Below are 72,089 nucleotides of genomic sequence, written 5' to 3'. Positions count from 1 at the left end.
TTTTACTCTGGTCTTTTTTTACATGCTCAGAATTTTATTTTTTATTTTATTTTTAAAATTTTTAAATTACATGAAATATTTATTGTTTGATATTCATGCCTTCTTTAGTAATTACTAAACATTATACATGGGATTTTATTTATTTTATTTTATTATAAAATATTTTGACATGTTGAGAGTCTAATAACAGTAAGTATTATCCTTAGTTAGGACATAATATTTATGTACTCTTGATTTGAACTTTATGTGCATAATTGATTAGTAATTAAAAATAGTTTTAAATTAAGTTTGAGACCTAAGTTTAAATGCAATATACATTATTTATATGACCTAATGAGATACATCTAGATTTAGTATCTCAGCTGGAATGGTCCATTGCATACATTAAGATTGAGTATGCAAATTGAGAATTTTGAGCAATTAAATGAAATTTCCTAGTTTGTAAAAAAAATCCATTACTTGATATAAGTGTGGTTGCCAAAGTGGCTCACTTACTGAAGTTAATTGAATATTTTATCATTCTAAAGTTATGGAATGGTTATTAAATTATCTTATGCATTTACCTACCTAAAGGGGGATTAATGTATAAGGTAATTTATTTTTTAACATAAAGCATCATGGTTGAAGGTGTACCAATCTAAAAAATCTTCTTGCTTAAAGGGAATAGGTTTTTCAAAAACTAAAACATTCTCATATTAGTTTTATGAGATAATTTTGTAATTACATATTACATTCTCTACCTAAAAAATAGTTTGTCATGATGCACTTGGACCATTTACTAATTGCTAGTATATCATGGATCTTTACTATACAATTTATGATATTGCCCATTGATTGATGTTGTATTTTGTCTTGAACAATGACTTTTGTTGTCAATAACAATCAAGCCATTATTGAAATACTTCATGGATCTAACTATAAGAGATGAAATGAAGATTTGAAATTTGCTTTGGTTATAAGGGAGATAGACATAGCCTTACATTTTCTAAAGCCTATTGATCTTACTAAGGAAAGTACTGCTGAACAAAAATTTTTTTTAGCAAATGGGAAAAGACATATCATATGCATCTATATACCATTAAAAGGTTTGTTCTTGAACATTTTTTGAGTAGGTTGGATATCGTAGAAATGGCTAGGGATCTCTACAATGCTATAGGCAATAAATACAAAAAATTCAGTAAGTCTGAGGTTGGAAACCTTATAAGTGAGCTTACGAGTATGAGGGATAATAGTGCAGGTGGTGTTAAAGATTTCATTATGAGAATGGTCCACATTCAAGCCAAATTGACTTCCCACGAAATTATCTTCCTTGACAAATTCATTATTCACCATGCCCTTAATTCCTTACCTATTGAGTTCACCAAAATCAAAACTACCTTATTGCTATGAATGAGGTTTGGAGTGTTAATAATCTTATCTCAAAATGTGTTTATGAGGAAGAAAACTCAAGAAAGAAAAGAGTGAAAGTGCTAATCTTATTACCTATTCCAAACCCAATTATTAAAAAAATTATAGAAAATTTGAAAGATCTATTCTTAATGCTTGTAAGAAAAGCTTAGGATAATAAAGGACATGGTAGTGGTCAAACTAAAGGGCTAAAAGGTCTTAAAGTTGTCATTAAGAAAGATATCAGGTGTTTTTTCCTATAAGAAGAAAGGTCATATGAAACATAAGTGCCTCAAATATAAGGCTTGGTTAGAAAAAAAGAATAAATAAGAAGGTAATTCATTAACTTTTATCTGTTTTGAATCCTTTTTTGTTCATGCCTCACCAAATTAGTGGTAGCTTTATAGTGGTATAACTATTAATGTTACTATTACCTTGCATGGGTTTAAAAAGAAATAAAAGTCAAGTGAGAAAAAGGTTAAACTTAAAGTTGGAAACAATGCTAAAGTATATGTTAGTTTTGTAGAAATAATAGGTTTAAATTTGAATTCTGATTTTGAACTTGTTTTGAAAAATGTTTTTTATGTACCTTTATTAGGAGAAATTTGATTTCAGTTTTTATTTTGGACAAATATGCTTACTACTTTGGCATTGGAAAAGGAAAAGTTTACTTGTTTTTAAATTCAAATGTTGTTGGTGAATTTAAACTTGTTGACAATTTATATAAACTGTGTTTGGCACTCAATAATGAATATAGTTACAATAATGTTGAAATGATAATGTCTAAAGGATCTTTGAATAAATAAAACTCTTCCCTATTGTGGCAAAAAAGGTTAGGTCACATTTCTAATGAAAGATTTTAAAGATTGATAAAAAATGGTATCTTTACCTGCTTAGTGAAAAATCAGATGCTTTTGATAAATTCAAATTTTTTTAAACTGAAATAGAAAAATAATTAGAAAAAGTCGTCAAAGTTGTTAGGTCTAATTGTGGTGATGAGTATTATGATAAATATGGTGAAATTGGATAGCACATAGGATCATTTGCCAAAAACTTACAAAAATGCATAATTGTTGCCCAATATACTATGCCTAGTAGTCTTGAACAAAATGGTGTAGCCTAAAAGAGAAATCACACCCTTAAAGATATGATGAGGAGCATGATGAGTATGACTAATCTCTCTGAATCTCTTTAGGGTAAAGCTATTAAAACTGTCTTATATATACTTAATAGGTTGCCTAGTAAATCTATTCTTCAAACACCTTTTGAATTATGGACTAGTAGGAAACTCAACTTAAATCACTTTCAAGTTCGAGGATATTTGGCAAAAGTTAGAATCTATAATCTTTCTGAAAAAAAGACTGAACCAAGGAGTACTCGTTGCTTTTTCATAGGGTATCCAAACCATTCTAAAGGATATATGTTTTATTATCTTCAATGTGGAACTAAGATTGTAGAGTCATAAGTGATAAAGTTTCTTAAGGTGGTTGTTGCTGATAAAGGTATGACAGAAGTTGTGAATAATAATGAATCTGTTAGACATATCTTCATTTATTTACCTACAACATAATGCCATATTGTGCTAGTGGCCATAAAGAGAAGAGATAAAAAACAACTGGATAAAAGTCATTTTCTTATTGATTTCTCTCATATTGATGTACTTCAAGTTCAAGAAAATAAAATTGAAATACCTCTAAAGAGATTTACTAGACAAAAAAGATCCATCATCTCCAATGATTATGTAATTTATCTTGAAGAAAGTGATTCTGATATTATCATATTATTGATCCTATAATTTTTTGTAAAGCTATTAGCAGTCCACAGTCTGATGTGTGGATAAATGCAATGAATGATGACATGTAATAAAGGATAAGATGAATTTTATGGCTCATAATGGTGTCTGAGAGCTTGTTGAACTATCAAAAGGGTGTAAACCTATTGGTTGTAAATGGGTGTATAAAACCAAGAAAGATTTTAAAGGAAAAATTGAAAGGTTCAAAGCTAGACTGGTAACAAAAGGATTTACTCAGAAAAAATTAGTGAATTATAATGAGACATTTTCACCAGTGTTTTTTAAAGATTTTTTTAAGATCATTATGGCCTTGGTAACACATTTTGACTTGAAATTTCATTAGATGGATGTGACGATAACTTTTTTCAATGGTTATCTAAGAAAAGAGGTTTATATGATACAGCTTGAAGGATTTCAGGAATCTAAAAAAGAGCATTTGGTATGTCAACTTAAGAAGTCAATCTATGGCCTTAAGTCAATTTCTAAACAATCGTATCTGAAATTTGATGAGATAATTACTTCTTTGGATTTTAAGAAAATAAAATTGATCAATGCATATACCTTAAAATCAGTAGAAGTAAGTATATCTTTCTTGTTTTGTATATGAATGATATCTTGTTAGCTTGTAATGATGTCAGTTTATTGTATGAAACTAAGTAGTTGTTGTCTAAGCCTTTTGACATGAAAAATCCTAGAGATACCTCTTTTGTTCTTGGGATTGAAATTCATAGAGATAAGTTTCAAAATCTATTGGTACTATCGTAAATGTCTTACATTGATAATGTGTTTAGTAGATTTAATATGCAAAACTATATAGTTGGGGATACACCCATTATGAAAGGTGATACACTTAATTTTAGTCAGTGCCCAAAAAATAATTTGTATAAAGAATCTATGGAAAATATATTCTATTCTAGTGCAGTCAGGAGTCTTATGTAGAAAGTGATGAGGTATTTGCAAAAAATCAAAAACCATATGTTGTTTTATAGAAAGGTGGATAATCTTTAAGATAGTTAAATATACAGATTCTGACTTTGTTAGTTGTTAGAATGACATGAAGTTCACTTCAAGATATATTTTTATGTTGGCTTGAGGAGTTGTGTCTTGAAAAAGTGTGAAGCAAACACTTTTAGCTTCTTCTACCATATAGGTTAAGTTTGTAACATGCTATGAAACTGTTACACAGGTAATTTGACTTAAGAATTTTATTTTAGGTCTTCTTATTTTTTATTCTATATATAGACTATTGAAGATTTATTGTGACGAAAAGTTTGTTGTGTTATTTTTTGAGAATAACAAGAGTACTAGTATATCTAAACATTTGGAGATAAAATATCTTAAAGTCAAGGACTTTGTGAAAAATGGTAAAATTATTGTCAAACACATTAAGATTGATAACATGATTGTTGATTCTTTGGCTAAGGGGTTAAGACCTAAACATGTTGAGAGGATGGGTGATCTAAGGTCTTTTGATGTAATTTATTAATGGGAGTATATCGTTATGTTTCATACTCATTCATCATGATTTATCTTTATGTTGAACCTTTTCTTTATGTTTGAAATATCTATGTGATATTTGATTCCATGCTTGAATGATTATTATCGTTGGTTAATATTTTATGTTGTTATTCATTATGTTAGTGCATGTACACTTAAAAAATTAAAGTTTGCTATATGCATTGTAAAGTCTTAAGACTTGGTATCGTCTTAAAATACGATTTTAATGTCTTTTACGTATGTCTCATAAATGATACTAGCAAGTGATTTTGAAGATATTAAAGAAACATACAAGCATATCTAGATACCATGGAGATTTCTTAGCAAGTTTAAAGAAATTAACAAAAGGACTAACAATGAAAATGACACATAAAAATCACGTTTAGGTGTTATTTTCTTGCCATACAGCCACATTGAGATTCATTGTCGATTAGGTCTCTAGTATTTATAACTAAGATCGATCTTATGCTAATAAAAGGCATAAAGGCTATCATGATTAGATATTAGATGATTTTATTATATAGAATCATTAAGATATTATCTCAATGACTAAATTATTTTTTAAAATTGTGGCCATATCAAAGTAAAGTAAATCGGCCTGGAGTTTTATTTTTAAGTCAAGTTTTCTTAAAATCAAATACCCCAATTAAATTACCAAAGTGGGAGAATGTTAAAATTTTCTATAAATGGGCTACTATTAGTTGGCAATTTTAATTTAATAAAACTAGCTAATGGATTTAGTCCTAATACAAGATAAGCATAAGAGCTTAATTAAGTTAATGTGATCACCTAAGTATAGGTTTTGCACATCTTACTAAATAAGTGTGGTATTACTATTGTGTAAGCCACATCTTACTGAATAAGTGTGGTATTACTATTGTGTAAGCCTTTAGCTTGGTAAGCCATTAATGGAAAGGTTTTTAGGGTTATTTAATTGATAAGGCTACGGTCCTCTTTTCATTTTTCATATACGGTAACTACCCATTTAAGAAACTATTGACAAAAGAAAAGATTGAAAAAAAAGGCCATAGCCATTTCAGGGATTATTTTGCTTCCACGAATTCACGATGATTACCTAAACAGGTATGCCTAATCTTTTTTATTAATGTATAATGTTCTAATTTTCACATAATGATCTTAGGTTACTACTTATATCACGAGTTGAGACTCAACCTTCAGGCCCATGCGACTTTAAGACCCGGGCATACCTTCATTCGATATCTCAGATTAACCTACCTGTCATAGTTCACATATTTTCCTCCTTGTGAGGTATCTTTTATAGGATTAAACTATGAGGTTAGAGTGGCCAGAGCGAACAATACCTTATAAGAGTGTGAGCTGTGGTGGTTAGGCTGATTTGAGATGTTAGATGAGTGGATGTCCAGGTTTTGAAGCTGCACAGACATGAAAGTTGAGTCTCAACCCATGACAAGTGATATCGGAGTCAATTTTGGGGGTACTAACGATGTATCATCGAGGATGGTGGGTCCTCGTTGAAGTGGGGAAAGATATCACAGACCTAAAGAGGAGTCTTGAATCTCACATCGATTATGTACTAGAGTTACCCATAGAATATAAGGGTTCACACTGCCTCCTTCTTATGAAGCATCTTTTATGAGATAAAATCATGAGGTCTGAAGGGCTAGAGCACATCTGGGAAGGTTCAAGAGAGAAAGTGCGCAACCAGATCTTCTAGAAGTGCACAAGATCAACAGGAGCCTTCGACAAGATCTGGTTGACCCTAAAAATCAAGAAGCAGAATCATGTATTAATGTAATCTGTGTAATCTTTGATTGAATAGGAGATATTGTAATCTTATGATTCTAGGGTTTTGCCATAAGTTAGCTGGAGGCCTCAATTATAAATAGAAAATCACTCTACCCTTCTTTATACATCATCTTATACTTTTGCTTCAGTAAAATACAGAGCATATTCCAGCAATTCTCTTATTCTCTTATTTTCTCAAACTTGCGTATTCTGTCCTTCCATTTGTTCTAGTGCTTACACGCTTGTGTTTTAGGCTGACTTAGGCTAGAAAGATGTGATTCCAAGCCTAAAACCGTATAGATTCTGAGTCTTAGGTCGGAGCTCATGACACTTATAGATCATGCCAATGAAAGGGGGTTTTCCACTTTTCACTAATGGAAATATGTTAACGTTATCTTATTGGTCAAGAGCTTAAGAAAAGGTTGGCGACATTGTATGTAATTTATTCCATTTTCCATTTCATAATGGTTCGTCTCAATCATAGTTGAGTTTGAAAATTTTTCTAGTCAAGTGATATGATATTTATGTCATTCTCTTTTGTAACAAGATTTCAACTTAAAAATCCTTTTTGCATATCATTCATATCGTCAGGAGATGTCGAATGCCCAATTCCAATCCAGCTACAAGTTTTTTTTTTATTCATAATCAACTTTTAAAACATTGAAACAAGCATTGATCATCAATAAGTCAAAATACCACCCATTGTTCTCTTTCGCTACATAAGAGACAAAAGTACATATGTTCATACATAGCTAGTATATGTTGAGTCATAACACATATTGCATCCACGTACTTTGTTTTTGCCAATAATTATGTACTTAAAACTTTGAAAGGAGTTGTCTTCCATAAAGATGTCAAGGGGTAAGGTATGAGATGGATAGAGCATTTATTATCCCTATCCCTTGATTTTTATATTATATCCATCCTTATATCCATACCTAATAGGTATTTCAAATCTATCTTAATCTCCATCTGCGTGGGTATTTAATGAGTACGGGTAATCTTCATACCTGTAGTTTAAAAAAAAAAAAAATTTATTTTTTTAGCTTTTTTTATTTTTATCTTGTATATGTAGGTAATTTTTTATAAATATATATATTTTTTCAATAAAAATATATTAACTCTAATTAAACAAAAATAATAATTTATATTATTTAATAAAAAATCTATTTACTAAATATATAAAAAAATATATGTAAAGTATGAGTATAAGACATGTGCTATATTACTTATCCCCATCTTCGTACTTAATAAAAATTTAAAATGATACCTATCTCTATCTCTATACCCAAAATATAATACACATCTCTATCCATATTTGAATAAAAAAATCAGATTTCCTATTGAATATGAGTAAGATTAACATCCCTAGTCTTCTATAGGTAAGCATAAAAAATGTAGCTACTTTTAATTAAAATTAGACATGGAAATTGGAAACTATATTGCTCATTGGAATACATTGGCGATGAAAATGACAAGTACATATGTGTGTGTATGTGTATATAAGTGTAAACTCTAAAATTGTTAATAGTAATCGACCTAAATATCTTTATAAATTTTTAAATTAACAAATTCATCCTTAAATATAAAACTTTTATTCATTTATTTAAATTTAATTTAAATCAACTAGAATTAAAAATAAATTTTACAAGAAATTAAACTATTTAAAATGTTAAAACTTTAATTTTAAGTGTTAATAGTGATTAACTTAAATATTTTTATAATTATTTTTTATAAATTTTAATTTAAATGAAATTTTTATTATTAGACTTTTTTATAATTATATTTAAAAAATATTGTGATTGAGTAAACCCTTGATAAAATTTTAATTTCAAAAATATTAAAAATGATTGATTAAGATACTATTAGTAATTTTTTATAAATTTTAATTTAAATGATTTTATTTTTATTATTACACTCTTTTTCATAAGTAAAATGATTTTTCATATAAAATGAAAATACAAATAAAATGATATAAAATCTTAATATGTATAGGAATAAAACAATTATATAAAGTTTGTTTTTTTAGTTATTGTAAAAATAATTGTATATGCAGTTTACATTGATAAATAAATTCATTAAAAATAATTATAATTAAATCATTTAAGCAGATTTATTTTTTTATTTTTAGCCTTTCAATTTTTTACTTTAATTAATCAACTATGTATCTATGATAATGATTTTATTATTTATATATTTTATAAGTTGATCATTTGATCATTAATAACATTATTAAATCTTTTTAGTTCTTGAATTAATTTTTTAATGTATCATTCTTATAATTTAGTATGACCTTTATAATTAATTTTTTTGGTACTTTTTTCTTTAAAATTTTCTAATTGTTATTCTCATGAATAAAAACTAATATTAAATCAAATGCAAATCAATTGCATCCCTTTCACCGACAATTAGCACTATGTGATTTATTGAACATTTTAATTAGACTTTACACTTATAAAATTAGATAATTCAAGAGATGATAAAGCTACAAGTAACTCAAGATTAGGTCCCGTTAAATTATTATAAAAATTATTCATCTTGATTGAAACAATAATTGATTTAATTGTTTCTAAACTTTTATCATAATGTGCTTATATATAATTAATTTATATCTCAAGATTATTAAATCTTTATAAATTATATTAAATTGCTCGATTTTTTTTATCATCCAAGTAATTAAACGACCTAACGTAAATTATTTTAAATAAAAAATTATCAAGTGAAATAAAATTAATTATTTTTGGTGAATTCTTTTGAAATATAACAAAATTCATTGGAATTACTTTTTGAATGTTTTTACACCAAAGTTACATTCGTTCATGAAAATTTATATGTTAATGTTGAAAATGAAACCATTATAAATTGTATAAGGGTTATATAACAAATTTATTATTCTTAGAATTGAAATTTTCTTAATAAAGCATGACAAGTACCAAGATTAAGAATTTATTTTATTTTATTTTTTAAAATTATGTATTTTAATGTTTTTATATATAATAAAAATTTATTTATAATAAAAAATTTTAAATAAAAGAAAAATTAAGCTTTCAATTTATAAAACGTATAATTACGTTTAATTGAAGGAAGCATCAATGGAAGATTATCTTAAGAAGAAAAATGAGATAAAAGATTGATTGGTTATGCATCATTCCATCTTTTCCATATGATAAAGAAGGTTAATGTTGTATGATGTTTGATGACAAATATACAAATATATTGGTTTTAAATTTCTTTAGGATTAATATGAAACTTTTTTATTTGAAAAAAAAAAAAAAAAAACATTGTATACTCCTTCATTTTCTCCGTTATGTCAATTGAAAAATATTCATTGTTGTATCAAAATTTTTAAAATTATCATATTAGGTAATATTTGTTCAAAAAAATGAAATTCATCGAATTAATTATCATTGTTATATTTAATATAAAAATATTATTATAAATTATAATTTAACTAAACTTAAAAGTGATTTAAAGGCATTCATCAACAAAATTCATTTGATAAATCTTTATCTAATTATGCATTTAGTATTTCAATTATTTTAAATTTTGATTTTTCATAATTTTGAGTTAGATTTTAGACCTAAGATCAACGGGCAATTAGGTTGAATCAAGTTTTAACATTTACTTTTATTCATAGTGCATTTAATTATTTATTTATACAACTGAATAAATTTAACTCAATAATTAGTACATATTTCTCTTTATTTAAAAAGCAAAATTCAAATCATCCTAAACCAAATAAAAAACAGTATACTCAATTATTTATAATTACAATTTCATTTTAGAAATACTTTTAAAATTAATTAACTAATTTAACCACACAAAAAAATAAAAATAAGACATTGAAGATTAAAGGAAAATAATTAAATAAAAAAATTTTAAATTGTTATGGAAGATGAATAAGAAATATTATATTTTGATTAGGTTACTATTTCAATTTAGATTTTAGTTATGCTCAATTATTTTGGATTTTAAATAGCTATTAAGTTATTGACTTTTAAAATCAATTGAAATCAAGTTAAGTTAATTCATTTTTATAATTATGTATATTATATTATTTTTTATTAAATTAAAATTTAAAATGGGTAAAATTTTTATTTATACTCAATTTAAGTTTTGAATTGTTTCAAGTTTAAATTGATTAATCCATATTATTTTAGCTATACTTTTATGACATTAATATAAAATTTCAAAATAAAATGAGAACACAACACAATGAAAATTTAAGTGCAAAATATAGAGATACTAATAATAATTACAGAAGAAAATCTTTATGTCCAAGTCTTGTAGAGATTAAAGAATAAATTTTCTTTTGAAGATTTTGAAATTCGTATTGCAAAAATATTAATCTAAATTAACGAGTTTATAATAATTCATGTATTGATCAAGTTGCTGTTATATAAATTGAAGGGAACAATTCAAATATTTCATTTGAAAAAGATATTATAGTTCACACTCATTCAAAAAAACAACATAAAGTTAAACACTATTTGAATTGTTATTGATCCCTTAGAATATTTTTTTTTTTTCAAACGAAAAAGTTAATTGGTATTAAAATATCAAAAAAGTCATTTTGAATAATAGTAATAACAATAAAGTAATAATTAAAAATATACTATCTTTTTGTTTAGTAGAAGAAAATTTTTATATAGAATGCATAAATATTGTGAATTTAATATTTTTTAAAACTATGGTTTGTTCAATTTTTCTAAACTTTATTTAGTAAATTTGTTTTCATTATTTTTATCACATATATAACAAAATTTTTACCCAAATTATATACTTAAATATAGAAATATAAAGCAAAATTTATTACTTTTATTGATGACAAAATATTTCAAAATTTTTAATTTTGTATACCCAAATGTACTTTGCCAATAATTATGAAAATATATACACTATTAATTCACTCAAAACATTACTAAAGGTTATCTTAATATTTATTATTTTATCATGAACTAAAAAATTTGAAGAACATCTTAAAAATGTTGATTTAATGTATATCGTGTATATTATTATGTATTAAAGTGATAATAAATTAAAAGTATTTACTCATATTTTTTAAATTATTTACACTTAGAACTTTTTCTTTTTTCTTTCTTTACCTTAAAAAATGCATCATCGAGTATATATTGTAATTATTTTCTTTTGGGATGTATAAAAATTAGTGACAATAATAGTGGACAATTAATACCTTAGTAATTAATCATTGAAAATTTAAATATAATCAGTATAATTTAGTAATAATCATTGACAACTTAGTAGTAAATTAATAATAATTTAATAATAAATGAATAATAATTTAGTAGTTAATAATTGATAACTTTTTAGTGAATTAGTAATAATATAATAATAAATATATAATACTTTAATGGTAAATCAATTATAATATAATTATAAATGTATAACAGTATAGTACGAAATTAAGAATAACTTAACAAAAAATAAATGACAACTTAATAATTAATTATTAAAAACTTAGTAATAAATGAATAATAACCTAATAATAAATTAGTGATAATTTAATAATAAATTAGTTTCAGTTTAATAGTAATTAATTGATAGTAATTATTCATTGAAAACTAAAAAAGTAAATCAGTATAACTTAGTGGTAAATCATCGATAGTATAATAGTTAATTAGTGATAATTTAATAGTAAATAATGCATAATTTAATATAAAATAGTAATAACTTAGTAGTAAATCATAGATAATTTAGTAATAAATCAGTGATAATTTTATGATAAATAATTAAAAATTAAATATAAATTAATGATAATATAATAAATATATATAATAATATAATAGTAAATTATTGATAATTTAGTAATAAATTAATAACTTAGTAGTAAATTACTAATAACATAATAGCAAATTACTAATAACTTAGTTATAAATTAGTGATAAATTTAGTAATAAATTAGTTAATTACTAATAACTTTTTAGTAAATCATTAAAATATTAGTAATAAATCAGTTATAACTTTATAATAAATCATCAATAATTAGGATTGGCAGCTCAACTCAAAACCGAAGGGTTTCGACCCGACCCAATAGAATTGGTTTTTTTTTTTTAAAATCGGATTTTATGTTGGATCGGGTATTATTAAGAAAAAACAACGTCGGATCGGGTTCGAGTTTTAGGCAAACTCGATCCGATCAAACCCGATATTATATAAAAAATTATTTTTTAATTATTTATTTATATATATTTATATATTTATATTTTAAAAAATAATATTTTATTAATTTCGGGTCGAGTCGAGTACAATTTATACAATGTCGGGTTCAGGTATAAAAAAATAAAAAAAATTTTGGGTCCGGTTCAGGTTTTATGGCTATAAAATTAAGTTGGGTTAGGGCAAGTAAAAACCCACCCTAACCTGACCCGTTGTCAACTCTATCAATAACTTAAATGGTAAATCACCAACAATTATTCATAAATCATTCGTAACTTAATGATAAATCTTTCATAAATTAATAGTAACTTAATGACAACTTGATAATAATTAATTATTAAAAACTTAGTAATAAATGAATAATAACTTAACAAAAAATAAATGACAACTTCATAAATTACTAGTAAATCATTTATAAATTAGTAATAAATTATTAATAGTTTAATAGTAAACAACCGCTAACTTAATTATCAACTATTAATAATTTTATTATACTTAAAGTTGTCAGAGATTGAACCTTAAGTACCATTAAAAATGAAATCAAAACGTGCATTTTAGGGATTAGGATAAATCTATCATGAACATTTTCAATAAAAAATTTACGAAAAAATTATAAAATTTGAATAAAACAATAATGTTATTATATAAAAAAAATTATCTTGTATATTATTAATGGATTTTTAAATTTCATATTTCATAATTGTAAATACATAACAACATAATAGTAAATTAATGATAGGTTAATAAAAATAAGTGACAACTTATTAGTTAATAATTGATAACTTAATAAGAAATCAATGATAATTTAATAGTAAATTAGTGATAACTTAATAGTAAATCAATTTCAATTTAATAGTAATTAATTGATAAATAAGTAGTGAATCATAAAAAACTTAATAATAAATTAATGATAATTTAGTAGTTAATCATTGAAAACTAAAAAATAAATCAACATAATTTAATAGTAGTTAATCATCAATAACTTAATAATTAATCAATAATAACTTGATAGTAAATTATGAACAATTTAATATAAACCAATAATAACTTGATAATAAATTATAATTACTTTTGTAATAAATCTGTGATGATTTTGTAATAAATAATCAAAAATTGAATAATAAATTAATGATAATATAGTAGTAAATGCATAATAACATAATAGTAAATCATTGATAATTTAGATGTAAATTATTAATAACTTAATAGTAAATCATTAATAGTTTAGTTATAAATAAGTGATAATTATAAGCAAATTAGTTAATTATTATAACTTTATAGTAAATTATCGATCAATTAATAGTAAATAAATTATAATTTTGTAACAAATAATCAATTAATAATAAATCATTAACAATTTAATAGTAAATTGATCATAACTTGATAGTAAATAAATGTTAATTTAATAGTAAATTATTAATAATTTAGTAATAGTTCATTGATGATTTAATAATAAATCACTGATAACATAATAATAAATTAATGATAACTTAATTGTCAATCATTGATAAAAAATTTTTATATTTAAAGTTATTAGGAATTGAATCTTGATTACTAACAAAAATGAAGCTAAAAATTTTATTTTGGAAGATTAGAATAAACTTATCATAAGCCTATTCAAGAAAAAAAAATTTAGGAAAAAAAATTATAAATTTGAATAAAACAATAATGTTATTGTATAAAAAAAATTATCTTATACGATAACTGAACTTAGAATCCATTTTTTAATATATAATAACTCAAATTTTATCAATAATTAAAAAAAATATATCATAAGTTATTAAAAGATTACCAAAATTACATCAAAAAATTACTAAAATTTTACAAAAAATTAACAAAATTTTATCAATGGTTATCAAAATTATATCATAAATTACCGAAATTATATCAAAAGTTATTGAAATTTTATCAAAAGTTATTAAAATCAAAATTATATTAAAAGTTATCAAATTTTACTTATATTATATCAAAATTAAAATCAAATTATTAGTTTTTATCATTATTATCATAGCATAAAAAATTATTTATTAAAATAAATTTTTATAAATAAAAATTACATGTATATTAAGCACGTGGCAAAAACTAATATATATCAAAATTACATGTGATAAAAAAATTTTGAGTCATGTCAATGCAAAATTTGTATATCAAAATTGTGCAGATATATAACATAGAAGAGGCAGCAAAAAGTTCCGAGTGGACTTTGATGCCATCTCTCTGAGACAGCATCATGATCTGCATAAATTCTGGGCATAAAAACCAGAAGTTAGAATTGATCACTTCAATAACAAAGACCTAAACCAGCCTGAAGTTGCAAGACCTCTAGAAAACTGAAACAAGGCAGTGCTGATGATATATCAAATATTAGATATACAAAGTTTTTACTTATTATATGATGGGGAAAATGATTAATTAAAAAAGAAAAGAAAAGAATGTAATGCTGAAGGCAGGCAGCATTAGAAGAAGACGAGGATCCATAATGTCCTCCATAAAAGTGAAAACTGCCTTCATCTAGCAGACTTATAGTAGCAGAAAGTCACATATTGTATGCTTCACAGTCACTTCAGGGCTTTGGTTCTGATGCCCTTGAGACCTGACACAGCCTTTATCAGACCAAATATCAAGTTGGATACTATACCTTCTTTCATTACTTTCATCGCTTGTCTTTACTAGCAGGTGAGTTAGAGTCTGGATCAGAGGCAACAGGATTTGTGTTCCTAAGTGGCATCTCATGGTTATGTTTACCTTCATACGTTGTAATGAAAGCTGTAGGATCATCTGATGCCCTTTCTACATGCTTGCGCACATTGCATTTTAGACTAGTGCATCTGTAGTAACTTCTGCGAGGCAGATTATCACGAGCAGTAAGAAAACAACCGTAAAAAATACATAATTAGCAATCAATGCTTATATATAGTACACATTTAAAGTATTATAGATGTTGCATCTATTATGTTAGCTGCAGATGATTGTAGCAGGCTCCACTTTTAACGGAGGTCAGTCCATCTTCAAAATTGAAAGATCAATAATGGTTTTCAGATATACACAGGTTCTTTTCATTATGGGCTATGAGGAGGTTGCGAATGCATTGTTCACATAAACAACCAACTGCATGCAAAAGTGATTACACTATACCAATGATAACATAATTCAAGCATCAATCAGAGTAAAAGAAGATCACTCAAAGTAGGAAGGACTAAAATTTTCAACAGAGGAATTTGAGACTGCCACATTAAGCCTAAAAGGAAGTACTATATATCAGCTCGATGTGCATTTTAAACAAGTTGAATTTCAACCTGGGATATGGATTTCCCTTCACCACCTTCCGCCCATATTTTCTCCATCGAAAGCCGTCTCCCATAATCTCAGAATCAGTAGAACTTTGCACTACAACACGAGGTTCTTGGATGCCTTCCCTTGAGGTGCCCACTTCACTGAATTGATTCTCACTTTTCCTAAAGGAAACAGATCACAAATTTAAAAAAAAAAAAGTTATTTCTTTGATATGCAATAATGTTTTCATTTCACTAGCACGGTGAAACCAATCTCTTCAAACAGTTTTGCTTGCCAAATCCCAATTTCTTACCTTCTTTTACTTCTAGGTTCATCATCTTCTCCCTCCTTGCTTCCTTCCTCACATTCCCCACTAAGACCAATGGAATTTTCAGTAGTTCCACCAGCATTAATAGCTCCAGCAGTAACGTGTTCATAAGGTAGCAGAGCTTTGCCTTGATACGATGGGGGAGCAGACAACCCGGCTTCATTCTGATTTTCAACTCTACCTTCAGAAAGTTCATTCCTTTCATTAGGATTATTACTCCACAATGAGATGTTGGTATCTTGACCAGTCGCATCAGAAGTAAATCCTAACCCTTGGGTCCCTAATGAATTTCGTTTGAGAGGCTGAGGCTTCGAATGGTTGTGTTCACCCTTGTAGACAATTTCAGCTATTTGACCATCAAATGATCTTTCAACTTTCTTTTTTACAGGACAATTCGGGTGCGTACACTTATAGTAGCTTCGTGGATACTCACTTCCTTTCACCTGCTTTTGTCCATATTTCCTCCAATTATAGCCATCAAAAGAAGGTCGATCACTATTTGCTATGGCAGGTACAATTTTTGGGTCCTCCTCCATGTTCTGAGATCCCACCTTTGAGGGTTCACTTGTCTGATCTGTTTCTGCATGTGATGAAGTATTCTGGTGAAGATTTGGAGTAACTTGGGTTCTGAAATTCTTTTTCTCTTGTTTTGTATATCGAGCTGGTATCTCTGTTGATTGCAGTGTTGGTTGATTGCTAGCACTGAAGTTTCCCTGCAAAAATTGCAACTCTAATATCAGCAGAAGGACGTTGGTAATGCAAATTTAACTCGTGTCATCCCCACGAGTATGGAATAAAAAACGAGCATCTGAGGGGACAAAACTGCGGAAAACAAATATATATATATATATATATATATATATATATATATATAGTATTGTTAAGACTTTGACTAGAAGTAGCAGTTTCTCTAGCGGATAAACTAACGCATAGAATTCTGCTACTGACCATGTTTGCCAATAGAGAAACAGTTGTCTTTGATACAAGCTTTGCCTGTGGTTTGTATACTACAGTAGGTTTGACATCTGATTTTAAAACCTTATCAGAGGAATTAGAAACACCTATTCCAGAGAGCTCTGCCTGAAATTGTCAGATGACAAAAATATGAGAGGCAGAAAGATCTTGAAATGAGAAAAGGTATTCAGATGAACTAAGAGAAAACCTGGGAAGAAATCATAGCAGATGGAGCACGATTCACCACTGGCTTGAACCTCACTGTCTTCGGTCTAATTGCAGGAACTGCATTTTCAGAACTGGCATTAGGGGGTGAGGCATTAATAGCTCCTGCAAGGAGCTCCGAGAAAGACTTAAAACTCGAACAAGTAGGCCTTGAAGCTACTGGCTTAGCTATGACTATCCTCTCTGCTTCTTTAACCTCCATTTCAATAAATATATGAAAGGCCAATTATATTTTACTGGAGCATAATGTGCCGGAAGGAAGACGTGTAAACCCAATTATACCACCTCCTTGATACTCAATTAAGCTAGATAGCAGTAGAAAATACTACTGTTCTTGAGAGGGAAAACTTGCTGAAGGAGGAATTGCAGAAGACGTTTTAGAAGTCATTCTCTGTCAGTGTCAGCTTCAGTTATGCACAGCTCAAAATCAACCTATTCAGACCTGCATGCACCAGGATTATATAAGTAACATGTCTAAACAGAAGATTAAATTGACAAGAGTTACATGCATAGGAGGAGAGATAAGCAGTAAGCAGTCCTGAAAATGTTCCCTGTAATAAAAGATGTTGAGCTCTTACAACTTCAGATGCAACAGAATTGTTATCTCAAAGTCTCAACAACATACCAAACTACACAGCACAACCATGAATCATTTGCTGGATCCACTTTTCATGTACAAATGCAGCTGTTTTCAATACCTCAGATGAGCTTAATTTAGAATGCCATTAACCTTTAACTTGTCCAAAGCCACTGTTGCAGAACACCTCAGCCGTAAAACTATGACACTGGCAAAAGTTCATACCACACTGGTAACATGAATTTTCATTTTAAAGGCATGCCAAATGAATAAATTGGATAAAACAGAACGTATCTTGCTTTCTGGAAAGTCTCTAAAGCTCCACTCATACTTGAATGTAGTTGAATAATTGAACCAACTTTTGCTGACAGAAAACACTTTTCCTGTTCAACCTTCAAAGTAGCTACAAGCCAACAGCATTTTGAAGCCATATTTTCACTAAGAAAGTAAAATTGTGAGATGAAATATACTGTAACTTCCCAATTTTGTTCATTTTATAAAACAATTACTAGTTGTTTCCCAGATTTCCTCTCCTGCAGCATGTACAATGAAGCTCAAACATTTTCTGTGCTGCTGGAAAATAACAATAACACAATCACAATCGCTTCACCCTTACCTTAGTACTATTCAGAAGATGACTCTTTTGCTATTTAATAGTGTCTTCCTCAGTGGTCATGGACAGCCTAGATTTCAGGATTCCCGAATAAAATGCAGGCCAGAACCCAGAAAATTACTGACCCTAAATCAAGATAAAGCTTTTCTTTATTTTCATCATTACCAAAGATCAAGATAAAGCTTCCTTCCAACCTACAGTAACTACGATAAAACACCTCAATCTTTATATCCAAGAGACTCCGGTCTTCAATTCATCAAATAAACAAACTTGTGAACTCATATGTTTTTCTAGAAAAACCAAACTATCCCATATAGCACCATGAAGAAGAAGAAAGAAAAGAAAAAAAAAAAAGCTAGTTTTAACAGCATTTGAGAATTATACTTTGTCACAGTAATCAGAAAAAAAAAAAGTCCACCTTTACGAAGAACACCTAAACCCCAAAATAAATTTTTTTACAAAAAAATGAAGAAATCTAAGTTCCAACTGATAACATGAAAGTAAAAGGTAGATAAACACAAATAATAATAATAATAAAAAAAAAATAGAGCTTAAGGAAATGAGAACTGACCAGAATGGCAGATAAGTAACAAAGTGACAACTTGTTTTTGCATCCATGAAATCTCATTGTGTTCTGTCTTTTTAGCTCAGTCTGGATGACAGACCAAGGAAATTTAAAGAGAAAAACAAAACAACATAATTTGCTTTTGTGAATTATGACCTCGGAAACTTCTAGCAGAAACAAAAAATGTCAGTATACATAAAAGGAAACGTGACTGAAATCCTGAAACACAAAGAACTTGGCCTCGAATAAGGAGAAACCTTCACCAGTTAACAGAGGAAATACCAGGCTTATGTTCACTGGATACATATTTCCATTCATGAAACGATAGTTTTTGTCTGTTCTTTGAACTTATTAAAACAAAAACAGCTTCAGAAACCAAAACAAAAGGGTTTAAGCTGAACTGGTTTTCTTTGAGTAACACATTTATTTTACGGCAAGGCAAAAAGATTAGATTTTCAACGTCTGCTCAGTGTCTGAAACTAGAAAAATGAGGAAGTTCACAATTTTTTGATAAGTTAAAAAATTGAAAAAAAAGAGCAAAAAGAAAGAAAAAGAAAAGGTTGCTGAGGTTAAAAGGAGAAAAAAAGGCTTGAAATGAAATCCCACTAAAGTGTTTTTTATTTTTGTTTTATTAAGTTTATTTTAATATTAATTTTTTTTAAATTTGGTATATGTATTGTATTTGAATCAGAAACTGTGATTGGTGGATTACAGCGGGAGAGAGAGAGAGTGATGCTGCAGCCAACTAACTGTCTCTCTCCATGCCTCTGTTGACTCTCTGTTGCCAGTCCCTTTCCTTGCTTCCTGCATCAAAATGGAAACTCTGATCCCACCGTCCCCATCACCGCGCGTTGAATACAACGACTCTACCGCCTCTTTCTGTCTTTCTTCTAAAAGACTCTTTTACTCATGGTTTTATTATGAGACGAAAGAGTTTACAAGGGCAAAAGAGTCTTTCCATATGACTATTTTTTAAGAGGAAAGGCCTGCATATAATTTAAACCGTTGGGGAGGATAGAAAACTGGTTCCAAATTCCAATGTGTCTGGTTGAGGAATCAAATGATTCAAATATGTTGAGTTATTGATTTCAAGCACAAAATTTTTTCAAAACTCCGATTGGCAACATTAGTCAAGGAAGTTGGCCAAAAAAAATCCATTAAAGGAAAGGAAAAGATATATTAATAATTGTAACATTGTTGATATATCAAAAGAAAATCCTATGGTCTCCTTCGATGATACCTATTACTACAATTAAAAGGGTTAATATCATTTTAATATCAAATAACCATCAAAACAGGTTAGCAAATCAATTTGTCATTCTTGTTATGGTTAAAAACAAAAGACATACACATTTTCATTTACTCATGAATTTTGGTGTTCAACATAATCCATAATATGACAATACTCATATAGAAGGTTTTTCCATGGTGAGCATTTAGACAACAAATTCCCACTAAATTATTAAACAATTAAAAGGGGATGTCTAAATCAAGATTTGGTCAAGCAAAAAAAAAAAAAAAAAGAAGAAAATGCAAGAGTTAATGGAACCTGATTTCAAGAGTTTGATTCAATAAAGACTTTCGAGATTCTACATTGTTGTTTTAAAGGCGGCATTCGAATTTTAATACAAATATATATAATATAAAGGTTTTGCCTTGATCGAAGGGCTCGATATTAAATATTAATTAGGGTTACCTAACAACTTGTCATTATTGTATTATTTTCTAACTCAAAGATTAAAAATAGGTTACATACAAAGAATGAAAAAATATGAATAAGAGTAAGCTGTCAAGAACAAAGGCAAACATCATATATATATATATAAATATATATATATAATATTATATTTGAAATGGTTAGATATTAAATTTTACGTAAACAAAAAATAAATGATTGATTTGAGAATATATATATATTTTTTACAAACTCAAAATTTGATTCAATTAATTTATAAAATCACATATAATTTAATTAGTTTTTTAATTCTTGATTACGATCACTTTCATATAAAAAATATTTTTATCTATCTATGCTTAGAAATGGATGGAAATTTGGTCCCAACTTCAAATCATGAAAACCAATCAATGAAAGGACTAAGAATCCAAACATGGATTTTTTCTTAAAAAATGTAACTTAATTTTTAATAAAAAAATTAAAAATATTATGGGTTGAGTTCATCTTATCACACTGATAAGAGTTAAGATGTTTTTGAATATAATAATTAAAATTTACTTAATTACTAAAACTATATATATGGAAATACTCCGTTGATTAATGAAAATCAAAGTTGGAAATTAATTAAATTTGAGAATTAGTTGTGGTTTTGGTTTGGAATGTTAGTTGGGAGGAACATGACAAGAGACGTGTGGAAGTCCAACTTTCAAACTGAAATTCTAGGTCGTGACTGGTAGTTGTGTTCTGTTATGTGTCACGTGCCAAAAATTATCTCTACCCTTTATTTTACCAATTTTTTCCATTAATTTGGTTCTTTCATTTGCTAATTTCAAAAACTTCTTTGTGACTCTCTTTATCTCATTTTCTTTATCCATCTTTTTTTTTTAATATTCTAAAATTATGTCTTATTTTTTAAAACATCTAAAACTCTTTTTTTATATATATTTTAAAATTATTCTTATGAACATTAAAAATCACGAAATTTTAATTTTATAAAAAAAATTTTAAATTTTAAAATGCTTAACTTTTAATTATAATGAATAGAAATTAATTATTTAACAATTTTACTATAAAAAAATAATTTATTGTGATGGATTGCTCAAGTCAAGTTTTAACATTTGACATTTTACTCATATCAAGATAAAATTTTTTGTTTGTTTGATCTAAATCAAAACCAAAAATATTTAACGAAAACCAATTATAATCAATTCTTTGTCATTGTTTTCTATAACTCTAACCTTGTTTATGAATGTGGCGATTTATAAATTCATAAATCCATTTGAGCACAATTACTCATAATATAAAAGAAGATAACAAAATATAGAAAAACGAAAACAACAAGAACTTTTTGTGCTTTGTATAATACTAGTTGTTAATGAAAAGTCAAATTGTTTGGGTTAAAGTAAATTCTTCCATACTTCCTTAGATTCAAATATTAAAAAAAAAAAAAAATCAAAACCGGACAATATTCAATGCAGAGTCAAGTGCTTTTTTTTTTTTTTATAAGTGAATTAATTCCCTCTTGGTGTGATTAGGGTTTTGGTTCTGGTCGAGAGCTGTAAAGAGGTAGGGGGGTAGTTCGTGCTACGGCGATGGGCCACTGAAAGGTGAATCGATGGCGACCAAGACCACAGTCACAAGTTAAGAATAATCTTGTTCCTTTGAGGAAAGAGATAACAACAACAAAACAACCTTTGTTTAAATGCAACCACCAACACTGAAAAAGGTGTTTCTATCAATAAAACCCTCTAGCTCCCCTTTCCTTTTCTTCCTTGAATAATCAAGTTCCAACCTCAGAAATTTACTTGTTTTTCTACCTCCATTCCAACCCCCAACAACGCAAGAATATGAAATTTACTACTACATTGAATTGTCTTCTGCTGGGTACTGCTCATTGCTGAGTAACTAAGATTGACGTACCTTAATAGTAACATTACTAGAAAGAGTGATTGCTTTTGGAATATTATAAACTAATCATTCATGAATTCAAATGAAAAAAGAAAAAGAAAAGGCAATACAGTATTAAATTTTCATAATTCCATCAAGGGTCAAAACAATTTCAAACAATTAATTAATAGTATTAAAATTTTAATTTAGTGCAGTTTGTCAGAATATATAAAAGTTTCAAAATATATTAATTCTTAAAATATATCCCTTTTGTTGGGACAATTGTGAATTTGACACTGGAATTCAAGTTGGCTGCCCCACTGTTTGGATTCAAAGAAGGAAAATTAACCGATCCTTTTCTTTCTGCATTTATTGATGCTTCATTTGAATTGTTTTTCTCGTTTTATAATAATTCATACGACATTTGTTTTATTGTGAGAATCCATTTTCACCGGTAATCCAAGATGAGGCACGAGCATTTACTTTTCGTCCCTAATGTTTAGAGCTTACGTGTACAATATCCATAAATATGAGATTAGGTGTACGCTGAGCAAATTAATTTGTTTGGTGGAATTCATGTTTACTGTACTCAACTGCACCTACCCATCTTTATATTTAGCTTTCTATTTAGTATTTCTTTTTTTTTTCTTTCTAAAATGTGCCTTGGTTTAACTTATTTGTTTTTTTGAGAATTTGTTTAACTATTTCTTGGTAAATGACTTGTAAAATTAATGTTATTTGAATATCCTAAAAACAGTTGTTAGGTTGATTTTTTTGGAGAAAGAAAATGCTAATGAGTGATCAAGAGTCAAGTAAGATAAAAAAAAAAAGCTTATTTGAACCTAGTTTTGTGTATATGAAACAAACCTTTTGAAAGTAAAACATAAGATCAGCTTTATCATTTCCTGCTATCCATTAGCTTTACTTAATAAGACAGTAGTATATTTGTTTTTCTTATTCCTTTGTTCCTGACCTCATCCAACTTGTAAAGATTTTTTAGGAAGTTACAATTTAGGAATAGAAAAAAAATTTAAAGTATTGAAATTTAAATTTTAAATTTATTAAATATCATCTTTTAAAAATTATTATATGAATATAAAACTTTGAAAAGTAAAATAATCATAAATAAATTTTCTTTAATCAGCATTCAAGAGTCAAGACCTAGTCATGCTCCCTTCAAATCTAAGTAAATAATAACTCAATGAATGTCATAAATGTTTTCTTTTGTTGAAAGATAAATTTAAAGGGCATTTAAACTTGCAGGTGATTTCAATTTCAGTAGGTAATGCTCATCCTGACCTTCAAAGGAAGCAACTGAGAATAAGAAAGTTGATATTGCAAAAATACACTGGGCTCAATTTCTTTTGGGCTTATCCAATGTTCACTTCTCTATCCAAAATCTTCATGCAGATTGCTAGGTCAATGTCTTCAAATACCAATTAAACCATAGCCAAGTAATTCAATTCCAACGATACTTTTCATAATCAAATCTCAGTTAAGAAACTTCAGAAACTAACCAATAAAACATTATCAAATGTTCGCAAAGCACACTCTATTGTTCAATGATGTTCATGAATCCAGCACAAAAAACCGAAAGGGTCTTATTTTAGAAGTCTTCCATCTTCTCGAGTTCCCCTAATGCACAAGTTAAATCCACAACATTCAAATTAAAAAGAAAGGTCTACAGCAATAAAATACTGTTCAAGTCAACATTCTAAAATAATCCACACGAAGGTCTTCTCATTATGAGTGTAACCAAATCTTGTTGCAGTATCAGCAAGAGGATTTAATTTGATATCTCTTCTTCTGTTTATGTTCTTGTTCATTTGTCGCATGAATTGCCTTCAGATGCTGGGTCGTTGTTGTTCACTGTTTGTCGCACGAATTGACCTCTTATGCGAGGACGTTGCTCTGCTAGTTGTTTCCTGCTTTGGTACCGAACCTGGAAAAAGCCGAAATATTAAGAAAAAGTTTCAGTCTCTGACATAATGAGCTCCAAGTGTTTAAAAAAGTTAAAATGTAGCATTCTACTATTGGTATTCCAAAAACTAATGAGCGTATGTTTTCTCAATACAAGGGAAGTAACCAGTTCATGTATTGGTAGGAAGATATCTGAGTGAGATAGAAGCAAAAATAGTTTGTCCTAGTCAAAATGGAAACAAAATCTTCCGTGTGTACAAAATTCTTATGCATGTAATATACGCATGTCTGAAATAAATGGCATAGCTTGAAGATTTTGACTATCTCGCATATTATTAAACAGCTCAATGTTTGTTACCTTTTTCCGGAAGCATCTTTCCTTCCTCTTCTGACGAAATTTGGTCAATGCGGCTTCCCTATGAGCAAACTTGCTCTGGTCTGCCTTGCTTCCACTTCCACTCGCACTCCCACTTGCATCACCACTTCCACTTTTCCCAGCTATTCCATTGTCACTCTCTATGTTTTTCCCTACAGTATTGACTCCAGTGCTACTTCCATTAGGTCCATTTGGTCCATTGCTTCCATGGTTACTACCTGAGGCACTTCCATTGAGACTGTAGTTGCCAGCATTTCCTTCAAGAGGCCCACCCAACACATTGGACGACCCACAACGAGGAGCATCTGCAGCCGTATTTTTCAAAGATAAATCATCATGTTCAGGTGGCTGCTGCTGCTGCTGTTGCATACCCTTAGCAAGATGGTAATGTTGATCATAACGGTGTGGAGGCTGTAGCATTTGGAGTTCTTGGTGAGTACCTCTAGGTTGAGCCAGTCCTGCTGTAGTAATTACATCATCAGACTTGTCTAATACAACTTTCTGAGTAGCACTTAAAAGATCATTTTTCATAGGCCGGAAAGTAGAGGGTGGGTGTGAAGATCTGACAGTGGATGATGCAGCTGACTTATTCTTCAAAACTGATGCCTTGGCAAAAGCATTATTAGTTGTGGAGCCCATATCAATGTTATTGCTGCCAACATTTAAGCATTGATTGGGAAGGTCATTAACCAAATGAGATTGAGTATCACATAATGATCCTTTTCTTGTCAGTTCTAAATTATTATCAAGTGCAGACGAGCTTCCAATGTTGACAGTGGGAACCTTATTTGCAGTTGACGCGGTATTATACCTGCAGGCAATACACATCATGGTCAAAACTAATCAGAATTCAACAAATCTTTAAAGAATACTTTTCAATGATTAAATAGTTGATGTTCCTATGCATTAATCCCTCCTTTATACCTTGAGAAGGCTGAAGAGTCTGAACGTCTCAAAACATTCCGCTCATCCCTAACTACAGTCCCATCATCTTTAACTCCTCGAAATCTCTTCAACCCAAGTTGAGTAGATGGTAGTTCTTTAGGATCGTTGATGGTTTTATCATTATTGCTATCTGATATCTTGGAAAGCCTGTTTGAAGCCTCATACTCTGCAGTTTCCTTGTTAAGATCAGTAGTCTTAAAGGTGATGCTCATTTGCTTAGCAGCTACAGACTTTAGTTTGCTGGATTGGCCTTCACTATTGAGGTCCAGCTGCGTTTTATCAATCAGTGCATTTAATTTACCGGAGCTCATCTCAAGCAGGTTAGTTTGTTTCGTTCCAACTGTTTTGATTGGGACCTCAACCCAGCGCTCTAGTTGTAAATCTACATTTCTAGGCATTCCTATATCCAGGTCTTTACCCATTGCAACATTGTCTGCAATAGAAAGGATAAAAAAAATTAAGAGAAAAAAAAGAGAGACTGCAGTTTACCATTGAAGGAAAGAAAAGTAAAAAGGAACTAAAAGATGAAAGATGTTGACCAGCATGATATACATCAAGCTATAAATTTAAAAATTCACGTTTACCAAGCTGTTCATCTCCTTCTTGGCACCCCCTTGCTGCAGTAACTGGCACCCATTTGTTCCCAGATACTTCTGCATTTGAATGAATAACTTGGGCACACGTACTATCAGGGCACTCAACAAATTGATCCCAGGGTGAGACTGGACAGGGGCTGTCAACTTCAACTGCTTGTTTTGTCCAAGAACTCTACAAAAAGAGAATGCAATGATAGTTTTCCTATACATATATGAACAGGTTTCTAACAACTTCTGTAAACTTTTGATCCAAGGTTTGAGAGCAATTCAATTCAGCCATTAAGTATGAGGTCATTAGAGGTAAAATCCCAAATACCACAAGGTTTGACGTGATCAGGAAGGATGGTGCATCAGTAGGGAATATAGCCCTAAATTTGGCATGCATAAAATAGATTCACGCAGACTACCATAATATTTTTGGACTAAGGCTCAGTTGAAATTGAGAAAAATAATGAAGATATGCAAGTTTTAAATGGATTTCAAGGTTGCATTTTGTCACTAAATCTTGATTAGTGGAACGACCCATATAACAATTCTGTTATGCATGGGTCAGCTTAAGTTGTTACCAAACAATCAATAATGCTGTTGGAGATCAGAACCTACTTGTCTTCTCTTCATATGAACAACCCTTTTAAGCACTGGTAAGAGCTACTCAAATATTTTGATCACACACTAAACAGTTCTCTTTTCTTGAGAATATCTTTAAATATTATAAATTAATGCATACAGAGGAAAAAAAAAAAACTAACCTCACTGCACTATGGTCTATGACATGAATCAATGCAAGAGTAGTAGCTCAAACGGAATCCTTCTGCACTTTAAGGCCTAAACTTCACTACTAGAGATCAACCTTAAATAAAAGGACAAATTTATAATACCTGAGTGCCACTCCCATCATCACTACCATCCCCAACATTTAGACCGATGCTCCCATTATTGTCCTCATCATTGCTGCCAGTGTTGTTGTCAGACTTCTCAACACTTTTTGATTTCACAGATTTTTGAGTTTGTGTTCCGCTCTCACTTCCACTACCACTAGACTGAGAAAGCAGAAAACTAATCATTTGGCAAAAAAAACTATGAAAACATAAAATGTAATCCAATTCTCTCTCTCTCTCTCTTTGCTTTTGTTTTTCCTTTGGATATGTATGGATGAAGTAAAATGCCACGATAACAAAGTTGTATAAGTAGAAGTTCTCCTAATCAATACCAGTCCTATAACATTACCTTCCCCATACAATTGGAAAATAAACTAGAGTATGCTTTTAGTTTCAAATATTTTTTCTATTTTCTTGAAAATGAAGCAGGAATCTAATTATGAAGTAGGAAGTTAACAACTCACACTATGGCATCTCCTCCAAACATGCTGCCAAAGGTTTTTAAGCTCATTCTTTCGAATAGGTTTCACTAAAAAGTCAACCGCACCTTTTGACAAACACTTAAAGACTAGACCCATTGAATCCTGAGATGACATCACTGCATGCAGATCTCATAAAAAAATATTAGTTAAAAGTATCTTTTTGAAAGCTCAAAGTGAACGCAAGAATAAAAATGGCTTGAACAATAAACAAAAAAGCAGAAGAGACTGGAGAACTTACTGATCACAGGAATGTTTTTACGTGATTTGTGGCTCATAATCTTGTTCAAAAGAACCATGCCAGATAAGGACGGCATACCCACCTCAGCCAATACAAGATCAATATGAATGGTCAAATCTTCTAGCATCTTCCATGCTTGCAAATTATTTGCAGCTTCAATAACTAGGAATATGAGTGAGTGTTTCAGTTAACATAGGCTACATAAGCCCCTATATTTCACCAAGTAATTGATAAGTTGAGCATTCTAGATGGAAGAGCATGTCCCAAACAGGAGTAAATATATCTCTTATAAAAAGAAAAGAAGAGGAGAAGAATCAAACATGAAATAACTGATAAGAGTAAATAGGTATCATAAAATTTCATCATTAAAACCTCACCAAATATCAAGTATATTGATGCTATGAAAAGACAAGATGCAAAATACAATAAGACAATTTCTGGCTGGAAGAACTACTGCAAGCTGGACTAGGCTTAACTTAATTTGGCTCTCAACAGGCAAAAAATAGCAAATATTTTCAGTTCTTGTAATTGGAGAGGCTAATTATCAAATCGATCTAGTTGAGAAATCAGCTCCCCTTCTGTGTGGCATGAAATTTTTTAAGGTTGTAGGTATGAGAAATTTAATAATTATAGAATCATCTAGAATAACCTCCAAACCTTGATAATTCCAAGATAATAAATTCTGAGGCACAAATCTACAATTTTGCATCCCTTCAGCCAAAAAAGAGGAGAGCAAAATTGTTGTCTTGAAATCTTAGAAAGACTTGAGTCACTAACCTTCATAACAGCAATTGCGCAGAAGTGCAGTGACAACATGACGAGTAGAATCATCATTTTCTACAAGCAGAACCTTAACTGTTCTTACATGTAGAAACCTCTCCCAACAACACATTGCATTTTGAGGTTGTTGCTGTGAGATTTGCAGCACAGCAGGGGCCTGAACAGCCCCAACATGATCATCTTTTACATTTTGTGCAATCTTGTTAACTTTGCTAACTTTCAGATCATCCCCTTCCAGCATCACATGTTCCTCAGCCACAAGTCCATTTGTCATTCTCTTGTTACCATCATATAGCCGATGATTTAGTTCTTCTAACCCTCTGTCACTATCGCTATCAACTCTCATGTAGACACTTCCCTGTAAATCAGATTAGAAAAGACTGATAAGAATAAGAATGGTCCAACATTAGAACAGTGAAAATCCTTCCTCAATTCACAAAATAAATAGTATACATAGCTTCGTATTCTAGAAGCAAAACCTTTGCTAATAGAGATAGATCAGCCTAAAACACAAGCAAATCATTAACGAGATCCATAACTAAAAGTTAAACAAATCACCATGACAAATATATATCTCACTTTGAATCTTCGGTAACCAACTCCATACTCCCTAAGCAGCTTTCACCATGTAAAAAAACAGAGCATCGTATCAAAATAATCCACCAAAATCTAACCATTAACTTCAATCAACTAAGTATTGCTCCCGGATATTTCCCTCATTTTAGGGAACAAATTCACGTGCTAGAAACAAGATTAATTTTATACATAAACATTTAACCGCAAGTTAATTTCAAATTAGAAAAATTAAATAAAATTTAAAGACTTGGCCAAAACCCTAATATCAAGCACCTAAAAATCTGCTCCTAAAGTTAAAGCAAAGCTTTTCTACAACTAACCAAAACCTAATCAAAAGATCTATAAGTAAACTACCAAATAGAAAATTTTGAATATTCTACAGCATCATTTCTTAGCTCTTAAAAAATGAAATCTACGGCGAAAAAGTAACGGAGTTCAATAAAAGAAAATTATTCCATTCTCATATAAAACTAAAGAACTTACAGGTGCTAGAAATGCAGATAATCCTCGCCAAAGCTTCAACTAGCCACCTTTATTGAGCTCCATCGAAAACCTATTTGAATTTAAAAATAACATTGTGCAAAAATTAAGGAAAAAATTTAATATCAAAGCGTAATTTTACATTAAAATGAGAAATTTCAGTTATTACCAAAGAAATTTTCCTCAATTAATTGCAGATTAAATATTTACTTTTAATTACCAAAAAATATTAATTACTTAAAATAAATTAACTGCATGAGAAAAACAGTGACTCGGAAGGGACCGAAATCGCCGACCTTTTCTTTAGGAGTCGGGAGAGGGGAGAAGATATTGAGAGGAGTCCAAGATGCTGACGTGGAAAAAATGGAGGTGTGGAACGTTCCAGGAATTCCACGTAGAATGGGGAATATTTCCACATGGCTAAATATTTGGGGGCCTATGGGATTGCTGAGCTGGACAAAATCAAAAGCCGGGAGTTCGAGTGTCTCTATAGCATCTCTAAAGATCTTGGTCATATCGTGGCGACACGTGGCATGTCAAGAGCTGGGGAATACTGAGATTGGGCGTTACGTCGTTTTCACTGGCGTCAAAGTAGGCTTTGCTCATATCAAATTTCAAACGATCCCGTTGGTTTATAGTTTAAGGCGGTCGTGACTGCGTTAAGTTGTTGGCCGAAATTACTAGAATAGCCTTGATAGTACAAAATGACAACATTACCGCAACTTGGCTTGGATTAAAATATGGGAAAATATCTAGGTGAGTGTTTGATACGGTGCTAGTTGTTAGGTCAAATTATGATAGTACTTTATGTATTTTAATAAAATTTAAGATTTATTTTTTTTATTATAATTTATAGAAATATAATTTTTATAATATTTTAATTTACTAATTTTAATTTAATCATTAATTTTGTCATATTTTTATGTTTAAAGTACTATTTTGATTATTTACTTAATACCATAAATATTGACTTTATTAACATATTATGGAATTCTAACATAGTAACATTGATGAATGAAATTAATAGTCAAATTATACAAATTATCTTTATACTCACACACAATTTAAATTTCAATCCCTTCAATATAATTTATAAAAAACGCATCCTTGTAAAAGTTGAATTTTAATAATATTAGTCTAACTACTAACACAATCAATTATTTTTTGTTGACTATACTAATACGATTGTTTTCTTTTTAGAAATTCATCTAAAAATTAAAAAATATCTTAACTTTTTAAATTCAAAAAATAAAAAATCCCAAAAAACATAAAATTTTGATTTTTAGTCTTTTTTTGAATTTTTAAAAATATTAAATTAAAATTTGTTCAAATATTTTAATTTAAAAAAAATCATATTTAGAATTTTTCTAATTTTAAAAATGTTAATTTTATTTTTTAAATATCTTATTTTTTAAAAAATAAAAATGTTTGACTTTTTGTAAGAAAATTGATTAAATTTTTAAAAAATAATTTTCAATTTTTAAAATTTTTTAATTTTTTACCAATATTTTATTTAAAAATATATTATTTTTTAATAAAATTAGAATTTTATAAAATTAAATATTTGTAATTCTTTTGGAAATTTTTATTTTCCTAATATTAAATTTAATATTTTAAAATTAAAGTATTAGAAAAAAAAATTAAATGTAATCTTTTAAAAACTATTTTTAAAAAAATTAAAATTTTATTTTTAAATAATAAAATAAATATTATTTTTTAAAAAATTAAAATATTGGGAAATATTAAATTTAATGTTTTTTATAAATGAAGAAAAATTCTAAATAATTCATAAATTTGAATGTTTTAATTAAATCCTTATTTTTCAAAAATAATTATGAAATATTATTTTTTAAAAAATTAAAATACTGAAAAAAATTAACTTAATGTTTTTAAAAAAATAAAAAAAACTAAAATCGGTTTTTTTTTTTTTTACTTTTGTCTTTTTCAATTTTTCAAACAATTTTCTTTTCAATTTTTTTAGATGGTTTAATTTTCAAATATTTTTTTTAAAAAAATAATTGTTCCGTAAGCAAAGTTAACGAGGTGTAATTGATCGTATTAATAATTAGATTAACATTATTAAATTGAACTTGTACAAGAATGTAATTTTTATAAATTATATTAAAAAAGTAAAATTTTAAATTTTTTATAAGTATGAAGATTATTTACATAATTTAACAATTAATTTTATTTAGTCATATTGTCATGTTAGCAAAGTTAATACCACATTAATATAGTTAATGTGTGTCGCCAAAGTAAATATACATCATCAAATCAACGGTTACGTCAATATTTTTAACAATAAAAATTAGATAGGCTTAATGATTAAACTAAAATTGTTAAACCAAAATAATATTATGATTACATTTTTATAAATTATAATAGAGAAACTAAATCTCAAATTTAATTAAAGTATATGAACCATTGTCATAATTTAACTTAGTTGTTACACGAAATTAAAAATCTCTTGGATTTCGAAAATGACAATAAACTTGTTTTTGTTAAAATGACAAGATTACCTTTTTTTTTTTCTTTTCAAGAAATAAAAAAAATACGGTTACATGAAGCGAACAAGCAAATCAATTATTTTCTTTTTTCTTCTAGTCTTACACAATAAATCTCGACCTTTTTAATTCTAACTAGTATTTATCCTTGCACAATGTTATAAGATAACTGTTTTTATTTTTTTAAAATACATTGTTTGGTGTTTTTTTTTTAAATTGTTGAATTCAGATATAAGTTTTTCGTCTACAAAAAAATATAGATGTGATTTTTATAATTTTATAATTATTTTTATTTTAAGTTATTTTATTTTCATTAAAAGTTAAAATAGTCATTGTATAATATTGGACAAATGTCAAAATATAACCTCTTGGGAAATTTTTTAATATATGTTTTAATTTCTTTATTATTTACATTTTAAAATATTTTATTTTGATTAAAGGATAAAATAATCATTTTATAATGTTAAAATAGATAAAATGATTATTTTACAATGCTGTGTCGCAATATAATACTTTTAGGTATTATTGTTTTCGTATTTTTTTAATTTTTTAATTTCTATTTTAAGTTATTTTATTTTAATTAAAGAGAACATTGAAAATTTTATAATGTTAAAAAAAATCAAATGATCATTTTATAATATCAAATAGGTGTCAAAATGTCACACCTTTGAAAATTCTTTTAGCATATTTTAAATTTTTTATTATTAACATTTTAAGTTATTTTATCTGTACAATATAATAAAACTATCCTTCAACGGATAGTTTTTACACTTGTCCAAATATTTAATTATCATTTTATCCTTCTAATATTATAACATTACTATTTTACCCTTTAGTTAAAATAATAAATTAAAATATCTATAACTCGATATTAAAAGAATCTCCAAAGGATTAGAGAGTAACACTTGTTAAGCATCGTAAAATGATTATTTTACCCTTTTTAATGTTATAAACAGACTATTTTATCCTTTAATCAATAATATAATTAAAATATTAAAAATGAAAAATTAAAAATATATTAAAAGAATTTCCAACATAATTATATTTTGAACAAAAGTAAACATAATTAAAATTAATATATATTTATATATATTTATATATATATATATATATAAACAACTCAAATACAACAAACAGAAAGACAGGTTCCTGTTCCTTTAAATTGTAGTCACATCCATAAATATAAAGGATTAAAAACTTCTTCCTTGGTTCCAAATCTCATAGTGATTGATAACAAATAAAGATTTGAAGTTAAATTTCGACTAATAATTAAAGGTCATTGAGGAAAAAAAGGGGACCCATAACATGTTGTTAGAACATGGAGCATGAGGCCTTTACGAAGTGTATGGCGCACGCCATGTGATGCTGATGCCACAACATGTGCATGCCTAAATTTAATCAAATGATCACACATGTGAAAGGTCATATTAAGCAAAAGAATAAAATAAAGACAAATTTAATAAAAAAATTTCTCACATTTTTAACACCCATCCAAATGCCTTATCAATTTCTGGGTCATCTTTTATTCTTAAAAAAAATTCATCTATATAGATGAAATTTCCTCTAGCATTCAAACAAATGTTTACTAAGCAAAACTGATAATCCAGAAATCAATAAGAACGCTCAAACCAGAGCCAAAATATGAGCAGATACATTTGATGCAAATTATTTTATCACACACCAACTTTAGCCTACTACATTTAGTTTATACGAAAGCTATCATACCTGGAATGTTGGAGCTAAACTGAGGCTTAATTTGAAACTAATTGAACCCCTTCAATCTGTTTCAATTCTTTGGTAAGTGATTCCACATCAGGCATAAAGAGGATTTGAACACGAGCTGTAGCAAACAAATTGTTATTTGCAGCACAATACAGACAAACACCCAAATAAAATGATTACAAATTGTTCTTCATAAATTTCTGTGATTGGTTTCTTTGCAAAATTTATCAAAGCCGTTAATCATCACGTAAATGTATAAATTAATGTAACTATATTTCAAAAAACAAAAAATCTTGATATATCATTCTTTTGCTGTCTTTTCCTAAGCCCATTTTTCAACCAGTTCTAGTGCATCATAGGACTTCGCATGAAGAGGAACTGCACACAAAATGATTACTATTGTCATCATTTCATGAAATAACAAACTTTAAATTATAATTATAGTTGATTTAAGTTCGAATTCTAAATTACATACCTTAAACAATTTTCCTGTTTTCTCGAATTCCAACATGCTAAGAGTGACTTCACAACTCTGTGAAACAATAGGCTCAGGATCTCTAGCAACTTCCTCAAGCAGTGCTACACTTTGATCATCTATAGCATGGGCATAATGAGGAATTCAATTACACTAACCTAAGAGGTCAAAACAATAAAGAGGCAACATTCATAAGTAGTCATCCAAAAACTGTGTGAGAGAAAGTGATTAGATCTCGTCGCTCAGCATCACTTATTGCCCACACCTATATGAGAACAATAAAAAAAATGGCTTAAGAAAGCCTCATTAGCAACGCTTATATAAAAGGAATTTTATGTAGGATTATTAGCATCACATAGTCTTACCTGTAATCGAACCGAAAGCTCCAGAAGCTTCATGCCTTTGGATGCTAACTCACAGTCTTGAGTATATTGCTAAGTGCAACTTAAGCAGCTTTATTCTGCAATTGACCCAAAGCATAAGCAACCTGTATTATAGCAAGGTAACAAACATAAAAATCCATCTAGTTGTAAAAGAAACACATCAAGATTGCATAAGGGATAAGACAATTATTTAAAGAAACATCATTAAACCTCATGTTTCAACAAAGCACTTTAGCCCCCAAAGATTCAATAATGGCAGAAACAGCTTCCTCTCTACCATGGTTTCGGAAAACAAAAAAAGCTGAATACCTCTTGTACATGCCTCTTTCCTCATCCAACAGCACCTCCCTTAATATTAAACAACACCAGTAAATAGCAAAAAAAAAATAAACATAGTAAATAAAAGTTGCATCCATTAACATACTTAACTTTATCAACAGATGAATGTGCAACAGGGTTAACTGACAAAAAAAGTGACTTTTCTTTCAAGGATGATTTATCATCATTACCACGAGACTAACTCCTCAATTCACTAGAGAGCTAGTTCACATGTTTCCCGAACTTCCTGGGTAGGATCTAGAACCAAATTATTCTTCAAAAGAAAGATGTTACTTTCTAAACCAATTGCACCAAGAGCTTTGGCCGCCTATGGAACAATAACAAACTATTTTCTATTGCAGGTTATATATCAAGTTTGTGAGTATTGCTTGAAACGCATAAAGAGCATTTGAACACAAGTTAAGCTCACACTAACGCTCCCATAATCTTCGCTTTTCGCTCCGTCGCTTTGCTTTTCTTTCTGTCCAATCATAGTATGGTTCAGCTTCACCATCATCATCATCATATAAGCCATCGGTTTTTACTCATTACATATCCTCCGTCGGATCCTCCCCTCTCCAACTCTATCCATTCAATGATACATAAAAAAGATATGTGATATATCCGTCATCACTTACTATCAATAGGGGTGGGGGGAGGGGAACTAAATAAACATACCATAATTTTAAACAAAAGTTAGCCAAATGAAATCTCTAGCATGAGGACTCTATCGGGCAATATCATTGGCTAATCAAAATTATAGTTTTCTCAATGTAAATTCGGAGTGCATATTAACATATAAAAGTTAGAGCCCAATATTTAGATAACTGAAACCTAGGGAACAATGAAATGAAGCAGTAAATCAATCCTAAGGAATATGCATAAATGATACAATACCATTATAATTAACAACCTACAACAGAAATTATTAAAAACTCAAATTACAAATATAAAGAAAATATATTTTTTTAAAGAGAGTTAATCAAATAGCTCACTTGAATTATAATCGATGTTGTAGTATTTAGATTAACGGTCAAAATACAAATGCCCTGCAGAGTTCTCTTCAATATCATCTGAAATTCCTTTTCCAATTTTCCTAAACACCAATGGTGATATTTGGAAATTTTCCAACGTACTAAACATCAAATGCAAGCACCCAAACTTTCAAAGCTTTATTCAAAAGAACAAAACAAAAAAGACCTCACCTTTACACTGTATGTTCTTATCAACATGTAAAAGTAGATCAAGGAACAAACTTTAATTTAGAGGTCAAGAGCTGAAAAACTAAACTGGATCTTAAACAAAAAAGAATAGAAAATGAAGTTTTTTTATGTCTTTTTTTTTTTTTGACTTCATTAGCTTAAAATACAAATGACCAAAGCCCCATTTTTAAAACTGCAAAAGCTTTGAAAAACTCAGATGATAATGATTTAAAAAAAAAAAAAAAAAACCAGTATTTCTCTTTCCTTTGTTTCCCTCTCTATATTCCTCCACGTAACTCACGGAAATAAAAAATCTCAAAATAAAGAAAATATAGAATAATATGAAAAATCATACCCATGAAACTATAGAAGATAGGAACTAGAATGGGAAATAAACTCTGTTCTTCTTTTTCCCTAATCTCCTATTCTGTCACTTTTCTTGTCTTTCAATTTCACAAAAGTCTAGATCCTTACTGAACTTTCATTATTGTTGACGCTCAAATTGTTTTTTTAATGACATTTATTACGTGATCAGTAAATTAAAGTTGAAAACTCTTTTTACATATATTTATAGATATAAATAGTTTTATTAATAGTTGATTTGAATGGTAAAAAATTTAATATTTTTTAAATAAAATTTTAAATTTAAATTTAAATTTTATGAATGAAAAAATAAATGTTAATAAAATTTATTTTTTTTATAAAATTTAATCCGATTTGATTTTGAAGTAATCAAAATTTATAAACACAGAAAATCCAAGACAAAAAAAATAGATATAAATTTTTAACTTAACCTTTTTAATTTAATGCTCTTTTATTATTATTGAAATATTTTTGAGTTTGATGAGATTGAGATCTGATAAAAGTTGAACTTCTAAATTTATCGGATTTATTAAAAAGAATAAAAAGATCATGAGAATGGAAATTAAAATTTTCAAACGCGTTTCAAACACTCTAAGTTGATAGAGTATTTTAGAAGAGAAAAGAAAGCATGTTAATAATGAAGAAGGGAAGAAAGCAGTAGAACAAAAGTAGTATGCATGCTTAATGATATTATTACTTATATTTTATGGGTGGTGATGTGATTGTTTGTACAAGTGATATATCTACTTTAAAACTATATGTTGATGACGTAGCAATTAAAGTATAGTAATTGTTATAAAAAATTAATTTGATATCATAATATGTAAGTTGAATTTGTTCATGAATTATAAAATATCCAAATTTTAATTTTGTTATTATGATTCTTCTTATGCAGTTAGTACAATTTTAGACTGCAAAATGTATTGAAGGTAATTTTTTTTTTATTTTCTTAAACTCCTCATTAGTATAAATATATAAGATGTCTGAATTATAAGCTATGCTAATAACCTTAAAAGACTAAATTTATTATCCTTTTTCTTCTTTTTTCGACAATTACTATTACCATATTTTTCAACCAATTTCATTGGTTTCCTTTCAAAAGTTCTTTCTTTTTCCTAAATAAATAATTCCACTAAATTTATTTGATTTTTTTACTATCAATTGTTTATTTTACAAGATATAAATAATAAATTTATGAAAGGATGAAAGAGAATTATTCTTTTTTTTTTTTTTTGTTCTTCAATAACAGTCCGACAAACAACTATATTTGACAACACAATAAAAATTAGAGTGACATCATCTAGTTTATTTTAATGGCAGCTTGGATAGCGGTGTCTTTGTTCCTCCGATCTAATTTTTAACAATTTGTCAGAGGCTTCGATGAAGTTGCAACTTCCCTGGCAACCTCTTTGAAAGAAGAAATTTTGCACTTGTCAGCTGTTCTCTGGCCCATCATCCAAAAGAGGAAAAAAAAGGATTAAAGTTAAACGATATGATCGTGTAAGAAACATGGGAGGCTATCCGCCTGGCATCGAGCTTGGGCTTCGATGAGGAAGTGATAGTTCGATCTTGTTCCCTTTCTTGTGTAAAACCTTATGCTGCATAAGGACCCACCCAGAGAAGAGAACTACCCAGAAAGTATCGGTTGGCAAATTATTGGAGCTGCCGTTGGTGCATCCCGAAACAGTACCATTTTTTTCCCTTTTTCCCTTGCAGCAGATTGGATAGCTTATATCCCATCCCATCAAAAGTTCAAACACTCGCCGTCACCAGGGCTCGTGTCGATTTTGAGAGCGTATTCAGTGGCAGTGGCTTTTACCAGAAGTACATAATTTAGGCCTTTTTACATTGGGTGGTTTACTCCTATTCCGTACCACAAAGAAAAGGAAACAAGAAATATGAGGCCATATTTCATCAAGCCACAGCGACCCTGCTTGGGTTAAAAACTTTTAAATGTCCAGTTTCAGTTATGCAGCTATGTTAACTTACTGCCTGGCTACGCTAGAGCCAACCAGCTCGGCCAGCTGCAAGGATGTCAAATTGGCAATCAGAGGTTAAATTATCATGCAAATACAGCAAAGCAATAAATTAAATAACCACAGATCTGCAAAGGCACATGTTTAGTGACTATTGAACAGTCTTGCCAGATTTCAGCTGACTAATCATAAGATATCATGCGGTAAATATTAATCAATTTAAGTTACATTTTGATCACAACTATAACTTCTAGCAAGAAAATACTAACCCAAAGAATTTGCCAATATTGAAGTATTATTTCTCAAAGCTGTTCTTGGATATATAATCCGTCACAAAACCCTTCCTTTGTATCTATCTCAAATTAAGATACAGCAGAATCTCCTTGTAAACAAAAATACAGTAGCCCAACTAGGCAAAAGTTTATGTAAACAACAATTTATTCGCAAACAGAGACGAGTTCTTTTCTCTTGTCAATGCAAAATTGATAAGCACGCTACTCCAGCACGCAAAGAATACAAGAGTCACCTATAAAACTTCAGTAGTCTGTAATACTTTATGCTGCAACAGACTGCCTTTCATCGAAATCATCAAGGTTAAGAGCCTCCAGCAACTTTGGCCACGATTCAGGGATACCTCCTGGCAAATCAAATTCCATCAACTTTCCTTGATTGCGGTAGTAGTCCTCCAAAGGCTGACTCTGTGAGAACAATTGAATACCAAAAGCATGATTACTAATGAAAGAAGAAAGAAAATTAGCAGTCAAGAGAATCTAAAATTGCAGATTTGCATTATATATGCACACCATTCGAGCATGCAGATTCCCACCATATCCCCAAAACAAAGGTTAATTTCAACTCCTTAACAAAGTAAACAAAGAGCTGATGATGATTTACCAGACAAAATTTGCAACTCTGCTGCTGTGAAGGCATACACAAAGAAAGCAAATTTCCAGGATTATAGGAGAACAAGTATCTAATTCTAAGTTCTAACTATACTATTTTGCAAGTACATTTCAAGAAATTTCTTTCATATTCGATTAACATTGACATGAAACAAGAGTAAGGAAGGAACCGATACCTTTTCATTATAAATACGGAGTCTCTCTTTCACCACTTCTTCTGTATCATCTGATCTAGTTCCAAGCTTTGACATACAACTTGGGGGAGGAAGAAGAGGAGCCATACTGATTCCAGGGCTCCCGTTCTGGCCCTTGACATTAATCGAAGCCACATTGAAATTTTTCCCACACTGACTGCAAATTCTTCTACCAAGACATTTCTCAATCAAGACACTTTCCGGAAGCCTCAGATTCACCACCAAATCGATGTCCGTTACTCCTTCCAATATTTCCTAAAGAACAAAAATTAAATCCAGCTAAGATTTGAGGTCACAAATTGAAATTGGGAAAAATAGTAGAATTTAAATTCTCACCGCTTGATTTATAGTTCGAGGAAAACCATCAAGAATAAATCCTGATTCACCTTTAGTTTCCCCAGCTTCAAGTCTTTTTGATAATAAACTTATTATAATTTCATCAGAGACCAATTTTCCTTGATTTACAATTTCCGTTAGCTGTAGCCAAACAATAAATTAAACCACTTCATATCAGAAAACACATATAACTAGTAATTAATTTTATTAATTGGCAATCGCATTAACATATAACTGAATAACGGATTTTAAACAGATCTAAAATTAATGAGGGGAAGAGATACGAACTTGTTTGGACAGAGTTCCAGAGGAAGCGAGTTCTTCACGAACGAGATCGCCGGTGGCGATGTGAGGGACGCCGAGGAGATTCGAGAGGCGGCTGGCATAGGTTCCTTTACCGACGCCTGGAGATCCGAGAAACACCCATTGCACGTTCCTCTCACTCGGATCTCGGCGCGTAATCTTGTAGTTTCCGAAGGGAGAGGTATCGTGTTGATTTGATACAGCGGCGGCAGCTGAAGAAGAATAAAAGCATCTCCTAATGTGAGGGATAGCGAAGGGTTTCGAGAAGCGAGTGATGGCAGCCATGGAAGGGACTAGAGAGAGTTGACTGAGCTTGTGAGCTGGTTTTAGTGTACTCTTTTTCGGCCTCGAAACCCTAATTTTCCATTTTCTAGTACGCTTCTTCCTTTTTGAATGTTGAGCGAATAAAATTTCTATCTTTAATAAACTGATTGCACTTTTGCTGATGTGTCATAGTGGTCGGTAATCATCTTTCATTATAAGGAAAAAATTTATAAATTTATAGAAAACTTTTTTGGATAAAATTTATGAAAATTTAAAAAATAATTTAATAAAAATTTTAAATTTATAAATTAATTAAAATTTACGTAAAAAGTAATAATATGTAAAAAAAATTATTCAAAAAAATTATTTATAATTTAAATTTATTTATTTTTATTTAATGATAAAAATTTTATTAATATTTTTATTAAAAATATTTATTTAAAAATATATTTTATTTTTTAAAATTGTATACATTGAATTTATATAATAAAATATTTTAATTTATTAATTATTATTTTAATTTATTAATTATTATTTAATGTTTTTTATAAAAAAACTTCACGAATTTTATCCTTAAAAAATTTATTTAAGTTTTTCCCTCGTTATAATGACTTATCTCTTGCCACGTGTTAATACGGCAATCATAAAACAACAAATGGTTACAATTCAATTGACAACTTTTCTTTGTCTCCCACTAATCAATGTTCGCAGTTCACAGTCATGATGATTTCTTTCTCGACAAGACTTTTGCTTAACACTTTCCAATCCAACAGTAAACAAAATCACCGTTTGACACATGTATTTCTTAACGAACAATCAAATTTCAGTCTCAAAACAACGGAATCCCCTTGTGGCCTCAGCTATCTCTTGCTTTACTGGAAAGTATTGATTTTTGTTTTAAAGTTGGAGATGTTGCTGTGTTTTTATAATTCTTCCTTTTTTTGTTGCATATTTGTGTTTCAATTTGAAGCTGATCAAATGGTTGAACTTGAAATTAGTTGGTTCTATTAATAGGATGTTTTGAAATGAGTGAATATACTACAGATTTAATGGATACAGTCAAAATGTTTGATTTGAATGGAAATGGAATTCTAATTTCTGATTTATGAAAAGATCGAAAAGCCATTGTAGCATTTGCTTGCCATTTTGGGTGATCATTTGTGTAGGAATTTGAAACTTGAATTAAGATTAATCCTTATGTTTCTCGTCTTTCATTGTTTTTAGATGTGCCCTTCACTGGAAACGAGCTTATTATCTTGTCCCCAAGAAGGTAAAATATTGCTTGTTTCTATATGAATATGAGAGTGATATTTTCATTTGCATACTATTATTAAAGCCGACAAAACTGACTCGAACTTGAAAACCCATCCGGTATTGACTGATAGTATGCAATAAGAAGGGACTCAACCCAACCCTACCCTGATGGTGCGGTATCTGTATTAATATATCTCTGATGATGGCAGGACATAATGAATAAATCAAGTGTAGCACTTGGTTTAATTGGATTGGGAAACATTGAACAGACAAGTGCACAAATAGCATATGGATTGGTTAATGCATGAAAGCACTTATATTTGTAGCTTTTTCTAATATGGTGGCTTTGTGCATTCATTTCCCACCTTGGTGGGAGTTATCTTTAGCGCATTGCGTTACTTAATTCTAATTTGTGTTCTGGTTTTGCTACCGTGGCCGCAGATGCGACTGGTAATGAAATTGTTGAACAATCATTTACGAATTTACTAGTTGATGAGCTGATTTTACAAGTTGTGAGGGGATAGACTATATGCGGTGTTCAAAGTTTATACAATGATATATATGTTCTATTAACCTGCATTGATAATTGTGTTTTTGCTGCTCAAGTTTATGTTATTTGCAAAGATTTACGAAAATTAAAATTACAAGAGCTTTTATGAAATCACTTCATGGAGCGCTTAGTTCACCTAGTCTGGTTTCAGCAAGTATATAACATTAAAGGCTGATGCTATGAATGATGAAATATACAAGTTCATTGCTGAAACTGGTGGTATTGATGCACCTCTGAAGAGTGTTGATGTTAGTCATAGTGAACAAGACAGCAAAATTGAAACTAGGCTCTATTGTTCATTGTTATCCACGTTGGCAGGGAGTGACTCAAATAAAAGTGCTCTAGTTGAAAAGTGAGAAGAGGTTAAGATGAAGAAGTTCGCTTGCTTTAAGGATATGAGTGTCTATGATCAGTCCGTTGCCACTAAGTTAGGAATTCATTTTTTCCGGTGGGGTGGTACGGTCCCGATTCTTGGTACAAGATACCATCATAACAAGTGGTTGAGGGACACTAAAAATTATTTGATCAAGTGCTGCTTTGTAATGACAGAGTTGGGACACGGAAGTAATATTCCTTATGAATCAGCTCAGCAATGTTGGATTGATGCGATTGAAGAATTTCAAAATTATATAGTGGTCATGGGTATCTTTCTAGTAATGGGCTCCTTGAGTTATTTGCAGTTAATGCCTCTACCTATAGTTATGAAGAAGACAATGTTGTGTTGCTTTTACAGGTTGCAAGGCTTCTAATGAAGATCGTTTTTCAGCTAGGGTCTAGAAAGAAGCCTATCAGGACAATAGTTTACACGCAGTTCGCAGAACACCTCAAGCAGTTCAATCGTGGGATAAAAAGGCATAGGATTGGCTAAAGCCTAGTGTAATATTGGAGGCAATTGAAGTAAGAGCTGCTAGGATGTCTGTTACGAAAAACCTTAACAAATTTTCAAAACTAGAAAAGGGTGATGCTGAGCACTCATTTGATTTGATTGAGGGAGCAGTTGCTTATTGTCAGTTAGTCATTATTTCCAAGTTCATTGAAAAACTGCAACAAGACATACCAGGAAAAGCAGAGAAAAAACAATTAGAGACCTTTTACAATGTACATGATTTTTATCTTTCACACAAACATTTCGTGATTTCGCTGTTACTAACTGTATTAACGCCAAGCAAGGTGCACTAATAAATGAATAGTTGGCTAACATATTGCAAGTGTCATCATTAGTGAGAAGTCATGAATTTTACATTAATTGTGTATTAGAGTTAATCTTGGGATATAAGTATTTACACTACCTTCAACTTTTAAGGTGTCTTTTATGAAACAAAACCGTGATATCTAATAAATCAAAACGAACAATACTTCATAAGTTGATGTGACCATGATATTTAAGCTTATTTGAGATGCGAAAGAGTCCATCCCCGTGTCTTAAAGCCATGCGAGCTTAGAACTTGAATCTTGACTTATGACAAATGATATCAGAATCAGAACCAACTCTAAATGTATTAGTAATGTGCCACCGAGGATAGTGAGTCTTTGTTGGAGTGAGGAAGGATGTTACAGTTCTAGTAAAAAGTCATGAAGTAGGAGAAGATATCACAGTCCTAGTGAAGAGCCATGAATCCCACATCAGTTGTGTATTAGAATTGGTCTTGAGATTTAAGTCTTCATACCACTTTCATCTTGTGAGGTGTTTTCTATAAGATAAAACCGTGAGCTCTAATGAGTTGAAGAGAACAATATCTCATAAGTTGATATGGACTATAACATTTAGGCTTATTTGATATGCAGAAGAGTTAATCCCTGTATCTTGGAGCCACAAGAGCCTGAAACTTAGTCTCGAACCGTGTCAGCTATAAAGCTTAGCTAAGATGAAGTTAGTTATTAACAGCTCTTGTTTAATGGTTTTGAACCTTGCTTTCAAGGCTTATTTCAAGAAAGACAGAGATGGTAATTGGAAATGGGTTGCTGGCAACCTAGCATCAGGAGTTACAGCTGTTACTTCCTCCTTTCTCTTTGTCTACTCTTTGGATTATGTTCAAAACCATCTTGCCAATGATACAACGGTTGCAAAGAAAGGAGGAGAAAGGCAATTAAACGATCTTGTTGATGCTGGCAGGAAGACCTTAAAATCTGATGGTAGTGCTGGGCTTTATTGTTGTTTCAATATTTCACGTGTTGGAATCATAGTTTACCATTGTCTATACTTTGGAATGTATGATTTTCTGAAATCAGTGGTTTTGATCGGGAAGTTGCAGAATAGATTTTTTTACTAGCTCTGCCCTTGGGTGGCTCACTAATGGTGCTGGTCTGACATCCTACCAAATTGACACTGTTCAAAGAAGAATGATGATGACATCTGGTGAAGCAGTCAAATACAAGAGCTCACTTAATGCATTATGCTTGAAATGGGTTGCCCACGCCTTTAGGATCAACTACAGGGGTATGCATGAAAATACTCAAAGCTAAAAGCGAATGTGGTGCTCCAACTTCAATGCAATCATTGACTCAACCATGAACAAGGAAGTTCATGTGATCTCCATTGATAAAGCTCAAGACCGCATGAAAAACTTCTATTTTTATTCCATGAGTCGGTCAAAAATGGCGATGGAATTCCTTCTACAATTGAGAGTGGTGTCATTAAGCTAGGTTATTAGCAAGCTGACAGAAGGTGTGCTCTTGTAGACGATGAAATAGATGTGCCCTATGGCAAGATGAGAATTGCTTTTCAGAAGACTCGATTTGGGAGTGCTTAGCTGAACTAGAAAGAAATTCCAAGCTTTCATATTGGCTGAAATGGAATGGACCGTAGGGACCATCCTAACCACTGAAACCAATTTTAGTAGTCATAAAGTAGTCAACATTCTTGCCAAGAGTCAACCAAAGTTTGTTATTTTGTAGCGAGTAAACAGATGGGAAATTGCAGTTGTAATGGTATAAAATGATGAAAATGATAGAGATGCGACAAAAATGAATTTTACAACAAAATTCCTAAATTCTAGACTCTCTTCTTTCTTTGCTCTCTCTATTTCCACTATCTTCTCTCTTCTTCTTTGTTCTTCTTTTTTCTTGCAGAAACTTCATTACTATATTTTTTATTCTTGTTGGTTAACCCAGTAGAACTTGATTACATTTGATAAGATCTGTATCATAAACCAAACCGACGCCATTTTAGATGACGTTTCTTGTATTCTCGGCTGCACTCGGTCATGTCTCAACGTAATCGCCGCGAAAAAAGGAGTCGTCGTTGGAAGACTTATATTTAGTGACAATGGAGATATGATTGATTGTACTAAAATGGGTATGGCCATCGATCGAGTTGGAGATATGCAAAGCGATGCATTGTTTATTTTGTTGGTAGAAAAAGATGCAGCTTATATTAGATTAGCTGCAGACAGGTTTTATAATCGATTTCCTTGCATAATTGCCAAAAGGCAGCCGGATGTGGCAACGAGGTTGTTTTAGAGGAAAATGAAGACGAAGTTGAAGCTTCCGGTGTTGGCATTGGTGGATAGTAATTCGTATGAGTTAAAGATTTTGTCTGTTTATGGCTGTGGATCCAAGAACATGTCGTATGACAGCGCAAATTTGACTACCCTAGATATCAACTGGTTGGGGATCAGGCCTAGTAATTTGGAAAAATAAAAGATACCTGAGCAATGTAGGTTGCCGATGTCAGAACAGGATATTAAGAGTGGGAAGAATTTGCTAGAGGAGGATTTTGTGAAGAAGAACCTTGGGTGGGTTGAGGAGTTGAATTTGATCGTGAAGACTAAGCAGAAGGCTGAGATTCAGGCATTGAGTTTGTTCGGGTTTCAATATTTGTCTGAGGTTTATTTGCCATTGAAGTTGCAGCAGCAAGACTGGCTGTGAGCAAGCGTGGTAAGAATGTGGAGTTTGTTGTTTAATTTTTGTGTATGAGAACTGGGAAATTATTATTTGTTTACTTCCTCAATGATAGCAATCTTTGCAATTGCATGTGTTGATATTTTACTTTCAATTATTAGTTACTGGTGTGATTTAGCAGCGTTCACAATCTCTATGATGCAGAAATTTTGAAAAGATTAAAATTTGGGAGAAATCATATGAATTTGAAAGCCTTAATCACTCTGCTTTATAGGTTTAGGATTTTAGGCCTTGCAACTGCAGCAAGAATCACAGCCTGTTTAGTACAACTTACTTTGTTTCTCTGTTATGAATCTCAAGAACACTAGAAAATGCTGAGTAGGAACCTCTATTGGTTGTAACAGTTGAAGAGGAACAAAACATAAAACTAAACCGGTACATGAGAAGTAGAGTAGTCTGTAGCTTGGAACAAATGAAATAACCTGTTTTATTTCATCACACAGTGAAATATGGTCTTACAACTTCTATATCTATTTATACTCACTTATTCTCTTTTATATCTATTTAAAAATTATTATATAAAAAATAATGCACAAAATTGAGGTTGGAACATAAACGTCTTACCTTCTAATAGCATCTGTCCTTCTCCAGAGCCAATGATTCGATGATTTCCTTGTAACTTTCAACATTTTCCTAATCACTGGTCTCCTGGTAGAAGATAAGGGCTTTGAGGATAAACTGTTCTTTCCAACTGTTTCTAACAAAACTGGATCTGCATCAATAGGAGTTTTCAAATCTACCCTTCTATCTTTTTTAACTTCAGGTGAACCAATAGTACCTCAAACCCCAATTCATCCTGCAGAAGTTTCATTACTGCATCTTTCACCTCAGAGTTTACCTTGGCTGCATCATCATGCCTTCACTGACTCCTAAGATTATCAACATATCTTCTTTTATGGAATGCCCTGGAACAGAATTAAGTGAAAACATCAAAATATGACTTCCAAACACCATATGGAATTGTGGATTTAGCTTGATGTGAATCAACTTATATACCAATTGATCACGAGTTTAGATGTCAGATGAATGCATATCCGTAGTGTTATCCTGCCCGATAGAAATGTTATGTAAAATATTTGAACTCTTGGTTTAAGCAAGTTGGTGAAGATTTGTGTACCTTGGATATAGTTTCTCTTTGATCATTTGTAAAACAGCAAAGACAACTATTCGAGCTTCAACCTATCAATAGGCATTATACACACTCTTATGACAGATAAGGTCCCAGGAAAGCACTAAGATGATACGTTCTTCCAAAAGCAATCAGATAAAATAACAAGAGATAAATTAGCCGATGTGCTAATAACTCATGAAAAAAGTCATCTTCAAGATTCAAGATTCAAGCTTCCAGGCCTCTATATTGTATAAGACAACTATAGTTTCAATTAAGCAAGCAATTTATTTATATTGAAACCATCCACGTCAATGACGCTTCAATTGGCATCAGAAGTGATCAATCATACCATTGTAAGCGCGCAGGGGTGGGCAGAAATTGGCAACTTTTTTTTATCTTTAATTTTTTTTAATTATCTTTAAATGAAACTATTTAATTGTCCTTTTTCATTCTAATTTTAAAAGTTTTCGAATATAAATGTTTAGTGAATTTTATAACGGATTATATCCGATAAATTATAAAACTTACCAAATATGAAGTTAAAAAAAGTTATATTTTGGGTTTAAGATTAACAAAGTCCATTTGATCAATATCATTCCTATCTAATAAAAAAATATTTATTTAATTTTATGAGATTCTAACAAAACCTAAAAATGCATTTGATGGAAAAAAATGTGATATCTTGAAAATTTTTCACAACATTATAAAAAAGTATGATTTGTTTCAAATATTATAAACTCATTTACAGATTGATAAACAAAAAGTATAGCTTTAATAAAAAGAGCACCCAATTAAACCATGTGGATCTTTCAATTTCTTTTTAATTTTAACAATATGATATGAAAACTTTTAAAAATTTTTGGATATACGAATTCAAAGATTTTTAAAAGCCTTCAAATTTACAAATCTAAAAATTTTTAAAAATTTTTAAATTTACAAATTTTAATGCTTAAAAATAGAAAGGGCTAGTTTGAGATAAAAGATAATTAAGTCACTTAATTTAGAAATAATTTTGATAAAAAGAAAAGATGTGAAGAGTAAAAATGGGATGCTAATAGAAGATTTCATTCATAGCAATCTTTTTAATTTTTGAAAACTTTAATTTACTCTTAAACTTTTTTATTTTTTTATTATTTAGTTAAAGAGAATAGTATGCACATAAATTCATTTTAACTCGTAATTTTAAGTCTCAACTCCAATATCACATTAATTGATCTAAAGGTCCGTCAATATTTTCAAGAAATAAACTATGAGGTTTTTTTAATTAGAGGAAACTTCAATAAGATTGTGAGTTCTCTCCCATTCTTTTAGGACCCTTTCCTATTTTATAAGCCAACTGTTCTGTTTTTCCTTGAATAAATTTCGTAAAATGAAAATAACAACAACACTAAAACAAAAGTAAAACTTTGGGTTTGGGATTTCCATTCTCCTTAATAAATACCAAATAATTGATGATAGGTTTTTACAAGGTAAGTTGGGGAAAAGAAGATGGGCTTGTTGAAGCCCAATGGTGCAGTTTATATAAGCTAATGGATATCATCTCCTATGGGCTGTGGCAATCGGCATAACTTTAAGGTTAGCCCAGCTCAAATTTCCTATAAAGTCGAAAGGTTTGTCTCATTCTAATTACCAAATATGACTTTGGTTTTTGGGGATGACTTGGATTTTGGGAGATGATTGCAATTTACAAACACTATATGTTGACAATGATGATCATAATATATGTGATCCGGTGGTTTTGAATTCCCATAGTAGGAATTATTACTTTATCATGGATTGTAAATTTGCATTGTATTTTTTTTTTGTTGGCCAATCAATTTGCATTGTGTTAGCATCATTTTATGGCAATAATATTTATTTCCTGAACAAATAGATAAGTAATTCCCATGCATGACTACAGTTAACTTCTTTCTTATAATTAAAAATTTATTATTTATCCAAAGGGGCCGTAATACTGCTACATCATAACTTTTATACTCGATTTAGCCGATACATAAAAAATATCATACATCAAACGTAGAGTTGTCTAATAACGCACAATCACCATTATTCACAGTTAGACTTTACAATTTTGGATATAATTTTTTTCATTTTAAAAAATAGGAATACGCTAAAAAAAATAGAATAAAAAAATATTTCCATTTCATTAAGAAAAAAGTAAAGCTGATGCCCATTTTTAATTTCTATTCTAAAGCAAATACTATAGGATTTATCAAAAAAAAAAAATCATACCTAAAAATTCAAATCTATCCAAAAAAAAAAAAAGTACTATTGTAAAATAATGCTTATCATACACGTCAGAGATGAGATGGCACAAACTTATATAGAAACAGGAGAAAGCAGGTGAGTAACAACACCAAACCAATAGCACCCCAGAAATCGGCCACGTCAACAAGCATCAGGGCTACAATCGACAATTCAACAACTCAGCCGCAGCTTCTCGATCCATCCGTGTAAAGAAATCCAAACCACCATCGCCGGCCCACACTCTCCACCCTAAATCCACCCTTCAATTCAATTCCGAAACATTAAAAACCAAAAATCAACTACGAACTAAAAAACGGATCGATCAGATTTTTTTTATATAAATTGGATTCGATTGATTGAGAGGAAAAAGAAAAGGAGAGGTTTTGAGTTTTTTGATGGTGATAAGAGATGCCGCCCAAGCAAGCCTCAAAGGCAGAGTTAGCGAAGAAGCAGAAGATCGTAGAGGACAAGACCTTCGGTCTCAAAAACAAGAATAAGAGCAAAAATGTTCAAAAATACGTCCAAAATCTTAAGCAATCCGTACAACCCAAACCCGACGCGAGTAGAATCGCTCAAAAGGTTCATCCCCCGATTACTCCTTTTATTTATGACTCTTAATTCATAGATGTGAAAGATTAAAACTCGTTTTTATATTTTTTTCTCTTTTTTTATTGTGTTGTTTGGGAAAAAGAAAAGAAATTAGAATCTGAATTTCTGGAGAAAAAACCTTGTATTAATTAGTTTACTTTGTATGAATAGTTAATAAATTTTTATTGTTAATTAAAATGGTTTACTCTCTTGATTGGAAATTTTGGTTCTTTAGGAAGTGAGAAATTCAATGAAGATAAAATCAAATTGCAAAAATATAGTATCTTTTTTTTTTCTCTAGTAATTGAACCTAAACATTGAAATATTATTTTTTAACCAATTCTTTTAACTCAGAAAAAGAAAGAGGAAGATAAGGCCAAAGAGAAGGAGCTCAATGACTTATTCAAGATTGCTGTTACTCAGCCGAAAGTGCCTGTTGGTGATTGTCCCATCTTTTCCACTTTGGATTCCTCATGATTATCGCTGACTTAAGTTTTTGGATGATGGTTTTTTTTAATTTGTGTTTTTATGGGTTGTTTTAGTAGGAATTCAAAGTTTAGAACTAGTATATTATTGGTTCTTGAGCAGGTGTTGATCCCAAGTCAATAGTATGTGAATTCTATAAAGTGGGACAGTGCACTAAAGGTTTTAAATGCAAGTTCTCACATGACATGAATGTTCAGAGGAAAGGCGAGAAGATTGACATTTACAGTGATAAGCGCGACGAAGGTTAACCCCCATATGAAATTTTATGTTGTTTGATTGTTATCTGCTTAATTATGCAGTAGTATTGAAGGTTGGTCTGATTTTTATATGTTTGGTGGTTTCTTTCTTTAAGAAACAATGGAGGACTGGGATCAAGAAACTTTGGAGAAGGTCGTGGAGTCAAAGACGAAGGAGTATCAGCAGAATAAGCCTACTGATATTGTAAGCTTTTGCTGTTGGTCCTGTGTGTGTTTGATGATTATTTGAAAACTTACATTCTAAACTCGATGTTTGTTAAATGCAAATGTTTGCTCACTTATATGGGAAAGTCATGCCTTTGAATTCCAGTGGGAATTTCTTCTATCATAGATGATGGCCGATGGAAAGCTAGTGTGAGATGTCTTTTGCATCTGAATACATATTGTGAGATTCACCTAATGTGGAAATTATTAATTGGATATGCAGAAGCTAAGGAGAGGGAGAGGTAAAATCAGATGGCTATGAGGAAGAAGTTGGTGTAAATTGTAGGGTTTAACCGTGTGACTTGAGATAATCGTTTCTTTTCTTGTGCCTCTTTACCTAACTTTGAAATAGATTGCTTGGTACTGATTTGGAGGTATATGCAGGTTTGTAAATATTTTTTGGAAGCGGTGGAAAAGAAACAATATGGTTGGTTTTGGGTCTGCCCAAATGGTGGTAAAGATTGTCATTACAGGCATGCTCTTCCCCAAGGATATGTCCTAAAGTCTCAGATAAAGGCTCTGATAGAGGAAGAGAGTGAAAAAACACCAATTGAGGATGAGATTGAGAATCAGGTAATAATTAGATTTGCTGGAATCAACCTGCCATCCCTCCATCAGCATAGTTTGTTACTTTATTTTCATTAGTTATTTAAATTACCTAACTAGTACATGTCTTTGGCTGTAGCGTGCCAAATTAAAAACTTCAACTCCTATGACTCCCGAGTTATTTATAGAATGGAAGAAGAAGAAGATAGCAGAAAGAGATGAGAGTTTGGCTGCACAGAAGGCAGAAAGGGCTAAGAATGACCGCATGAGGTATGCCTTTCGAGGCCTGCATGCTTTCACCCACATTTATAAATACAGAGAGTGCGTGCACATGTGTTTTCTTTCTTGAGAGTCATTTGCTAAATTTCATGTTCTTTGTGCTTTGTTGCAGTGGTCGTGAACTATTTATGTCAGACGCTAGTTTATTTGTGGATGATGCTGAGGCATATGAGAAATACCAAAGGGAGGAAGAATCTGATGCTCCAGAAAATAAGGTACTCTTTTGCTTGGCATCTTCTATATTTTCCTTGAAGCTTCTGTGATCTTCATGAATCACTCTGGTGAGTGAGAGGTGGAAATGCTAGTAATACATCTTTAGGATGCTTCTATATGCTGAACAGAAGTGGTAGATAGAGCATTGCCTTTTCGAGGTCTTTCATAGAAAAAAAAAGTACTAGTCATAGGCTCGTTATAAGAGTTTCCTAATTTTAAGCAACATAAATTGCTGTTGATTGCTTTCAGAAGGAAAATGTGACAACTGCCATTATGCTAGCTTCTAAGTTACAACTTACAAGTATTAACACCACCTCACATCTATGATTTTCCACAGAATCATGCCATCCGGCACATATTTTGTGACAATGAAACTTATATAAAGCTAAAACTAGAACTTGCCAGAGGAAATTGGAGTAAAGACTGAAGTAAAAAGTATTTTGAAATATACCCATCTTGAAACAGCTTAGAACTGTCCCTTCTCTGCTCTTGAGGATCTTTGTATTTCCATACCTTGCCCTAACTTGATCCTCAGAGGGAGTGGGGTTGAAAAAAAGCACCTGGGGGATTGTGGTGGGTCTAAATTGTCATATCTAACATGTATTTTTCCTGGTTTATTGTCATCTTTGTGGAGAATTTTTGGCCCTTCTTTGTAGTGCCTGATATTATCGCCAAACCTTGGAAATATGATTGGTTCATAGAATAGAATTGGAATGCATGCAAAGCATATATGTTGTTGACACTAATATGCCTTAGGCATACTGATATGTGATGCACTACTTGATGCGGAATTTTTTTTGTTTTGCACAATCATCTTCAGGCCAATTATGATTCATCTGCTGCTGGACCAAGTACCTCAGCAGCAACTGCTGCTGATGCTGAAGCTCTTCCGGATGACGACGACGATGATGATGAATTGGACATTGATGAATTAAATGAACTAGAAGCAAGCTTAGCAAAAACATCAATTCAAATTCAGGAATATAATGCAGAAGCTTAATTTTGAGATGCAGAGTCTTTAGTCCACATGTGTTTTAAAGTGTTGACTTTATGATCCTGCTGCAAATTACTTGCCATCACGATTTCACCTGTCGCTTAAGACTACTGAGCTTGATGTTATCCTGGCAGAGTGTCATAACGGCTTTGAGAACTTTGAGACCGTAAGATGTAATCGTGTTTTAAAATCGAGAGAAATAAAAAAGAGTCGTCATCAATCTTTGTTAAGATGTGATTAGTTATCTAAAATTTTATCTTTTTAATAAAACTATAAAATTGAGTTTAAAGTTTATCAAAAAGATAAATTTTGATCTACAAAAAATTATGTTGGATTCGAGAGTTGATTATGTGTAGAGAAGGATTAGCACTTTCACAATGTTCATAAATTGATACCATTTAATTATGTGCTGTTCTCGGTGTTGGATAAAAATAGTTTTGACTTGAAATTTAATACTAATTCTCTTCGTTTTAAAAAATATTTTTGCTAAAGTTTTTATTTAAAAATATTAAAAAAAATTTTAAGTTAAAGAATTATTTTAAAATTTTTCAACATTTAGGTAGAATTTAAAATAATTCTTTTCGTTTAAGATTTAACACAACAATCCTTAAAATGAAATAATATTTTTTATAAAAAATTGTTGTTGACTCTCCAACATTTAGGTAGAGAGAGTATCAAGAATTATTTCTTTTGTAATGTTATTTTTTTATTTTATAATATCAAAAAAAAATTTAAAATGTATTATTCTTTTTTATTATAAAATATTTTATTACCAAGTAATAAATAAAAATTAAAGACAGGATAATACAAATAATTTTTAATAATAACATGTTAACGTATATATGTCAATAAATGTTATGTAGGATAAAATGCAATTTTAAAATTAGATTTTTAAGTATAATGACACCACCCTAACTCTTCAATATCTAAGCAGAGCTTAAGTGTGACTGTTTATATTTAAGATCTCAATTTACTGTTATACTTTTTATTTATTAATCTTATTATTAATGCGAATTAAGAAATCGCGTGAAAAGACCTAAAAAAGTAAAATTTTCTAAATACCCCATCATTTAGGTGATATTCGGGAACAAATTACATCAAATAAAATTTTCACACGTGTTTTTAAGATTTTTAGGATGTTTTCAGTAAGGGCTTGAGTAGAAGTTTTAAATATTAAGGTTTCAAGATTTTGAAGATTCGAATTTTAAGGTTTTAGATTTAAGTTTTGAGGGTTTTAGAATTTGGTTTTAAGGTATGTAAAGTTTAGGGTTTTGATTTTAGAGTTTGAAGATTTTAGGGTTTCGATATTAAAATTTAAGGTTTGAGATTTTGATTTAACGGTTTGGATTTTAGGAGTTTGGATTTAAGAGTTTAAAGGTTTGGGATTTCGAATTTTATGAGGTTTTGGATTTTAGAGATTTTGGATTTTAGGGTCATTTTTAAGAAAATACGAACATCTCTAAAAATCTCCAACATCTAAGCGGATTTTCGGAGCAAGTTTAGTTTTAATGATTTTTGAAAATTAATCTTATATATTTCTTTTTATGAAAATTTATTAATAATAACTCCTCAACAGTTAGGCGAAATTATTTCTTTAAAAAAATGTTTTATTTTTTTATTCCTTCCAACATCTAAGCAGGAAAAATAATAATTATTATTCTATTATTATTTTTATTTTTAAGCATTTTTAATATATATTTTAATCATTATCTTACTTATTTTTATTTTTATTATTATTAAAACAATTAAAAAACTTATCCTAACAAATTTAAAACTTATCATGCATAAATATAAAAAAAATACTTAAAAAAACAAAAATAATGATATATAAAAAAAAATTCAAAAATTCAAAAAAAAATTTTTTTACCTGAACCAAACCGATCAACGATTTAGCCAACAGCAGTTCGATTGGACCAAAAAAGGTTCGGTTCGACACGCAGTTTGGTTGAACCGATTGAGGAGCAGTTCAAGCTGGTCTAGGGAGCGGTTCAGTCCGATCTGATCAAACCAGTTCAGAGCCGTTGAAAATCTGGATTAGCGAGTTAGTTGCGCGGATCTCGGGTCGAGTTCGGGTCCACGCATAGATCCTACCTGGCTTAAACGGTGCCGTTTTGAGCTTTAGCCTCTTATATATAACGAAAAAAAATTATTTTCATTATTTTGCTATTTCAAAAAAACAAGAGGGGAGAGCTCCAGAGCTCTCACCGTCCGGTCGTCGGACTGCCATGCCGACCGCCGTCTAAGCCGTCGGCGTGGTAATCATCGGTGATCGTCCGTGACCAAAAAATTATTGAAATTCACCGTAATGCTCCTCTCGATCTCCTGAGTTCAGATCTGAGGTCATTTTCGAGAGAACAAGCCCCAATCGACGTAGATTTTTCTTAACCTGATCATTCTTACATTAACCTGATCATTCTTACATTAAAACCATAAAAATATTTGATTTGAGCATATTGTTCCCTAGCTTTACATAAAAAATTCAGTAATCTTTAACCATGGCTTTGAGTTGGTACAATCTTTCGTTCTAGTGCCTTTACCTTTAGGATCATGTTGCATGCTTTTTAAACAGTCTTGTAGATTTGAGCAGTCAAATGTTCGATGTATTATTATCTTTTTAAACTTTCTGCTCTTCACATCTCTCGAACATCCACTTTCATATTGCAAGTGCAAGCCCAATAATCCTCTCTCTCTTACATTCATTTAAAATCTTATCTATGTGATTCTGATTATTGGTCAATTAAAGCTATAGACTTATTAACTCCTGCTCCAAAGCTTTCTTTTCATTTTGGAAATCAGAACTCCTATCATGTTCCTTCCTTAATTCGACCCTTAGCTTTTCATTTTTCTTTTGGCACCTCGTTACCTTTCTAGAGGCTCTTAAAAATCTTTTTTTCCATTCATGTTGTTCTTTAGTGAGTGCAGAGATCACTTCCTTATTTTCTCGAGCACTGTTCTTCTAATACTCTATCATATCTCTTAATTCTTCTACATCATTCTTAGATCCCTTTAAAGGTCTACTGTCCAACTTTAATTTCTTATTTTCTTAATGTAGATTTTATAGATCTTTTTTCAATACCTTTCGTTCCTTGGTCAACTTTTGTACTGCATCGTATTTCATCATTAAATCATATCTTAATTGGTTAACCTGATCCATCATAGCCATCTTCTCTTTCTCTAATCTTTTTTTTTCAATCTCAAACTCTCGTTGGACAATCTCAAAAGTCGACAATACTGGTACTTAAAGAGGAGCTGATAACTTTTTTGAAACATCGACTGGTAAAGGTCTAATTTTGTTAACCCTTTTCATCATCCAGGTAAGATAACCTTCTACAACATTATCTGTAAATCTAGCTAGACTCATTCGATTGACTTGTTTCTGTGCTTTGATGATTTCATGAACCATTTTCACGTAATCGGATGTCCCATACTCGAACTCAAGTGAACTGAGTCCATGAGTCATAGGAATGAAATGCCGTGAGTCATATTATCTTTGAACCATAAGAAGTGCATAACTCACAGCCTCTCATATTCCTAATAAGGGTACCTATGACTCATTTTCACAACTATACAAGATGGCCATAAGAATCATCCATGGTACCCTCTATGTTACATCCTTACTAGTAAGCTTCAGAAAGAATGCCAACCACTGACCTTTTGTCCAATTTTTTTTCATTCTTTAGCCACAAACTCTTTGATAGGACTAAAATGAACGGAGAATGACTGAAATGATATCTTTTTTTTCCAAAAATGGCTTCTGAGCCTAACAAAAAGTAATTGAGCACACCCTATAAAAATTATGTGATCTAATAGTCTCTGTCAAAATAGTTGGTGAAAGATTTATTTCTTTATCTAATTGTTCAAAAAAGTCAATCACTGATGCTTTTATATGTCTTAATACCTTAGGAAATATCATCAATCCATACACAGCCAAAGCAAACACATCCAATCCTTGATCAGTTTCAATATACTTTTTTATGTACTCAAGCAAAAAAGCTAATGAAATGGTCTTAAACCTATTTTTTTTCCTTCTTGTGTTTGTCTATCTCTTCAACCTTTACTTGCATGATCTTCGCTAACTACTTTCTATATTTGGTAGTCTTATGCTATTTTCAATAAATCTTATCTTAATTGGTAGACTCTATCCAGAGTAAAGAAAAATATTTTTTGATCGTAGGGGCTAAGTCTTCTTGGTTGAATACAAAGTATCGATAAGATAGATCCCATAATTGTATTACTACTCTCATAAGTTGTTCATCAACCTTCACTGATATAAGCAGTGCCACATCCCTATATTTCTTGAAAAAAGATTCTTTCTCTCGGTTCTCTATTGTTTCCAAATAGCTTTCAATTCTAATACATTATTTTGACTAAAATCCACATGCACTGACTATGGTAGCACCGGTATATGACCATCTACTAAGCAATCTTTTTCTTTTTTTTGAGTACTTTCTGAATGGCTCTTAACCTCTAAGTAGCTCTTACATATAGATGACATCCTTTAGGCTTTTTAAAAGTTTTTCTTGCTAAAGATTGGTCTAAAATAATACCCTCTAGAAATATGATACCTATATGATGTATGCAACAAAATTGAAGACAACAAAAGAATTAAACAAACCAATAATATAAATAAAACAAATGAATAAAAATGAGTAAATGAATGAACAAGTATAACATGCGTCATAACAGAATATACATAATATCTTAATTTAGGTAATTTTCTCATAAAAGGGACAGCATGGCTCTATCCTAAAGTTAGACCTTACGGCTCACTATATGTCAGGTTAAGATTTACGTGTCTAAAGATTTTCAGACTATTCCTCACATCATCGTCCGCTATAGACTAGTAAGGCTCCATGATCCTCACCTATTACAGGTTAGTAACAAAACGGGTTCAATCTGAGTGGAAGTGTTTCGCTAGCAAATACGAAGCTTATCACCTCACGAGAGCGTAGCTACTTCGCTTCATCCTAAAAGGGATAGAACTTGGGTCTAGAGCTCATGCATGAATATGCAAAGTGTGTACAAAATAATGTATTAATCAAAATACCATAAACACAAAATTAAAATAAAATAACAACTAACATACAATTTATCTTATTCATTAACGCATATTTTTTGAAAAATCAAAATAAAAGAGATTAAATGAAATGTCAAATAAAACCAATTAACTCCAAAAAATCTTAATAGCACATAATTAAAAGTTTTGGCTTGACTCTGAAATTAAATTCTCCAGTGGAGTCGCTAAGTTGTCGTAACGGCTTTGGGACCGTCAAACGGAATCATATTTTAAAATTGAAAGAAATAAAAAAGAATCGCCACCAATCTTTGTTAGGATGTGATTGGTTACCCAAAAGTTTATCTTTTTAATAAAACTATAAAACGGGTTTAAAGTTTATCAAAAAGATAAATTTTGGTCTACGAAAAATTAGGTTAGGTCTGTGAGTCGGTTGCGTGTGGGGAATGATTAGCACCCCCACAACGTCCCATAAATTGGTACCATTTAATTATGCGTTATTCTTGGTGTTAGATAAAAATGGTTTTGACTTGAAATTTAATACTAATTTCTTTCGTTTTAAAAAATATTTTTGCTAAAGTTTTTATTTAGAAATATTAAAAAAATCTTTAAGTTAAAGAATTATCTTAAAATTCTTCAACATTTAGGCAGAATTTAAAATAACTCTTTTCGCTTAATATTTAACATAACAATCTTTAAAATGAAATAACACTCTTTATAAAAAATTGTTGGTGACTCTCTAACATCTAGGCAGAGTACCAAGAATTATTTATTTCGAAATGTTATTTTTTTATTTTATAATATCAAAAAAAATTTTAAATGTATTATTCTTTTTTATTATAAAATATTTTATTACCAAGTAGTAAATAAAAATTAACGACAGGATAATACAAATAATCTCTAATAATAACATGCTAACGTATGTATGCCAATGAATGTTATGTAGGATAAAATGCAATTTTAAAGTTGGATTCTTAAGTATAATGAGACCACTCTGACTTTTCAACATCTAGGCAGAGCTTAGGTACGACTGTTTATATTTAAGATCTCAATTTACTGTTATACTTTTTATTTATTAATCTTATTATTAATGTGAATTAAGAAATCGTGTGAAAAGACTTAACGAAGTAAAATTTCCTAAATACCCCATCATCTAGACGACATTCGAGAATAAATTGATTCAAATAAAATTTTCACACGTGTCCTTAGAATTTTTAGAATATTTTGAGTAAGGGCTTAAGTAGAGATTTTAAAGATTAAGGTTTCAAGATTTTGAAGATTCAGATTTTAAGGGTTTAGATTTAAGTTTTGAGGGTTTTAGGGTTTGGTTTTATGGTATGGAAGGTTTAGGGTTTTGATTTTAGAGTTTGAAGATTTTAGGGTTTCTGTTTTAAAATTTAAAGTTTGAGATTTTGATTTAAGGGTTTGGATTTTAGTGGTTTGGATTTAAGAGTTTAAAGGTTTGAGATTTCAAATTTTAGGGAGTTTTGGATTTTAGAGGTTTTGGATTTTATGGGTCGTTTTTAAGAAAATACGAACATCTCTAAAAATCTTCAACATTTAGGTGAATTTTCAGAGCAAGTTTGATTTTAATGATTTTTGAAAATTAATCTTATATATTTCTTTTTATGAAAATTTATTAATAATAACTCTCCAATATCTAGGCGAAATTATTTCTTTAAGAAAATGTTTTGTTTTTTTTATTCCCTCCAACATCTAGGCAGGAAAAATAATAATAATAATTCTATTATTATTATTGTTTTTAAGCATTTTTAATATATATATTTTAATCATTATCTTACTTATTTTCATTTTTATTACTATTAAAACAATTAAAAAACTTATCCTAACAAATTTAAAATTTATCGTGCATAAATATAAAAAAAAATACTTAAAATAACAAAAATAATGATATATAAAAAAATTAGAAAATTCAAAAAAAAATTTTTTTTACTTGAACCAAACCGGTCAACGATCCGATTAATGACGGTTCAATTAGACCGAAAAAGGTTCGGTACGGTGCGCAGTTCGATTGAGCCGACTGAGGAACAGTTCAGGCCGGTCTAGGGAGCAATTCGGTCCGATCTAATCAAACCGATTCAAAGCCACTGAGAAGTCAGGTTAGCTGGTCGATTGCACGAAGCCCGAGTCAAGTCCGAGTCCACGGGCGAATCCTGCTTGACTTAAACGACGTCGTTTTGAGCTTTAGGCTCTTATATATAACGAAAAAAAAATTTAATTATTTTACTGTTTCAGAAAAAAAAAAGAGGGGAGAGCTCCAAAGCTCTTGCCATCCTATCGTCGGACTACCATGCCGATCGCCGCCTAGGCCACCGACGGTGGTCGTCGCCGATGATCTCTGGTGACCGAAAAATTACTAAAATTCATTACAATCCTCCTCTCGATCTCCTAAGTTCAGATCCGAGGTCCTTTTCGGGAGAACAAGCCCCAATCGACATAGATTAGAATTTGAACTTTTCTAAGTTTTTTGTTTCCCTTTTTTTTTTTTTGTAAAATGAAGACTGATCTGATTTTTTTGTTCTTGCAGAGAGCTTCGACGCTGAGGTTCCTCCCTACAGGAAAAGACTGTGTTGTTTTTTTTTTTACAGTGTCACTCCCTCCCTCTTCTCCCTTTACTGTTCGATCATGAGCTCTATTTATAGAGCTCCGGTCATGCGTGACACAGAGCTCGGCATAGGGTGCAAGCACGAGCCTCATGCCCTTTTTATTGTTTTTTGTTTGGTCTGACAATGAGAGTAGTAAATAAGGTATGGGTAGTAGGGTAAACGGGCAGTGGTGCCAGGGAATAAATGAGTGAGGTAAGATGGTAGGGTATGGTGGCAGTGGTGCTAGAGAAGGCACCACTGCCATCCCCTCTTTTTTTTTTTTTGTTCTGTTCTGTTTTTCTATTTTTTTAATAATTAATTGATTTTTAATTTTAATTAAATTGATTTTATTATTATTATTATTAAAATCATTATTGTTATATATATATAATATATATCGGACAAAATCGGTGTCTACACAGAGTGGCAGTCATGGTCATTATCTTTTATTTTAAGATTTACTTATAAGCCTAATGCTGCATGAAAATATGATGAAATTGCAAGTTGTATCCCATTTTTTATGCTGGGTTTCTCTCAATCAGGAGGATCGTGAATATGATTGTGGTTTCCTTATTCTTTTAACCTTTTAGGCACTTAAACATGATTCTCTTGTGATGAATAAACTCTTTTTTAAATATTATTATAAGGTGATTTACAATGATCAATCATATGTTGTCTAATTATGCTCTGCTGCTTTATATCATCATTGGCAGTATCATTGTCTGATCACAGATGCATTTGTTTATATATTTGTTCTAGCTTTCTTAGAAGGAAAGATTTAAGCTCATGAATCCCAGTTGAATTTCCACTATTAGAAAAAGAGGATTATTTATGAACTTTGCCTCACGGCAGGTGCTATATGCCTGCCATTGGTTTGCCTCAAAACTCTATTGATAAAAACTTTCTCTAGTCTATTGCTTCTTTTCTTTTTTTTTTTTTTTCCTGTCGATGATGCCTTGGGTTACTTGCGTTCTTACAACATTTTAGGAAAATAGAGTGAATCTTGTTTCAATCCATAGTGGAAAACAACTGGCTAGAGATCTTTTGACAAGCTTCAGGACAGATTGTACGGTTCCGGCACTAGCCTAGAAAAAGTTAGAATCAAGCAAGGTGGTTAAGACACTCAAGAAAGCAAAACCGACAAAAAATGGTGACAAAAAATCAATGGTGTGAGCAGGAAAATCTGGTCTTAACAAACGAAACGAGTACCATTTCCATTAAGAAGAGCAACCAATGGACAATATTTACCGTTTCAATGTTGTGTACGAACCAAACATTTCATGCTATTTTGTTAATGATGTACACTCCTTTCAAGAGCTTTTGTTGCACGAGGGGATCCAACATCTTCCTTGCATATGCCAGCTGCTGTTTTCATTGAAATTTCTTCTTCTCCAGCTAAATGCTCCACTTAATGTCTTTGTAATTGGAGTGCTGTAATTTGCTTTCTAAAGTCAAAAGATTAGTTGATGAATTAAATGGATTCATCATTGAAAAACTAAAGCATTAGAAAAAGTTTATCTACTCCAATACTTATCAATTATCGTGTTATAATAAATAGTATTAGTACTTGTGATGGCAACAAGATGGGTTTGTTGGGGTTTTTCTCCTTTTAATCTTAATCTGATTTTTTAGTAGTTTCATCAAATTTTATTTTAACCTGATATTGAACTCTTATTTTTTCTATTCGATTATGACCCGATATTTATACTTACAATTCAATTTGATTCAAAATTAATTTAATAATTTTAATTTAATATAAGTTTTATAAAAAATTATTTTTAATATAATGACATCTTAATTATAAATAAATATATAATATTTTATTAAATTAATCTATTTAATTAAAATATTAAATAATAATTTTTTAATTTAATACATATATAAATATAAAATTAAATAAATAATGATATATTTTCATATATACTTACAGTGAAAAAAAAACATCTTTCAACTCATCCCATTATTTTTATATGAAAATCTGCCTCATGTCGCTCTAATATCGAATTTTTTTTTTTGTCAAGATTCGAGATAAATTAAAAATTTTTAAATACGAATTATTTTAATATTCTTAATATTATTCTTTATTTTAAAATTTTGCATTCAAAAATTATTGAAGGTAGACCATTCAAATTGGTCATATGCGAATTTCAAGGGTTTAACCAAAAGGGTAGGGAGCCTATACTAGCAGATTAAGACAGAATTTCATTCGTGGCTCAAAATTTCAACAACAACATCGTGTACGTGAAAAACTGTTTGGCTACCATCATTAGTCGGACAAAGTTTTCCTTCTTTCCTTTTGATTAAGGAAGCATAAAACTTTTATTAAAACAAAAACGACCATGTTTTATATTTACTTTTGAAATCACAATCTACCAAAAGTCTAGATCCAATTATGGCGAAATATAAGCTTTAAAAAAGCGTAGCTTTGCAAGGTAAAAAAAAGGAAGAAACCAAAATTTTAGTATTAATCCATGGATTTATCTTGTCTGTCCTAATTGTGATTTCTTATTCAGTGCAAAGACCATCTTGTTTGTTTCATACCAGAAATGTTCATGTCCGAAAATTTCATAATAAATCACTTTATTCAACAAAATTATACTCTTATCTGAGCAAAACTTTCTCCCAGGAGTACTCTTACCTTAAAAGTACTTGTAAAGTACAGAACACAATTCAGTAATAAATTTCCGTTGAAAGCCTTAAACAAAAGAATTTGGAACATATACGTGACTTGCCCAGCTTTTTGGAGTCATTGCACTTTGATTCCTGTTCCACCATGCTCCTACAGTCCCACTGAAATATAGTAAAACAAAAAAAAAAACAAAAAAAGAAACAGAACACCAATTATTTAGTACCTTTTATCCGTACAGATAACAAAGTTATGCTTCATCCATGTCCGTACAGGTAACAAAGCTTATGTGGTCTTGAAGTTCTATTTCCATGCAGCAGAAGCAGGAATGATGGTTGGTTCTATATTCATTGTTTTTATTGGACAAATTAAATGAAGCAAGAAAATCTATACATTGCCTTCTCCTTTTACTGGCTGAAGCATGGAACCATTCGTAAAAAAAATAAAAAGAACAGCTGAAAAAAATGAATAATACTAGTGATTTTATATATTAAACCTTCGCTGCCAAGTTTTGTCTGACAAAAGAGAAAGAAAGTACAGAAAAAAACAACATAGGGGATTTGGGGGATAATGGAAAGAAAGATACATGAGAGTTCTCATGGAAGAGCACTACATTAGTAAAGTCAACTACTTTCATGGAACAACGCAGCAAAGGATTGAAGCAAGCTTAAACCAGCATATTTCTAGGCAATGCTGAAGATGACAATTGTTGGGAACTTATCATTTCCTGTAGCAAATCAAATTGATCATCCTGATTATTTGGTTTTCGGAAGCTGCATTTCATCTGATGTTACCTTCTTCTTTCTTTGCAATCCTCTTGCTGCTTTTGATGCTACTCTTAACACAGACTCGACTGCAATGGATATGATTCTACGTTTGATCTGGCCTCTTTTTGGTGGTAGCCTTGTTTTCTTTACCTCACATGGGGCCTTTGCCATAGCCCTTAATGGGTAGTTAAAAGCTTGAACAAAGTTTCAGATGAAAGAAGGCAAAGCTCAGAAAGAAAATATTTTTGTTGCAGATAACTGATCAAAATTAATACAGCTGGAGGCTTTGTAAAAGGTGCGGAGAATTGTGAGTGCAAATTGGGAGACTGATGGTGTTTTATATACTGGGGGGCCATAACTTGTCTCCTCCTTTTCTCTTTAATTTCTTTTTTTTTTTTTTTTCCCCCTTTTTTTCTATTGGAAAAAAGGGGTCGATTGGTGGGCCAGATGACTGTAGCTTTCTTACTTGATTCACTAGATTTTACACTCAGTTGAATTTCCTTGTAACAATTGCCAGATTAGTATGTTCGTTTTCATGTATAATTTGAAACTTTCAACAATTCAGATGTTAGAAAATACTATCGTTTTGTCAGCAGACTCCCAAGATTCAGTCATTGGGCAAACCTGGAACATGACCAATGGCTTTTCTATTGTGAAAGCTAAACCTGCAAGAAAGGATTGTCCTTTTTTTCTTTCCTAATTTGGTCTTGAGAATGCTACCTGGCATTATTACTTCAACCATGGATTTCAGAACTCATAATTTGGCTGTTTCAAAAGTTACTTTCTTTCAAGGTTGATCTTATTAATTATGTATAGAATTATTGGTAGTGGAACTTCAAATATCTTTCAGCTTAAGGGTCTACTCAAAATTGAAGGAAAAAAAGTGAAAAAAGAAAAGGAAGGAAAAAAAAAAGCAATAGATATCGCAGACCAGGTAAAACTATTATATATTATGGTTTTAAAAAGAAGAATTAAAAACTCACAAAGGTCCAAGTCCTCACGATCACAATGTCTCCTAGTCTCTTATTTCCGGTCATTCTTGTCTACCCTGAAAATGACTTATGAAAGAACCTGTAGTAAGGATTCGGGACAAAATAATAGGTGTCGTTCTAAGGTGGAGAGAAGACAATAGGTGGAAGCAGAATAGGATTTACGTCTGGTTCCAGGTGTCGTTCAATGGTGAAGAGAAGAAAATAGGTGGTAGCAGAATAGGATTTAGGTCTGGTTCCACTTTCTTGAGGGGGCGGAAAACACACGGAAGGACTTAATGCCAGTTCTGGTAATGGCAGCTGCAACTTTCTTGCACTCCTGATCTCAATCTGAAACATAATCATCAATAGAGCGCGACTCATGCCTACCAATTGGCTAACATGGGTGCTTCCCCGGCCCCTGGCTACCTCCCATAACATCCCGGTCATCTTCAGCAACTGTTTTTTGTCAACCTATTAGTGTAGCTGCTAGTCCAGATACAGGTTGTTACTGTTAGTGAAAAGAATCGTTGTTTGGTATCAACAGTTAAAACACCAAGAAATAGGAGCTCAGAAAGACGATTCCATATAAAACAGAACAGCAATGATAATGCAGGGGAATTGGTATCCTCAGTTGTTATGCCCCTGGTAGCTAAAGTCTTTGACTGTCAAGTTAGCTCCCACTAATACTCAACAGCCGTCTGACCGCCAAGGCCTGACACCTGGCCAACTACCCAAGAACTCAAGCAATATCCCCTCACACTATAGAAGGTAAGGTCGGAGCATCATTTTAACCCCTGGGTTCATTCTTAAATTCTCTAGCTTTCTCCCTTTCCTATCACATTTTGGTTGATTTGAGTGTTGAAACACGTTTCGAAATAATATTTTTAATTTAAATAAATTTAAAATTTATATTTAGTGGAGGTAAATTAATATAAATAATATTAAATATATGAATATATATAAATATAAAGTAATTCAAATACATCAAAAATTATATCACACATTACAATGATTTTTTTTATGAGTTTCATATTGTGAAAAGAAACTCTTCAAACATTGTCTTGCTCATTGGAATAATAGTTTACAATTTTTTTTTCATAACCTTGGATTCAGAGGTAAATCATTTAAATCTAATTCATCATGAGTGTTCTTTATAAAATATTATGTGTCACTTGCATTTATTTAGGAGGAATTCCTCCATAATTAACTTTCTCTTGATAAGACTTACTACACATCTAATTGAATTAGATAGTTTAATTTTTATAATTTCTAAGAAATGAGAAAATATATTGAAATGTAAAATGAACAAGCATATTTTAGGTATTTTAAATGTTAATTGAATAAAATAATTTTGTATATAAAAAATAATTTCATAAAAATTAAATTACTTTATTGATCAATTTTAAGAAAGTATGACATTTTTTAATCTTAATTCACATTTAATATAAATATAAATTAATTATAAATTACATCATAAATCAAATTATTTTATCAATATAAAATTTTAAATCATAAATAATTATTTTATCATATTAACAAATACTACAAAATACAAAAAATTACTTGAATATAATTAGAAGAAAAAACAGTTCACTTCTTAATTTGTTTTTTTATTTTTTTTTATTTTCTTTATCTTATTGATTCTCTAAGTTCTATTCTTTATGTATCATAATTCTTATGAGTTTGAAAAAAGTCGAGAAAAAAAAAACAGGTAGAGTAGAAAGCAAACCATTTTTTGTTTTACTTTTATTGTTTTTGAAATGAAATGATGGTCTTTGAAACAAATTATTCATAAAAGTTTATTTTATTTATATTTACAAATGAGACTATTATTTTTGTAAAATAATTTATTTTTATTGCAATTATATTTTATTTTTTCAAACATTTATAAAGACGTCATTTATATGTATATATATATATATTTTTTTTTTTTTTTTTCAATAGGCAAACTATAGAAGAATTAAAATATTTTAACGAATTTTATTACAAAATCTACAGGGTATAGGATCTCGGTTTGTAGATCTGTCCCTGACCTCCGGGCCACCAAACGGTTCTGTCTTGCAGATAAGCTCTTAAACAGCCTTACAGCAAAGCGCCTAATCATCCTCACCAAAATACCATCAACAACAGTCAAAGAAAGGAGGATGTTTCAAAAGATATTCTCCTTACAAACCAACTCAGTCATTCAAGAGAAAAGTGTCTTATTTTTCCCAGAAAACTAGAACAAAGCATGTTGAGAACGCGTTTCTGTTAGATTACTTCCACCCCCACATCATAAAATTGCAAGATAGCAGCAACCATTCATTGATGACTAAGATCTCATATTAGGTCTTAACTCTTAACTCTTAACTCTTAACCTGTCCAAACAAACTTTGTATTTACAATTAGATCAGATGCTCTTAATTTTCCATATATGCAAAAACGACGCCAAAATGACTCACTCACCATGAACCTGCATCATAAAACTCCCATTAAGTTTACACAAAATGGAAAAAAAAATGAAAAAAGAAGTGTTTGTGGACAAAACAAATGGAATAGAAGACAACCAGTATCTGAATTTACTGACAAAACTCTGGTTTACATTATTTTCTCCCCTATATACTCATTTGATTCTGACAATGATCCTTCTACAGCAAATGGACTGCTTTTTCTAAAGGGAAAATTAGATCACTTAACTGGTGCAAGAATGGTATACAGCAAAGGAATGAGACTATTATTATTGCCCCTACTAAAGTAAATCCTGGACTGGTCCATAACATGAGATTTTGCCTCTCTGTTCCCTTCATGGGATCAACCTATTCAGACGAGGGATAGTTCGATTGTCTAGGATTCCGAGTAACATACTTGTTAGGAGAAAACCCTGAAAAGAAGGATTTTTTGCTTTGCTTCCTAAAATTTGACCATGCCTTATCCCAATCACCTGAGGTATGTTTAAGAATAATTCTTGTATGAGCAATTGGGCAGAAGAAGCAATAAAAGGGCAATGTAAATTAAAGGAGGAGCTAAACATAAGAAAGTTATCTTATACCAACATAGCATAGTTAAATCATTTTTCGTACTCACATAGATGAATTAGCCCCAATCCCCAAAAATTCTTTTAATATCAATGGAAATACGCGATCTAGCTAATATTTAACGAAGGCTTCACTCTTCTGCTATATCTGTTAACACCAAATAAATGTTGTATTTTGTTATTTTACTTTCCAGTCTTGCAAAAATTGGAGTTATTAAATAAATATGACTCCAGATGATACACCAAGTTAGTGTCTGATACAAGCATAATTGCAGGAAGGACAAAGATTATGTATGATTCCATCTGTACGCTAATGTATTAAAGCATACACAAATATAGCGGTGAGGAGAAACGTTAAGGGGAAACAACAATTTACTATATGACAACTCTTAACAGAAGCAAAACGAAAAGAGTCTTAAACAAGGGCATGTAGCAGCGCACTAGCAAAAGCCTATCTCTTGTATAACATTTTGCCTTTATAGTAGAGATGACAATCACTATCTTAATTCTAAAGTATTCATTGTGCATATCCACGAGTCTTAATCTAGAGAAATTTATGGTTAAATGTGCTCTCCAAGTCAATGAAATTCAGCCACTATTGCTTAAAAATCAGAAGAAAAGTACATAACGTTGGCACCTTTACCTAAGCATTACGTCGATCACAGGAAAATTGGATGCATAATAAGATTTAAGTTCACAAAAGCCAGAAATATTCAAGCTCCTAATAGCTCATGTGAGTACTAATTTCACCCAATCTTGGATGTCGAAAAGTAAAGTAGAATTTATGAGTGCTTATAAATCTCAATCATGGATTAGACGTTTCGATCACTGCTTTTTGAGCAGGTGATCATGGTCACCAACCACTGAGCTTGATGCTCGGACGCTATGAATCCTGATCTTGAACAAAAACAATTCCTAGTCCTTCTCTTGTTTCTCAGGTAACCAAATTGGGAATGTAGCTCAAAACAACAGGGAAACTTATTTATTCCAACAAAACAGACAGATTGACAAAACCAATCATAGGATAAATACCCTTTTGAGATTTAAGTGAAATTCTTGATGGAGTTGATAGATATGAGCCTTTAAAACTGATGACGTACCATGTTATCACCGTTTTGTTGAGGTTGCTTTGAGTTTTTTGGGGGGGCAGAAAGTTTTGAAAGAAGGAAAAGGATAAGCTGATATAGATTTCAGTGATGTTCTCCAAAAGCTGTGAGATTTTAAGTTGCCGATTCCAGCTCGAATATCCATTAGCATCCCAAACTGAAGTTTCCAATTTCACCTACTCAGCTTCAGTCATCTTTCTTTCTCTGCCCCACGTATCTTTGGCTCGTTACTTATAATCATTTTCTAGTTTTTCCATGTCATCATCGTAGTGACACGTGTCAGCATGAGCAGTTTCTTTTTTTATTATTTTAGATATAGAAATATTCCTTCTTTAATTATAGTTATCATAATCATTTTCTAGTTTTTCTTTAAATGTAGGTATAGCTGTTTTAAGGCCTACAGTCTTTCTTTCAAGATTAGGACAATTTTAATCAAGTTTTTCAACGGCTGTTGGTGACATGTAAGCACCATATTTATTTATTTTCATGGCCTATATTTTTTAAGAGAGAGATTTGCTCATATTAAGTAAATATGATTTTGACTTATACTAAGTTGCATTGATTATTTGAATTGGTTTTAAATAAATTTGTGATTCTTAAAGCTTTTTAAATTGAATTTGAAATTTAATATAATTGATATATATATAATTATTTTTAATAAATAATTGTTAATAAATTTTAATATTTAATATTTAATATTTAATATTTATAATCTCTTTTTATTTCTAGACTCTTTCATGTTGAAAAATATTTTTAAACCTTTTTTTTTTGCCCTTATTACATATGCCACTTCTTTCAACTTTTATTGAATTAGAAAAATTATCGCGTTGATACTTGTTCATTTCTTTCTTTTTTTTTTTTCAAATCTCTTTGAAATGTTTTTTTTTTAATATTTTTATTGTTCTCATTATTTAAAAATATCTAATTTATTGCTAACAAAGCAGCAACAAATTAGAAGATTGTCATATAGAATATTATTATATTAACCATATTCAGTTTTTTAGAGGAAAGTGATAGAATAAGTTATTATATACTAGTTAAGGGTTTTTTAGCTTTAATTATTATATGATATAAAGTTGTGCACTATATTTAAAAGAAAATAAAAAAAAAAACATTACTGTAGAATCATTAACAACCTTGGTCCTAAGTCAGATCATACAGTCAAGTTATGAAAGACACGTGGCATTATCAAGGAGGATTGAGACTCAAGCGGTCCATAATAATTAGGAATCACATCACATTTCTTAATCTTTCTCTTTTGTTGCCCAATTTCAGTGGCACCCAAATTAAGCAATAAAAAATATTTTTTCTCATTCCTTGGCGCTAAGCCAAGCCAAGCCATCAGCCTCTCAGCCGCGCCTCAACCTACCCTAACCTTTGTGGCTTTGTCTATGTCTGCCCTCATTCCCATGATCACCAAAATGGTCGGCAGATTGGGCATAACACAACACATGGATGGAGCACTTGTCTGTTAAACTCCCGCGCGAGTGGACGATCATGCTTCCACTTGTCATCAGATCCCATTAGTAAAAAAGTCGTCTACAGCGCAGCGGGCCATAACATTTGCAACAAACAAATCAAGGGGAATGAGTAAACGTAGCACGTCAGATGAATCAGAGTAACGTAGTATCTTTAATTAATTTATTTATTTTTAAAGGTGGTTGAATTGAATTTATATTTAATAAGAAAGTTATTTTCTTTGTTTAAATTTGATTTATTTAAGTGATAACATGATTATATTTTATTTTTATTTAATTTGATTAAATTAAATAAATTTATTTATAAATATTAAATAAATATATAAATATATTTATAAATAATAAATAAATTATTTTGTATCGAATTGTTTTGAGGATTAAAACTTTGAAATCATAAAAAAAAAAGAAAGAAAACAAGGAGGTCTCAACGTTTGTACTCACGTTTAAATCAATCTAAAAAAAATAAAAAAGTGATAAAAACAAGATGGATAAAAGAGATCTAAATGATACTATTTAAACATGTGAAGTAGGAGATTTTGGACAATTTAAACTGTTTAAGGTTAATTTTAAAGGTTAAAGATGATCTAATAAGTTTAAATTAAATTATCAATTAACTGTTCATTTAAGATAAGATAAATCGACATCTAAAGAGTTTATTATGTAAACTATTAAGGTGATTGAATTGACATAAACTCGTGAATTGAGATCGACTTGATACGTTTTTTTTATCAAAATAATCAAATTGGTCTTAACTGTTTATTGACTTATATTAATAAAAAAAATTCATAATGTGTTTTGGACCTAAAAATACTTTTAATGTAAATCATAATCAAATAAATTTAAATTAATAAAATTTAAATGAATATAAACAAACTTATTGAATTTGAACGAACATAAATAAACATTAAGATAAAATTAAAATAAAAGATAAAAATAATTTTATTATTATA

At 30.3% G+C, this 72,089-nt stretch overlaps 4 protein-coding genes and 3 pseudogenes across 9 annotated transcripts; 3 read left to right on the top strand and 4 right to left on the bottom strand.

The window, feature by feature from the left end:
* Nucleotides 1-14,883: 14,883 nt before the first annotated feature.
* On the bottom strand, nucleotides 14,884-19,745 carry LOC111311884 (WRKY transcription factor 44-like). Of its 4 annotated transcripts, XM_022911702.2 has the most exons (8): nucleotides 19,161-19,745; nucleotides 18,593-18,715; nucleotides 18,025-18,414; nucleotides 17,383-17,841; nucleotides 17,169-17,300; nucleotides 16,206-16,933; nucleotides 15,916-16,074; nucleotides 14,884-15,459 (listed from the first exon to the last, which is right to left on the bottom strand). In XM_022911702.2, exons 4-8 carry the CDS (start codon nucleotides 17,599-17,601, stop codon nucleotides 15,273-15,275), a joined length of 1,425 nt encoding a protein of 474 aa, XP_022767437.2. In that variant the 5' UTR covers nucleotides 17,602-17,841; nucleotides 18,025-18,414; nucleotides 18,593-18,715; nucleotides 19,161-19,745; the 3' UTR covers nucleotides 14,884-15,272. The 4 variants fall into 4 exon arrangements, with proteins under 4 accessions (XP_022767437.2, XP_089617170.1, XP_022767438.2 ...); XM_089761044.1 differs by having other exon boundaries at nucleotides 17,383-18,414; XM_022911703.2 differs by lacking the exons at nucleotides 18,025-18,414; nucleotides 18,593-18,715.
* Nucleotides 19,746-24,251: 4,506 nt separating this feature from the next.
* On the bottom strand, nucleotides 24,252-30,284 carry LOC111311883 (two-component response regulator-like APRR7). Of its 2 annotated transcripts, none has more exons than XM_089761035.1 (10): nucleotides 30,157-30,284; nucleotides 29,991-30,060; nucleotides 28,929-29,289; nucleotides 28,152-28,313; nucleotides 27,896-28,029; nucleotides 27,432-27,593; nucleotides 26,542-26,725; nucleotides 25,937-26,390; nucleotides 24,995-25,823; nucleotides 24,252-24,658 (listed from the first exon to the last, which is right to left on the bottom strand). In XM_089761035.1, exons 3-10 carry the CDS (start codon nucleotides 29,275-29,277, stop codon nucleotides 24,539-24,541), a joined length of 2,394 nt encoding a protein of 797 aa, XP_089617161.1. In that variant the 5' UTR covers nucleotides 29,278-29,289; nucleotides 29,991-30,060; nucleotides 30,157-30,284; the 3' UTR covers nucleotides 24,252-24,538. The 2 variants fall into 2 exon arrangements, with proteins under 2 accessions (XP_089617161.1, XP_089617165.1); XM_089761039.1 differs by having other exon boundaries at nucleotides 30,208-30,284.
* A 4,067-nt stretch (nucleotides 30,285-34,351) lies between these two features.
* Nucleotides 34,352-36,936, bottom strand: LOC111310607 (deoxyhypusine hydroxylase-like; annotated as a pseudogene). Its single transcript, XR_016341563.1, has 5 exons — nucleotides 36,595-36,936; nucleotides 35,282-35,973; nucleotides 35,054-35,175; nucleotides 34,689-34,807; nucleotides 34,352-34,591 (listed from the first exon to the last, which is right to left on the bottom strand). The product of XR_016341563.1 is annotated as a deoxyhypusine hydroxylase-like (transcript).
* Nucleotides 36,937-39,207: 2,271 nt separating this feature from the next.
* Nucleotides 39,208-41,138, bottom strand: LOC111311051 (adenylate kinase 1, chloroplastic-like). The gene is made up of 4 exons (XM_022910429.2): nucleotides 40,651-41,138; nucleotides 40,363-40,503; nucleotides 40,009-40,281; nucleotides 39,208-39,628 (listed from the first exon to the last, which is right to left on the bottom strand). The coding sequence occupies exons 1-4, from the start codon at nucleotides 40,948-40,950 to the stop codon at nucleotides 39,485-39,487; spliced, it is 858 nt and encodes a 285-aa protein (XP_022766164.1). The 5' UTR covers nucleotides 40,951-41,138; the 3' UTR covers nucleotides 39,208-39,484.
* A 3,430-nt stretch (nucleotides 41,139-44,568) lies between these two features.
* LOC111311050 (ADP/ATP translocase 1, mitochondrial pseudogene) lies at nucleotides 44,569-45,855 on the top strand (annotated as a pseudogene).
* Nucleotides 45,203-47,097, top strand: LOC111310606 (DNA topoisomerase 6 subunit A pseudogene; annotated as a pseudogene).
* Nucleotides 47,098-50,137: 3,040 nt separating this feature from the next.
* On the top strand, nucleotides 50,138-53,788 carry LOC111311882 (zinc finger CCCH domain-containing protein 11-like). The gene is made up of 8 exons (XM_022911693.2): nucleotides 50,138-50,570; nucleotides 50,934-51,018; nucleotides 51,168-51,308; nucleotides 51,418-51,506; nucleotides 51,911-52,099; nucleotides 52,212-52,342; nucleotides 52,464-52,566; nucleotides 53,385-53,788. Exons 1-8 carry the CDS (start codon nucleotides 50,400-50,402, stop codon nucleotides 53,562-53,564), a joined length of 1,089 nt encoding a protein of 362 aa, XP_022767428.1. The 5' UTR covers nucleotides 50,138-50,399; the 3' UTR covers nucleotides 53,565-53,788.
* Nucleotides 53,789-72,089: the final 18,301 nt, after the last annotated feature.

Source organism: Durio zibethinus, chromosome 1, assembly GCF_047325235.1.
Source record: "Durio zibethinus cultivar Kanyao isolate XHJ-2024 chromosome 1, ASM4732523v1, whole genome shotgun sequence".
NCBI lineage: Eukaryota > Viridiplantae > Streptophyta > Magnoliopsida > Malvales > Malvaceae > Durio > Durio zibethinus.
The sequence above is the reverse complement of the archived record's forward strand: the minus strand, read 5'-3'. Positions and strand labels throughout refer to the sequence as shown.

What these genes read in the sequence shown, in the direction of transcription:
- LOC111311884 (XM_089761044.1), bottom strand. Translation starts at nt 17,601, where the DNA reads ATGGAGGTTAAAGAAGCAGAGAGGATAGTCATAGCTAAGCCAGTAGCT. An exon ending in TTTCTCTATTGGCAAACATG is followed by an intron (nt 16,934 to 17,168) that starts GTCAGTAGCAGA and finishes CAATTTTTGCAG; the next exon opens with GGAAACTTCAGTGCTAGCAA. An exon ending in AAGGGAAATCCATATCCCAG is followed by an intron (nt 15,460 to 15,915) that starts GTTGAAATTCAA and finishes TCTGCCTCGCAG; the next exon opens with AAGTTACTACAGATGCACTA.
- LOC111311883 (XM_089761035.1), bottom strand. Translation starts at nt 29,277, where the DNA reads ATGAGAGTTGATAGCGATAGTGACAGAGGGTTAGAAGAACTAAATCAT. An exon ending in TAAAAACATTCCTGTGATCA is followed by an intron (nt 28,030 to 28,151) that starts GTAAGTTCTCCA and finishes ATCTGCATGCAG; the next exon opens with TGATGTCATCTCAGGATTCA. An exon ending in AAAGATGCTTCCGGAAAAAG is followed by an intron (nt 24,659 to 24,994) that starts GTAACAAACATT and finishes GGCTTTTTCCAG; the next exon opens with GTTCGGTACCAAAGCAGGAA.
- LOC111311051 (XM_022910429.2), bottom strand. Translation starts at nt 40,950, where the DNA reads ATGGCTGCCATCACTCGCTTCTCGAAACCCTTCGCTATCCCTCACATT. An exon ending in CTCGAACTATAAATCAAGCG is followed by an intron (nt 40,282 to 40,362) that starts GTGAGAATTTAA and finishes TTTGTTCTTTAG; the next exon opens with GAAATATTGGAAGGAGTAAC. An exon ending in TCCGTATTTATAATGAAAAG is followed by an intron (nt 39,629 to 40,008) that starts GTATCGGTTCCT and finishes TTGTTCTCACAG; the next exon opens with AGTCAGCCTTTGGAGGACTA.
- LOC111311882 (XM_022911693.2), top strand. Translation starts at nt 50,400, where the DNA reads ATGCCGCCCAAGCAAGCCTCAAAGGCAGAGTTAGCGAAGAAGCAGAAG. An exon ending in AGGATGAGATTGAGAATCAG is followed by an intron (nt 52,100 to 52,211) that starts GTAATAATTAGA and finishes CTTTGGCTGTAG; the next exon opens with CGTGCCAAATTAAAAACTTC. An exon ending in CTGATGCTCCAGAAAATAAG is followed by an intron (nt 52,567 to 53,384) that starts GTACTCTTTTGC and finishes AATCATCTTCAG; the next exon opens with GCCAATTATGATTCATCTGC.